At 38.4% G+C, this 72,089-nt stretch overlaps 1 protein-coding gene across 1 annotated transcript; it reads left to right on the top strand.

Moving 5' to 3' along the window:
• Positions 1-18,813: 18,813 nt before the first annotated feature.
• LOC110937792 (probable LRR receptor-like serine/threonine-protein kinase At1g07650) lies at positions 18,814-50,558 on the top strand. Its single transcript, XM_022180246.2, has 12 exons — positions 18,814-18,928; positions 21,742-21,878; positions 21,965-22,121; positions 35,963-36,034; positions 36,130-36,198; positions 48,825-48,896; positions 49,014-49,085; positions 49,247-49,318; positions 49,777-49,848; positions 50,056-50,127; positions 50,242-50,313; positions 50,390-50,558. Exons 2-12 carry the CDS (start codon positions 21,791-21,793, stop codon positions 50,463-50,465), a joined length of 894 nt encoding a protein of 297 aa, XP_022035938.2. The 5' UTR covers positions 18,814-18,928; positions 21,742-21,790; the 3' UTR covers positions 50,466-50,558.
• Positions 50,559-72,089: the final 21,531 nt, after the last annotated feature.

Below are 72,089 nucleotides of genomic sequence, written 5' to 3'. Positions count from 1 at the left end.
TGACCTATTTCTAGCGTCTTAAGATAAAAATTTAAAGTTAACTAACAACCCTCTTGCTCGATGGCAACAATAAACTAAAAGATCTATATCTGAGCATGCTCCCTGCGATTTGGTTACTTTAGCGGTTTTGCTCCAAACCTTTAAAAATAGCCATTTTCCTTCAATAGTTAGTTAGCTATGTTTTTTTTTTCATTTTGCTCCCCGCCTCTAACTCCATCCAAATTGTCTGTAAAAACCATAGCAAACTATTAGAGGAAAATGACTATTTCTAAAGGTTTGAGACAAAACCGTTAAAGTGACCAAACCACAGGGAGCAAAACGGAAGTTTACTCTTTATACTTTATGAAGTTATAAAGAAGATTGGTTTATATATGCTTTATATGTGAATGATTTTTAATTTAAGTAAGTAGTGTTGACATATACCAATACTGTAATAAAGCAAAATGATATCGAATAATTTCCTATCGTATCACGCGGGTTTCCTACGAGAAGAACGCGGGTTTTTATATGGTCTTGCAAGACTTAGAACATGAAATAAAATAACTAAAGTTATTGGGATATATGAACCGAACCCATTATGATCCAAGAACCTAAACTGACCCGTACGACTGTATTTTATTTCTATTTCTTTTTGAAATTATATGCAATTCAAATGTGTTAGTTTGAGTCTAAGATGAAAATGCTCAATATGGTATTTTGCTTTGAACCAAACAACATAAATACGCGCGGGTTGTCGCGGACATTCCCAATAGTTCTATTTTGAGGAGACCGGTAAAACTAAAAAAAACAAAATTAATATTGCATGGATTCGATCAATTGTCATGTTAAAAGCACAAATGGAATTCACTTATTATATCTTCAAAATTGCTAGATGTGAATTTAATATTTAAGTTGGTGATAGAACAATACGATAATATACGTTACGGGTATAATTAATGGTAAATTGGTGATATGTTCACGCCCTATGTTGTCGACGCCGCGGCAACGCGCGGGTTTCCCACTATATATATTTATTGATGATGTGTAAATATGAATTTGATTAATAGGTGGGTGCAACAAACGTCATTAAATTCCCATGACCGGTTTTGAAGTACCTTAACCAAAAATTTAGATTTTAGTTATCACTCAACTGAACTGAACCTTCTTATGCACACTCTTAGAATTACTAACAAGTGTTGTGTTTTCTGTTGCAACGCGAATTTGGTTTTGGTTATGGCTCAAAACTGAACCACCCCGTACATAGCACTAAAATCACCAACAACATAAGTGATATGTTTCCCGCCGCATCGCGCGGGTAAAGGACTAGTATATATAATGCATATTGCAAGGACAACTTAAGGTAATTTGCCACTCTACTTAAAACACCATTAATGCATGTTGTACAAGTCATTAAAGCACATGAAAATGAAAGGGCATATTGGGCGGGGTTTCAAATTTCAAAACACATGGATACAACTGGCATTAGGGTTTCATCTTTCTCATTCGTATCAGCCTCCATCTCTGGCGATTCTCATTCTTATCTATCCCTGGAATCATATCTGGAAGTCGACCCCAATCACCAACGTTTAGGGGTTTGCAGATCTGGAAAACACGCAGATGCTTTGATGTTCGAATTCGATTTTAGGGTTTTTTAAGATGCACATCTGACCAGATCTAGGGTTACCATCACAGGTATATGTTCTTCATAACTGATTATGGTTTTGTATTTCATATTATTTGGTCTTAATCTATGCAGTTAGTGTGAAAATGTATTAGGGTTTTCAATTTGGGAGAAACTGGTGAGGATGTTTCTCATATATCGTGTGTTCGAGGTTTCTTCTCTTGTGAATGAATAGGTGTATCCATAAGTAAACAATGGTAGACGAAGACATGTTTGTGTTATCTCCAACTCCAATTCGATCAATCCTGTTTTCCCCATTGCCAAAAGTTTTCTCCTACAAATCTCCCCCTCTTTTAACTATCATAAATTCATTAGATATGGAACATTCATCAATACCCGTGTAAAGCCTCATTTAATTGTCTACAATTTGCAGGAATAAAATAGAAACAAAAAGTTATGTTGAAATCTCGGAGTCCCTTGGAATCGATAAGCCATCGCAAGTTCTGTTTGTAACTGATGCTATTGAAGAGGCGGCTGGTACACACAAAACGCATGGACTCATGCGTACACCCACTTAAATGGTTGCGTGAATGTTTTACTTTTGAGTTAATTTGGACTGTTGTTGTCTCAGGTCTGGAAGTGATCATCTCGGTTAGGCCTGGAAACGCCTCGCTACCTGAGAATCATGGATTTAATACAGTCGAAACGTTTACAGAAATACCCTTTTGAAGGTTTTTGTGTGAGATGTCATGGATTTATGGGATTATGGTAGCGTTGGATATGTCAATAATGTTTATAGCATAATTCGATATTGTTAATAAAACACCAATTGTTGATACATGATTGTGGACGCGACTCGACGCGACACGCTTTGGATCAAGACTCGACTTTCCTCCGTCGTGTACAAGATCCAATCGAACAAAGAAGTCACAAGGGAAGTGAACTTAGTGGTTGGGCCTAACAAATCTGCAATACAAATGTTTTGGGCTTCAACCTTCAACGAATCAAAGGAAACATGATGTGGGCCAAGTGTTTGACGAAAGAGACTTGGGCCCAAGCCCATATCAGCGACGAAACTGAAGTATGGTTGACGAAACTGCTTTGTTTCGTCAACATCATCTTTGTTTCGCCAATGATGTTGTGATTCGCCAAGTTCATGTCTGATTCGCCAAGTCTTAGTCTGTTTCGTAGTGTGTAGTGCTATATATAGTCTGTTAGTTAGACAGATAATGTAGAGCAAGCATAGAGAGCACAGAACACACACACACTGAGAGAGAGTTTGCAAAATAGATTTGTAAACATTGAGCTTGTAATCGAACCTTTCATACGTATTAATACAGAGGTGTTAATCGGTGAATATTGTGTGTCTTGTATTTGCTTGTTCTATCTCGGTTTGCCTTTCCGGTTGGATTCCGCACAACCGGGTTGGTTAGTATACAAGGATTAGGCGACTAGATCCTCCTAGCCGGACCTACAAGTGGTATCAGAGCCTTGGCTCTTATCCTTGTTAAAACCGAGGTGTTCTTGTTGTTTTTCGGGTTTAAAAGTTTATAATTTTCTGAAAAACTTTGCTTATCCGGTTTAAATCTTGTTGTTTTTGCTTTGTGTTTTGTTAAAAACCTTGTTAAAATAATGTTTGCATGATAACTATAGGTTTTTATTAAACATTGTTAGCGAAAGAGTGTGTTCGGAAAGATTCGGGTGACCGGAAAACTCATAGTTTACCGGAAAGTTCATCTTGTTCTTCATCATATTCAAGTAATCTTCATAAAAAATAACCTTTTTGATCTTTGGGGATAAGATTTGAAAGTTGTTTGTGTATTGGGAAGGGATAACTGATTAAAATAATCATCCCATATCTTGGTTGGTGAAACAACATGCTTTAGCCGAAAGGGGTGTCTGTGTCTGTCAGAAGATAAGGTCAAACCAAAAGTTCACCAACCCTCTGTCAACTTTTAGACGAATCAGACATTTGACGAATCAAGTTTGATTCGCCAAAAAGGAAATCGACGAAACAGAAATATTCTTTTCATCAATTTAAGTTAACGAAACAAGTTTGGGCCTCTCTTGTTTCGTCAAAGCCCATCAAAAGTTTCTCTATTTCGCCAAAACAAAAAGGAATCAAAGGCCCAGCTCATTTTGTCAAACTTGATAAGCCCAAGAGGACTTTTTAGTTTCGTCGAGATTATAAAATTCAGATTCGCCGAGGGCCTTATAAATCCATTTCGCCAAACTTGGGCTTGTATCAAAATTGGATTCGTCGTCCTTTGGGCCTGAATAATCATTTTGGGCCCTGTTTCGCCAAGCTTAACTATTTCGTCAATATCCCAATCTGTACTCTTTAATTCGTCAAAACCAATTCACTAAATCTGTTTCCTCGATTAAGTGGGCTTTAAGATATTGAGCATTTGGGCCAGATTCGTCAACAAGGAAGCCCAAAACAGCCTATCTTGTTTCGCCGACTTAGGAGAGCCCATATATTACAAATTTGTTTCGTCGAAACACGCTGTGGATTAACACAGTAAGTTTGCATTTGGGATTTAACAGTTTAATTTGAGTGTGATTTTCAGGTGATCATCTTTCTTTATCAAACATGAACCCAAGTTGTTGGGGAACTCCAGCTCCAGATAGTGGAAAGTACACGAATACAAGTTTATCTCCATCGTGGGCCGAATCTCCGGTGTCGACATCTTCACAAGCTAATGCCATATCAACCGGTCAATGGGCATTTGTATCGAATCAAACTCCGAGCATTCAAAGTATTCTATTAAGCGAAAGCGAAACCGGAAGTTTGAATCGACCTCCAAAGCTGATGCACTTAAACGAGTATCCAGGTTGGGTTGATAGATTTTGTACATACGTTCTTGGTCAAAATACCGAACTGTGGATACGTTTCACCACAGATTTCGATCAAGCTATAGAGGTTGCTGCTTCATCTACTGCTACGTTTGCCGGTCTCCCTGAAGATCAAAAGAAAACGTATGATCTGGAAAAGAAAGCATACCCCATTCTCACTCACGAATTAAGCAAGGATATCTACCACCAGTTTGTCAGTTTCAAGACAACGAAGAAACTGTGGGACGCGTTGAAGACCAGATGGGTAGGGAATGAAGCAACACGTCAATTGCGTCATGATCTTCTCAAGAAAGAATTCGACGGTTTCACGTGTATGGATAAGGAGTCTTTGGGAGATATGACAAGCCGGTTTTATCACTTGCTTACAGAGTTGAACAATTTTGGAGTAGTAACAACTACAGCAGAGGTGGTGAAGAAGTTTGCTGATGCGTTGCCTCCCCAATGGAATAGTTTCTTGGAGATTTTGAAGTATAATGGGGTTTTGGCTACTACAAACATCAACGACTTCGTGTAGCTTTTAGAGAACAAGGATCAGGAGGAAACATTAAAAGCAAAAAGAGTTCCCGTGCCACAGAATCCTGAAATGTATTATGGAACTCCGAGTGCTTCTTCTGCAAAATCCATTGTGCCATGCAACCCTGAGATGTATTATGGAACTTCCAGTTCTTCGTCTGCAAGACCTGGTTCACATGCTCCACTTCAGACGGCGTTTGTCACAAGCACGGATATGTATGGCAATCAGATACAAGTCCCTGTTAAGCCAGCTCCCACCACAGACATGTATGGAAATCCACTTCAACCTCCTCCTGCTCAACAACAAGCATGTTATGGAGGTACATCATCTGCTGGTCAACAATCAAAGCCATATACAGTACGGCTCAACACATCAAGCTTTTCAAAGGTCAGTGTGGAAGTAGCAAAGGAACACATGGAGCTGCTTAACACTCTAGTGAGTGCGTACTGTGGGCTAGTGGAAGGTCAGATTGGCAACATTAATCTGACACAAGAAGACTATCAACAGATCGATAAGGAGGAGATGGAGATGATGGACATCAAGTGGGCCTTTGCCAGTGCCGTTAGACGAGCAAAGGATTTCATGGAGAGAACGGGCAGAAGCAGCTTGGAAAGCAAGAAAGACACCAAGTATGGGTTTGATAAGCAGGCTGTTAAGTGCTTCAATTGTGGTGAACGTGGTCATTTCAAGTGTGAATGTACGAGACCATCTCAACATGGAAACCAGAATCCTTTCAGAGGTCAAGGCAACAGGGCAAATCAGAATCAAGTGAGGAACAACGAGCGTACATTGGTACCTGTTAACAACCAGAGCCAAGCGGGACCATCAAATGCCAACCAGGCACTTGTAGTTCAAGTTGATGAAGGTTGTGATTGGTCAATCCAGTTAAGTGGTGATGCTCCTGATGGAACAACATGTTTTGCTGAAGTGGTTAAGGTTTTAACTCACGCTAGTGGTGGAGAATCTTCCGCCAATGGTGGTGAATCTTCTGAGGATGAAGACTCCTCCGGTTACAGCAGGAGTTCAGATGAAGAATCCTCGAGTTCAGGCGATGATCATGTGGGTGAGACATCAAGTGCGTCAGTTGATGCAGATATTGATGAGCTTTTGGAGGAAGCTGCAGCAGGAACTGATAGAAGATCTATTTTGGTGGATCAAGCTGCTTATTCTTCGTCTTCTCTCCATTCAGCCTTTATGGCTAATGTCGACAGTTCATCAAGCCAGGTATTTGTCGATGACCCCACTGCTGTTATTTGTGATAATTGTGATAGTTTGAATGTTAAATGTGCTGAGTTGGAAGCAAACATGTCTGAGTTGCAAGGCAAACATGATGCTTTACAAGCTAGTTTGTTTGACTTGCAAGACAAACATGTTTCTTTGAAGGATAAGTGGTGTGAATTGCAAAGTAAACACGAGGCTTTGCAAGAGAAATATGATGTGACATTCATCCACAACCAGAAGTTGACCGTGGATCTTTCCAAGTGCACTGAAGCCAACATGTTTTACGAAAACCATGAAAAAGAGTTTAAATCGGTAATTGAAAAGTTAAAGAAAGATAAAATCGAGTTAACTAAAATGGTATCCAGAAAACAAACCGACATTAACTTGTATATATCTCGCCTTGAGATAATGCAAAAAGAGATGGCTTGTGTGAAAACCGAAAGTGAGGCGATCCAACTTAAGCTAGACAGTTATTTGAGCTCTAGCTATGTGTTTGATCACATCATTGACGTTCAGAAAGAGAAACGGGATGTCACATGCATAGGTTACAAGAAATGTCCACCACCAGTGAGACACAATTATGATGCAATGCCTGACGAGGAGGATAGAGTGTTCTTTGAACCATCTGTTCCTCTAGATGTAAAGGAGTTTGCTACAGGGCTCGGATACAAGAAAGAAGTATCATCAGATTTAGATGTATCAGCAGATACATGTGTGTCTTCTGCTGAACTGAATCAGGATCCTCCTGTCATTATTGAGGATGCTGATTCTTCTGATGATGAATCTGATGATGCTATCCCAGCAAAGTCTGATGCGGTAGTCAAAGATGAGGACATACCTCTCGAGAATTACATTCTTTGTGATCCTCCTGCAAAACCCGCTAAGACTGTTGCAATCGAGTCCTCTTCTGAAAAAGAGTCGGAGAGTGAGAATTTGCTGTACACTTTGGTTGGGGATGATAAGATTTATTCAGACAAAGATTTTCCGATTAAGAATGTTAATCAATCATTAATCAGTAAAGTCTTTGAAAATTCGACAAGTAAGTTTTTGGGAAAGACAAGATCACGTGTTACAGTAACACAATGTCCTCCTATTCCAAAGGCCGAAGTTCGAAAACAATTTGGCAATAAGAAATTACCAACAGTGCAAAAACAGCAAAATCACACCAAGCCAAAAGGAAAATCACCGGCTCAAGCACAAAAGAAGCCGAATCAAAAGAAGAACAAAAAATGTTAACTTTGTGAAATCGACGGGAACGGACAAAATCGAAACGTTTGAAAACAAATCTAACTTAGATTTTGTCAAGAAAGCTACTGTACAAAAAAGAAATGAACCTAGCAGTTCAAAACCTAGTACCTCGGGATCACAAAGTTCATCATCATCGGCAAGACGATCACATGATACTTCGGGGTTTGTTGAACGAAGATCATGTTTTGAGTGTGGAACAATTGGACATATAATTCGAAATTGTCCATATCTTCATAAAAAAAAAGGCAAAGTTGATGCTCCCCATGACCAAACTGACCGTAAGCGATCTGTTTCTGTAAAACAAGATCCCCGACTTGTAAAAGAAAGGGAAATGAAACAGAGACGCCAACAGGTCAAGAAAATCAAAAAGGCGTTTAAAACCGATGTGGTTAACAAGACATCTGTCTCTGTAAAACCAGACAATTCAAAAACTTCAAACAACCATGAAGTTAAAATTTTAAAGAATAACACTGGTAAAACAAAACAGACCTGGAAACCAAAAACGGTTACTGAATCAGGGGGACCATCACAATTTACCAATCATCAAAGAAAAGAAGTTATTGTTGTTGATGAAAATGGAAGATCCAAGACCACAATGGCTTGGGTCCCCATCTCCAACTAATCAATTGAGTTCATGTACAGGGTGTTCTAGGAGGAACTATCAGTAGTCATTGGATTATTGATAGTGGGGCATCCAAGCACATGACAGGCGACATGAAGCTTCTCTACGACGTCAAATCTATTAGAGGAGGTTATGTTGCTTTTGCTGGAGATAAGGGTGGTTATATTACGGGTGAAGGAATGATATCCAACGGGATTGTCAGCTTTGACAAGATCAACTTTGTGCAACAGCTTGATCACAATCTTCTTAGTGTTTCTCAAATCTGTGATAAGCAGTTCTCAGTACACTTTGATGCTAATGGATGTTATGTGCTGAAACCCGGCTTCAAAATTCCAAAAGAATGGATTCTCTTGTCAGCTCCAAGGATAAATGATTTGTACGTTCTTGATATGAGCCAAGCTATTACTACGTCTGCACAAGCAACATGTTTCGTTTCCAAAGCCACGAAAAAAGACTCAATCTCTTGGCACAGACGAATGGGTCACATTCACCTTCGCAAAATGAATCATTTGGTGTCAAACGAATTGGTGAATGGTGTTCCTCTTAAAAATTTCCATCTTCAAGACGTCTGTGTTTCGTGCCAGAAGGGAAAACAAACGAAGAAGAAGCACCCTACTAAGAAAATCAACACGGTGGCAGTTCCTCTTGAACGTTTGCACATGGATTTGTTCGGTCCTGTCAAGCACAAAAGTATTCGGAATGATCAATACTGCCTCGTGATTACAGATGATTATTCAAGATTTTCTTGGGTGGCGTTCATGGCACACAAGAGTGAAACCTTTGGTATTATCAAAAACTTGATCATTCAGATTGAGAATTTGTATAAATTAAAGGTTAGGCGGATACGTAGCGACAATGGTACAGAATTTAAAAATCATGCCATGACGGAGTTTTGCACTTCAAAAGGTATTCTTCACGAATTTAGTGCAGCTTACACTCCTCAACAAAATGGCGTCGCTGAACGTAAGAACCGCACATTGATAGAAACTGCTAGGACAATGTTGGTAGAGTCGCAGTTGCCCATTCCATTCTGGACTGAAGTTGTGGCCTCTGCATGTTACACATTGAACCGAGTCCTTACAGTCAAAAGGCACAACAAGACCTGCTTTGAGCTTCTTCACAAACGGAAACCAGATTTGTCTTGTCTTGAACCGTTTGGAGCTCCGTGCACAATGATCGATCCTAATGTAAAGTTTGGGGCAAAAGCAATTGACGGATACTTTCTTGGGTATGGCACCCCGAACTTAAGAGTCTGGAATCTAGAGACAAAAAGGGTCGAGGAATGGTCTGAGGTCAGAGTACAAAGGCACACTTTGCCAGTCAAATGTCATGGTCAGCCTTGGATGTTTGAGTACGATGACTTTTTCAATTCGATCAATGTTGAAGCCGTTGAAGAAAGTGTTGCGGCAAGGATGTTTTTCGAGAGTGACAATGCAACAGTTTCACCAGTGGTTCGTCCAATTCTTGTAAATCAAGAACCATCTTCGGTGAACAACAATGCTCCCGATAATGAGGATTTTCACGATGCTGCCGAATTGAACGAATCTTCAGAGGATGATGAATTTCTAGATGCAGATCAAGAAGTCCCTACAACAGCAGTTCATGGTACTTCAGAGGGTACTCCTCCAGTGGATGCCCCTAGAACAGCTGAAGCTACTGCATCATCCTCTTCGTCAATTCCGGGCATTGATTTAGTTGTTGATCTCAATCTCAACAACCTGGGTATAAATATTCCAGTTCGAGATAATCCTGAAACAAGGATTCATAATACCCATCCTCAACAAAACATCACCGGAAATGTGCAAAGTGGAATTCAAACAAGAAACATGTTGCGGAACAACAACAATGCAGGCTTGTATGCAGCTATTCGAGAATCCGAGCAGCAAAACGATTGGTCTTTCGTGTGTTATGTCTCACAGGAAGAGCCAAGAACTTGGAAGGAAGCCATGAAAGATAACTCTTGGGTGGAAGCAATGCAGGAAGAATTGCAACAATTCCAGAAGCTAGGTGTCTGGAAACTCGTAGAGAAACCTGCTGGATACAAGAAGATTGGTACCCGTTGGGTTTTCAAATGCAAAAAGGATGACCGCGGAGTTGTTATCCGGAACAAAGCACGTTTAGTCGTTCAAGGTTTTCGTCAAATAGAAGGGATCGACTACAACGAAGTGTATGCACCAGTTGCACGTCTTGAAGCAATTCGAATCTTTCTAGCCTATGCGTCCTTCAAAGGATTCAAGGTTTACCAGATGGACGTGAAAAGTGCATTCTTACATGGTGTGGTGGAAGAAGAGGTGTACGTCGAACAGCCTCCAGGTTTTGAAGATCCTATCCATCCCGATCGGGTTTGGTTGCTCAACAAAGCTCTCTATGGTCTTCATCAAGCACCGCGAGCTTGGTACGCAACCTTATCCAATTATCTGCTGGAGAACGGTTTTCGAAGGGGTCTTATCGGCTGTACTCTTTTCATCAAAGAACAAGATGGAGATCTTCTTCTGGTACAGGTATACGTTGATGATATTATTTTTGGTTCTACTAATGATGTCTTGTGTAGGAATTTCGAGCGCATTATGCAGGATAAATTTGAGGTGAGTGCTATGGGGGAAATGACCTTCTTCTTGGGCCTACAAGTGCAACAAACGGAGTCTGGGATATTCATCCATCAGACTAAATATGTTGGTGACATCTTGAGCCGGTTCCAGATGTCTGATGCAACGCCCATTGGTACCCCATTGCCGATAAATCACGGAATTACTCCAGACTTGAAGGGTGAAGCTGTTAACCCCTCATACTACCGCGTAATGATCGGATCTCTTATGTACCTCACAGCATCAAGACCAGATATAATGTACCCAACGTGTCTGCTTGCCAGATATCAAGTTAACCCGAAGGCCTCACATCTTGCAGCTGTAAAAAGGATTTTTCGTTATTTGAAGGGTTGCCCTGACACCGGTCTATGGTACCCTAGGGATAATAACTTCTACTTGATCGCATTCAGTGACTCTGATTTCGGCGGATGCAAAATCGACGGCAAATCCACAACGGCTGGATGTCAGTTTTTGGGAAATCGCCTAGTCACATGGCAGTGCAAGAAGCAGACATGCGTCGCTACATCAACATGCGAAGCTGAATACATTGCTGCCTCAAGTTGTTGCTCCCAAGTTCTTTGGATTCAACAACAATTACGCGACTACGGTTTTGAATTCCTAACTACTCCTATTTACGTTGATAATTCTGCTGCATTACAGATCACTAGAAATCCTGTGCAGCATTCAAAGACCAAACACATCGAAATCAAATATCACTTCATACGTGATTGCTTTGAGAAAAGGCTAATCAATGTTGTTAAGGTCCACACCGATGACCAACGTGCCGACCTTTTTACCAAAGCATTTGACAAATCAAGATTTGACTTTTTATTATTGGTAAAGGGCATTAAGGTCAAGCAAGAGTAAACCAACATCGGAAAATCATTTTTGTAAATATCTTTGTGTCTTTTAAATTTATCTTAGTTTATTGATTTTAGGGGGAGTAAATCCAAAATTTGAAAAATCCAAAAACATCGAAAAATTTCAAAAACACAAAAACAATAGAAAAACAAAAATGAATTTCCTGGCGAGCAAAAGAGAAAATGATAGTACATCAGTGGTCTATCCAAACCTCTTTAAACCTTAAATGAAAAACGATAAGCAGCTCTATATAAGATGTATCGGTAGGCTCACAATCAGTTTAAAGTGTGCAGGGTGATATAAATCTTAATCGACTGAAGACCAGGTGGGAACCATTCATTGGCATATGGTCTTAGTACCGAAATTTCGTTTGATAGATTGCCGAGGTTCTGAGATATTCGGTCTTTATGCTGCTTATCATCTGGGTATCATGGTTGTATCTTTTACCGAAAAATAACGGGGATGCAAGTCTAGATCTTCCATGATACTATACATACGTGTACATACTTCATACGACCTCAATAAGTGATCAACAATCACATGTCCAAACAAATAAGTGATAAAATATCACATTTATCCGGGAGTCAAGTTCGTCTCTCTGTTGTACGAAAGTACTGACCTGTTCACGGAATTGCTCCTGTACCCTCATGCATATGAAAATCAAGTTCCTCATCAATAAGTGATTCTATCACATAGGGCTTGTTTTCAAAATCAAAATAAGTGAGAATCTCACATCATATACGGTCAAACAGATGATAATCGGTATACTCACCGGTAAGATGAACCCTCGTGCATACCTTGATACGGGAATGTGTCGTGATGTGGATGAACACCGGTCGGTAAGTACAAATCATACCTTAACGTATCCCCTCGCCATGATTACATCTGATAAGTTGAGCTTAAGTGGACAACAATACCGATAATTGTTACAGGATGCTTATCTTAATGTTAACTAATTGAACAACAAGAGTGTTTTGGCATGACCGTACACTGATATGATTCTTTTACCCTCGAAACTCGCAAAAAGAATGTCTGTAAATATTTATTTACTGCTTTCAGTCTTTACATTTCAAATATTCAAAAATTCCAAAAAGATTTTAGGTGTGTTTTAATATAAACTTTATAAAAGCCAAAAATATTTTATTTCTATCTTATTTTCGATCGTACGATGTTGGATCTCGAGTCTTCGTTACCTGAAACCTGAACGAAAACCGAATTGACTAAATCTTCATAAACGGTCGAAATTTGCAAGTTTTGAAAGTTAGGAATTAAAATTGACAAATTTATTAAACTTTCAAACTATCGGATGGTGTTTGATTATAACATGGTCATTCGTGTGTCATTTGTTTATATTAACTATATTCCAAGCAGTTGTTCTCATTATGCGTTTAGATTTCTTGCATGTGCAGATTCTAAAGGCAAGGAGAACATGGTCGATGACAAGCTTCGGAATGAAGACACGACGTGAAGGCACTCAAATGATGAAGATGATCGAGTTGCCGCTGACCATCTTCAACACCACAAGGATCACAAGTTATAAAGATCAAGTCTTTCACGAGCATAACTCAAAGGGGAGCTTATGTTAAGGGGGAGTTTGTCAACACACTTCCTACATGAAACGGGGAGTTTGTTGATACACTTTCTGCTTTCAAGACGTGAAGACTTTCAAGATCCTCCGACATAGAAGACAACAAAGGCGAATCTCGCGAGTAGCGTCCAAGGGGGAGTTTGTTGATACATGATTGTGGACGCGACTCGACGCGACACGCTTTGGATCAAGACTCGACTTTCCTCTGTCGTGTACAAGATCCAATCGAACAAAGAAGTCACAAGGGAAGTGAACTTAGTGGTTGGGCCTAACAAATCTGCAATACAAATGTTTTGGGCTTCAACCTTCAACGAATCAAAGGAAACATGATGTGGGCCAAGTGTTTGACGAAAGAGACTTGGGCCCAAGCCCATATCAGCGACGAAACTGAAGTATGGTTGATGAAACTGCTTTGTTTCGTCAACATCATCTTTGTTTCGCCAATGATGTTGTGATTCGCCAAGTTCATGTCTGATTCGCCAAGTCTTAGTCTGTTTCGTAGTGTGTAGTGCTATATATAGTCTGTTAGTTAGACAGATAATGTAGAGCAAGCATAGAGAGCACAGAACACACACACACTGAGAGAGAGTTTGCAAAATAGATTTGTAAACATTGAGCTTGTAATCGAACCTTTCATACGTATTAATACAGAGGTGTTAATCGGTGAATATTGTGTGTCTTGTATTTGCTTGTTCTATCTCGGTTTGCCTTTCCGGTTGGATTCCGCACAACCGTGTTGGTTAGTATACAAGGATTAGGCGACTAGATCCTCCTAGCCGGACCTACACCAATACTTATAAAACCATGAGCCAACTTCAAAACATCTTCATAAAATCATCAACTGCTTCATTATTTCTCAAATTCATTCATTTTTTCTCTTTCTGTAACTAAAACTGTCCTTGATCTTATCTCCATTATCAGGATCCTCTTTGTGGTTCGAAATCAAGTCAGCTAAGAACAATCTTGAGGCTCTGAATTTGAATGTTGCAACTGATGTGTTTTGTCCGGATGTTGGTATGTATTGAGACTAGGAGTTAACGAATCTCTCTTCGGTTACATGGTTTGTGATTCGAGTCCAAAGCGAGTTATGAAATTGAAATTTACAGGTCAGAACTTTGATTAATTTTTGGTTTTAATTAAAAAAAGGAATTAGTATCTTTTAAAGAGTTATCATATTTACGTTGAAAGATATAAATTCAAGCAATTGTCACTAGCATCCTATATAGAAGTATATGTGATCTAACATGTGTTATTAGCTATTTTCCTGTTAAATTTTTTATCTTGTACATACATTTTAGTGTTTCTTTCACTCTGTTATTTACCTGATGGAATAAGCAACAACCTTGTAACTTTTGTCGATTACAGTAGTTGTTCGATATGTTACTAATCCTATATTTGTTAAACACAGGAAAAAGTACCAGTCGGAGAAGTGTTTGAACAGCTTAAATGTAACCGTGAAGGCCTTAGCTCCGACGAAGGAGCCCAACATCTTGAAATTTTCCGACCCAACAAATTGGAGGAGAAAAAGGTATTACTTCATTACTTGATTATTACCATTCCATTGTCACATTTTCACTTATTTAACTTAAACTTGCGGCGTAGCTTGTTTCCAATGTCATTTTTTTAACTACATGACAAGAAACTTTAACTTTTTTTGGTCAACTGCGCAGGAAAGCAAAATCCTCAAGTTTCTTGGGTTTATATGGAACAAAGTGATAGTTGGGAATGGTGGGAGTCAAAGTGATAGTTGAGAGTGACAGCGGGCAACATCTAATAGTTGGGAGTGATAAAATCCAATAACCCTAAAAAATAACACTAAATGAAAAACATGTTGGGTTAATCGGGTTTGGTTCGCGGGTCACATGGGTCGGTACGTTATCGGGTCACGGGTACCGGGTCAAGAGCCGGATTTGGAGCAGCTGAAAGTGTATTTAGTCACATGCTATTTAGAGTTTGTGAATTAGACTTGGTAACTAGTTTGACCGAATTCCTTGGAAGTGCACGTTACAAAGCTGCATGTTGAGTTGAAGAGTGGGTCATCTCTATTACCGGTTCTTTAGGATATAGTTTAGGATATAGTTTATATGGAACAAAGTGATAGTTGGGAATGGTGGGAGTCAAAGTGATAGTTGAGAGTGACAGCGGGCAACATCCAATAGTTGGGAGTGATAAAATCCAATAACCCTAAAAAATAACACTAAATGAAAAACATGTTGGGTTAATCAGGTTTGGTTCGCGGGTCACATGGGTCGGTACGTTATCAGGTCACGGGTACCGGGTCAAGAGCCGGATTTGGAGCAGCTGAAAGTGTATTTAGTCACATGCTATTTAGAGTTTGTGAATTAGACTTGGTAACTAGTTTGACCGAATTCCTTGGAAGTGCACGTTACAAAGCTGCATGTTGAGTTGAAGAGTGGGTCATCTCTATTCCGGTTCTTTAGGATATAGTTTAGGATATAGTTTATATGGAACAAAGTGATAGTTGGGAATGGTGGGAGTCAAAGTGATAGTTGAGAGTGACAGCGGGCAACATCCAATAGTTGGGAGTGATAAAATCCAATAACCCTAAAAAATAACACTAAATGAAAAAGATGTTGGGTTAATCAGGTTTGGTTCGCGGGTCACATGGGTCGGTACGTTATCGGGTCACGGGTACCGGGTCAAGAGCCGGATTTGGAGCAGCTGAAAGTGTATTTAGTCACATGCTATTTAGAGTTTGTGAATTAGACTTGGTAACTAGTTTGACCGAATTCCTTGGAAGTGCACGTTACAAAGCTGCATGTTGAGTTGAAGAGTGGGTCATCTCTATTACCGGTTCTTTAGGATATAGTTTAGAATATAGTTTATATGGAACAAAGTGATAGTTGGGAATGGTGGGAGTCAAAGTGATAGTTGAGAGTGACAGCGGGCAACATCCAATAGTTGGGAGTGATAAAATCCAATAACCCTAAAAAATAACACTAAATGAAAAACATGTTGGGTTAATCAGGTTTGGTTCGCGGGTCACATGGGTCGGTACGTTATCGGGTCACGGGTACCGGGTCAAGAGCCGGATTTGGAGCAGCTGAAAGTGTATTTAGTCACATGCTATTTAGAGTTTGTGAATTAGACTTGGTAACTAGTTTGACCGAATTCCTTGGAAGTGCACGTTACAAAGCTGCATGTTGAGTTGAAGAGTGGGTCATCTCTATTACCGGTTCTTTAGGATATAGTTTAGGATTTTAATATTTTTTTAATTCACACGTTCAAATATTGTATGGCTATTTAAAGCCTTTTGTTTATTCAATAGAGGAGCAACCCTTTTCATATTATACAGTAGCTTTCTTTTCTTGTACATATTTCACATACATAAGTGTGAGTTCTGTGTGTTGAGTGAGGGACCTGAACCAACATTTGGTATTAGAGCCTAGTGCTCGTGAAGAAGACGGTGTAGCCGTTTTGAGAGTCGGTCTCGTGAAAACGGTTTAGCCCGTCGGTGGGGGGCAAACGCAGCAGGAAAACGGGCTGTTTCGGGACAGCAGGGGGGCTGTTTCGGTGTCGTTTTACAGCAAAAGACGGAGGCGTTATGGTGTTTTCGGTAGGCCGTTGTTGTGGTAGACGTACCGGTTAAGACGACGGGGGTGACCGGTGATAAACACTTGTGTCCGTGGCTGTTAGTGGTGATGAAAGGAAGAAGAACGGGGCTGTTCGGTTGTTAGTTGCGGGTTTGCGCGGCTGTTATATAACCGGTGAAAACAATAGATGGTGTCGCAGGTTCCTTGATCGAGTTGTTCGTGATAAGAGGAGACTGGTGTGGTGCGTGAAAAGCAGGCAGAAGGGATCCGTCAAAGCAGGTGGCTTTGGATTCGTCTCGTTTGGCAAGGTGAGAAAACGGAAGAAGCGGGCGGCTTGTTTTCTTTGTCGGTGGAGAGCCTCTTGAACAAGGGTGATCGGAAAAAGGTAAAGAAGAAAAAAAAACACGGTGACATTATGGCGTTGGAGTTCAATCGGGTGACTCGGATGAGACCGGGTAGAGGTCGTTGATCCGTGATTAGTCAAGATGTTAATGAACGTGTGTCCAACGGGATGCCATGTGAGATGTTACAAGTGTAGAGAGTTTTATTCGAGTTGAATCGAGACATTGGACGTGATCGAGGTGAAGATCGGGTGTCCGTTAGATGTCATAGTGGTTCGAAACCGAGGTGATTCGGTGCTGCAGTGAACGGTGCGAACAAACACTGATTAAGGGGGTGATTGTTGGGTTAATCGGGTTTGGTTCGCGGGTCACATGGGTCGGTACGTTATCGGGTCACGGGTACTGGGTCAAGAGCCGGATTTGGAGCAGCTGTAAGTGTATTTAGTCACATGCTATTTAGAGTTTGTGAATTAGACTTGCTAACTAGTTTGACCGAATTCCTTGGAAGTGCACGTTACAAAGCTGCATGTTGAGTTCAAGAGTGGGTCATCTTTATTACCGGTTCTTTAGGATATAGTTTAGGATTTTAATATTTTTATAATTCACACATTTAAATATTGTATGGCTATTTAAATCCTTTTGTTTATTCAATAAAGGAGCAACCCTTTTCATATTTTACAGTAGCTTTCTTTTCTTCTGCATATTTCACATACATAAGTGTGAGTTCTGTGTGTTGAGTGAGGGACCTGAACCAACAAAACATGTAGCCCGTAAATCTGTGTTTACACTTCATTTAGTATAAATTGATAAAACTTGATCTTTTTTTTTTATTTTTTTTTTCGGTTGCCATAGCCTACACGTAGCCCGTAAATCCGTAATCAGAGAAGATGACTAGCGTTTGGTATTCTAAATGTTGTGATGCTCGGTCATTTTTTACCTTGGAAAATATCAATAATATTTAATATTATGTGCATTATATTTTTGTTTATACACTTAATGTTATTAAAATTTGAATGTAATGACATTGCTTTTATGAATCTAAAAGCCAAACTTTGTACCTTGTTGTTACTTTGATTTTCATCTCCGAATCAGGTACCACTTGCTGCCGCACCATCGTATGTTATAGCTGTCGTGCTTCAACTAGCCACACCACATTTGTCGCTACCCACATTGTGCTAAACTGTCGCAAACTTTGTCGCCGCATACGAACCTGCAGTTACCATTACCGCAATGTGAAGTGTCGCGCCCGCCGCATCGCGCGGGCATTCTACTAGTTCAATAATATAATACTATTTGTAAAATTTCCAACACCTACCAGCAGCGTATTATATTATAAATTATAAAATACTACAAAATGTAACACGGGTCACCACCAACTAACTAACCGTCATGCCTCCACAAGCCACACCGTTTAAGTTTTTTTTTTAAAGGTAAACTTCATTAACAACCGGCCGACCTGAACAAAAAACAGGACCACGCCACAAACCAAAAACAATTACATGTACATCAGATCATTACACCAATCGCTCCACACCAAGTTCTGAAACTTGACCTACATTTCAACCAAAAGAATCCTTAAAAATATCATCACTCTCCCCAAAACCATTATCGAATCTTTGAGTGCATCATTTTCGTATCATGAAAAAGGTTACATCATCGTTTCACCGTAAGTAAAAAAGTCTTTGTATCCCACCTATTATTATTCATCGGTTAAATTGAGACATTCCATGAGTATTGAAATCCGAATTTGGTACAGCCAAGCCAATCCTCCGTAATCCTTTATTCATTGGTTTAAACATATATACCAAACAAAATCAATTGATATTTTTACACCTTCCTTCCTACAAGATTCACCTCACCACCACCATCTTCTTCTTCGTCAGATTTCACCATTGCCATCTATAATCTCTCAAATTCGATCAGTGAGATAATCTTCTGGTATGTATTTCTACACCCGGATTGCAACTATGAAAGTAGTAAATTATTCTTCAATCTTTTTTACATCCGTATATAGTGAAAGTAGGTTCCGATTCTGTTATTATAAGCGTTATATTGTCGGAATGATGATTGTGTTGATGATGAGGGAAAACTTTTGCATAATTGTCACCATAAGTGTTCCGTTATACAAGTGATCGGATCCGTAGGAGTTTTTGAACTAATGATTAACCGGAAGAATGACCACAACTTTTTCTCATTATTATTCATCACCCCTTTTCGTATTCAATAGGATATAGTCATATATGTTACTAATGTAGGCGGCAATTTCATTGAAAGAGGCACTATATTCAAATTGAATTTTGATGTGGTGAGAAAAGTATCACCTTTTGGTATTCAAGTTTTATTTGATGTTGTAGCAGGTGCTAAATAACTAAGAATATCATTCACTTTTTCTGATCAAAGAACCCCTGTTTATGATAAAACCTCACTGTGATAAAGAAAGAGATATATATTGTGTTGTATTCTATATTCAAGAAATTGAAAATAAAAAAAATAAATAAATGGTATTTGATTGTGTCACCGTTGGGCTAAACCCCGGTGTATATTATAGTCTAAGTTACCAGCGTACCACGTCCGTTTGATATTTTGGGTCTTGGCATCATATTATCTATATTACTATATAAAGTAGGGGAAGGTTCAAATGAAAACCACTAGTTATTGTGAAAACTCGAAAACTAATTAAAAAAAGCCAACAAAACATACAAAATTTTTTTTTTGCAAACCAAATTTCGCAGGTTTTTTATATAAAAAAAATTTATTTATTTTTTTTTTGTGTAGTGTACATGTGTATGTGTACTACACATGTGTATTATTACACATGTGCACTACACAATTTTTTTTTTGAAAAAAAATTTTTTTTATATATAAAAACCTGCGATTTTTATAAAAAAAATTGAAAAAAAAAATTCTTTGTGTATTTTTTAGGCTTTTTTAGTTAGTTTTCGAGTTTTCACAATAAAAGTGGTTTTCATTTAAACCATCCCCATATAAAGCATTTCCTATATATAAAATGGTAAATTTCCATCAAATTTTAAGAAAACATATGAAGAGTGAAGTTAAAACGCCTAACTTTTTGTCATTTTCTTCCATTTATACATCTCTTCCCTTCATCAATGACATATATGTTTAATAAATCTATACTATATATTATATTATTTATAAATAATAAAAATAAGCTTATGGATAATAAACTAATGACGTTCATCAATAACATATATTCAAAAATACATTCTATTGTATTTGTGTATTTGGACTAAAGGACTAATCAATGAACCAAAATTAATCAAATTGAACGTAAAATGTATTTTGTAATTCTAGAGAAGTTAGTTAAAAATTTAGATGTAAGTTGTCGACTCCGCCACAACTCGCAGGTTTCCCACTAGATAATAAAATGTTGCAGTATACTATATAATTTTTATCATAAGGGTTTCCCTGTTTATGGTTCGCTGCCGTCGCGAAGCGCGAGTGCTTATATATACACACACACACACACACTGTATATATGATTTTTTAACGTTTTTAGGCTTGAATTAGTTCTCGGCCATATTATCCACTCCACTGCAACGCGCGGGATCCCCACCACACCAGTTATACCTAATAACATATATGAGAACAATTATTATACCTAATAACCCACATGGGCACAATTATTATACCTAATAATCCATATGCATTGTATTGTGCTGATATGCATGTGCATTGTGCTGTTATGTTTGTTGTTAATTAGGATTCCATCTTGCTATACTGGTTTTTACCATTCCCATTCTTGTATTAACATTCCATTTTGCGGTTAATAAAACCAACTTTAAATAAAAAGTTTAATATTCATAACATAATGATTGTGTTTAGTTGACAAACAATAAGAATACATAATACATTTGTTTCGATCTTCAGTAATCGCCATGGTTGTAGACGAAAATAAATTTGTTTTGAACACACAAAGAACAAATGCTGGACGACGGTTTGATGAAAATATTAGATCTAATCTTTAAATCTTCTTTTGGTTAAATGCTGGATAGCCTAAAAAATACTTTAAAAAAGAATCCAGGCCCTAAAAGAAACTGATATCTGGTTACCTTATTTCAAGGGATTGCCATAATCGAATTTGGAGTAAAAATACAATGGCGGGCAACATTGCTAATGTGGTAGTTACATTACCAAACCCTAAATACACTTCACAATATAAATGATCCATGTGGTAGTAAAGGGGTAATTTCATCATTTTATATAACTTAACAGAAAAACTAACATATGTTAGTCTTAGTACCGTAGGTTGTTATAAAATCAAACTTGAAAACCTCGATTTTAAACTATTAGTACTTGATCTTATTATTTTATATAAATCACACGGACTAACCACGTAATTAAATCTTAAGAAAAATGATTTTTATTTTTACTGTTTGAAAAATAAACCATAAGGATTAACCGCGTAATTAACTCTTAATAAAAATGCTTTTTATTTTTACTATTTGAGAAAAATCAGTTTTAAAGTTAAATAAGCAATATACATAATAAAAAAACTTTTGCTTTGACACTTACATGAATGAGAAAATAAATAAATAACTTTTGTCGAAAATATTTTGTTAAAGTGACCGTCCAATTATGGTTTACCAAATAAAATTAGTTGGTAATGTACTGATGCCAGAAACTTTCAATTTCATCCATAAAATAATATTAATTATTATCACATGATTGGCCCAACAAACCAAAACCTCATCTTCATCTCTAATATGTATACTATATATCATCCGCAGGTGCATCACTCTTCCTGTCTTTTCTGTAACGAATCCAACAACCAACAACATGAAGAAATTGTTATTCTCTGGAGTTGTGTGGATTTTGTGCTCATATTTTACATTTTCACAACCACCGAAACTGCATAAGCAAGAAGGTTGATGGTGTTTTCTATTTTCTTTGATTACTTGTTTTTTTTCCATCCATGAACAAAAAGGTGATTGTTTGTGTAAACTGGTCCAGTGGAAGTACTTAAAAAAATATGGGAAAAGTTAGGAGTGTTGGAGAAGAAAGAATGGAGTTTGAATAAGGATCTGTGCAATAGCACTGAATTGGAATGGGTCTTTGTTCGGTGCAACTGCTCATTTGAAAGTAATACCACCTGCCGTATCACAAAAATGTACGTATGTTCGATCATATTTTGGTATTTGTAAGCAAAAATTAAATTAGGATATTAAAGTAGCATCATTATGACTATGGCTCAAACTCATCTAATATTTTGTGATAAACACTTTTCACGACGGGCTATTTTCTTGTTAAACTCTCAAAAACAGAATTGAAATTTAAAAAAAAAAAAATCAAAGACTACATATAATAACCTTGATACAAATAATAAATACATTTAGAAAAAAATCAACTTAAAACTCAAACTTGTTTCATCCAACAGAAAATGAAGTAGGATGGCTTGGAAAAGGCAAACATTTTAAATTGGTTTATTATAAAACCCTTTAAAAGGGGGTTTGGTTGTTTCTTAAACACATTTTTAACAATATTTATCTCACTTTTTGATAACCGGGTTTTTGTGATGTTTCATTCTGTAGCAGTGTAAAACGAAAAAACCATAACATGTAAAATGAGAACCGGTACCGATATGGTGTAGTTTGGTACCAATACCAAAGAAGTACGATATCGGTGCTCGTTAAAAAGAATATTATACCAACTTTACAATACAAAACTATTCATAATTGTTTTCAAATTTCTTTTGAAATTTAATAAACTCAAAATATTAGAGGAAAATCAATTTTAATAACATGGTTGTGCTTATCCAGTTGACTATTGGGGACCGTTTGTGCGTGTGGCGTGGTGTTCCGCTACAAGGTCACCTGACAGGTCCACACTGAGTCATTGTCCACGTGTCAGCGCTGTAATTATGGCATCCACGCTAACCTGGAGATTTTCGTGGTGGTCCACCGACCTAGTTTTCCAAATCTTCATTTTAAACCCTAGAAGTACCTGAATTTTACAATTGGCACTTTGGATCCGAAAAACTTCTAGGATGTTAGAGTGTACTTTTAGCATGGTTGTTGCTTTGTTTCTTTTAGACACATTTAAAAGAATATATGTTTTATATTAGCGAAGGGTCTCATTAACAATGAATGACTCTCTATCTCATTGGGTATAGGAAATGTTTGCCCTAATCTGACAATGGTGTGCATATTTAGTAGCAATTTTAATTAGAAACTAGTAGGTGTCTAGGTTTGGTTAATTACTTCACCACTTTTTTTTTTTTTTTTGTTAAGAGAATATTTGTTAACAAGGTCTTGTTGCTTGCAAGACAATAATGAACAATTTAGAAGTATATAATCAAACACAACATTAGTTAAGTCATTGGTTTTAGAAGGGGTAGGTGCCTGAGGTAGTTAGGTCCAAAAAGATTCTAGACATTTACATATGCGAGGTGGGATGTATTCTAGACCTGAACATTCAAATCGTAGATCGTAAATAAGAGAAAAAGAAAATAAAGCATGTGATTTAATTTGTAGAAAACCTCTATTTTGTATCGTAAGGGAGGAAGGGTTGGTTATCACATTCCATCACCCATCACACGGCCACACTCAATCATCATTTAACACCTCATCCTATCACACTGCCACATATCCTTTCTTCTAGATATGTGCAATTGTTAATTCTCACACATCTAAGAATCTTTTAACAATGGAGTAACATGACTCATGGCCGCCCCAAAACCTGGTCCCTAATCTGCCGTTTGGCGGGGATCTGGATGGATATGGCAGTGGATTGTCAAATCTTCTGCCCACCCAACCCCAATCGAATCAAAAAATGATGTGGTGGTCGCCGGGAAGTGTTGTTATCCGGAAAGTGTTGTTCGTGGGAGATTGAAATTGATTAGTAGATGGAGGTGGTGTTGATGACGGTGGTAGATAAAGGAAGATGTCTCTCAGGTTAAAAAATGGTGGGTTAGGGTTGAAAAAGTACTAGGATATAATTAGGGAATGGATGGGGTTAAGTCCGTTGGACTAAAATGGCAATGTTATAAACTTTCTGGACCCACAAGAGATAAATGAATCCTGAATCCTTTCTGACTAAAACGAAAAAAATTGCCCAAAGCGCATGGACTAAAATGGAAAAATATTCATAATTGTATTTAGATTTCTTTTGAAATTTAATAAATGCATAATATTGGAGGAAAATCAATTTTGATAACATGGTTGTGCTTATCCACTTGACTATTGGGGGACCGTTTGTGCGTGGCATGGTGTTCCGCTGTAAGGTCACCTGACAGGTCCGCTCAGATTCATTTCATTGTCCACGTGTCAGTGCTGCAATTATGGCATCCACGCTAACCTAGCGATTTTGTGGTGGTCCACCGACCTAGTTTTCCAAATTTTCATTTTAAACACTAGAAGTCCCTGAACTTTTAAAATTGGCACTTTGGATCCGAAAAACTTTTAGTGAAGATGTCTGCTAGTTGTTTGTTGGTATCCATGGCCATAGTTTTTATTAATCTGGTCGACATTTTTTCTCTAAGAAAGAACATATCCAACTTGAAGTGTTTTGTACGGTCATGAAAGAACGGGTTTGCAGCAATAGAGATGGCAACGCTGTGGCCATAAAATAAGTTCAAATAGGTTGATGGGGATGTGCAATTCCGTTAAAACTCTTCGAAGAAGAGAATTTTGCAAGTGGCAGCGCACATGGATCTGTACTCAGCTTTAGTGGAAGATCTTGAGACAGTGCTTTGTTTTTTGTTTTTCAAAGACACTAGAGAGTTCCCCATGAAGATGCAAAAACCTGTAACAGTTCAGGTCAACTGTGAGAAAGATAAAAAAGTTTCCCCACAAGTTTTTGATAGCCTGTAATGTTGGTTAAAACTGATTCATCTTTTTTTGCAAAAGTTTGTTACAACATGATGTTGTTCAATAGGGGTGCTGACGGGTTTACACCCACCAAGACCAAATTCAACAAGTAACTAGACACAATTTTTCCTTTGAGAAATACAAATACTTTTTTCGGACCTTAAGACCTCGATTCCAAGAAAATATTTTGTAAGGTCGTCTTCCTTCAATAAACACACGAACCGGACCGATCGAACACACACGCGATGTGCGAAAACCACCGCGTGCCTTGTACCGCGACGTACAGCTCGTACAGAAGGTGTAGAAGATGAGAGAACCGTGAATACACAGAGTATTCACTACCAACAATCACACAGATTAAATGAAGAACACAAAGTTAGGTTTTTTTTTTTTTTTTTTTGCATAAGAAGTTTTCTCCAAAATTTCACCGTTTCATTGAATGATTCAATCGTTAAATGCGTACAAGACACTTAGTATATATACACACCTAAGTTTGGTCCCTTACAATGAAACCCTAGTCCATACTTGACAAATAAGTATGACCCCTTATTAAACCTACAAATGCGGACCATATAAGAAAAGCTAAAAGTACTGACTTAGTAAAAACCACAAATTTGGATATGTACAAGAACCCTTGTCCAAACTTATGACACTTTCACATAATTACAGGATAAGTCCTTCAATGTTGAAACTTCAGCAACATCCAGCATTTATCAAACTTTGGAGCACTTACAGACTCCCCCTTGATACATGTGGGAGTAGTCGCTTCCTACTCCTACCTTGTTCTTCTCACAGAACTGAACAACACGAATGAAAGGCATAACAAGCTCACGGGCTTTAGCGTTGTAATACAACGGTAAACGCCTCAGCTTCTTTCATGATCACTTCAGACACTTTCTCCTTAGTGATAATAGCTTCTCCTGTCCTCCCATAAGGTACCAGAATTTTATCCTAGCCATGCTGTGTAAGTCAAACTACCTCAAAGGAATAGCTCTCAAACACAAAGCAGGTTGATACACAGCCTTATACTAAATTTCACTTGAGAACTTATTTCTTGTTCTGACTCGATGTCCGACAGCAAGTGTGAATTGCTCCCACTTCATTGCTTTGCTTTCATTTTCCAAAACTTTCTTCATGTAACAAATAATTCCATTTTCCGTTGGAGTATTCAAGTTAAGCTAAGCGATATGATACAGGTCCGACCTGGAAGGGAACTTAGAGTTTGAAAACGCGGTTTGAAGTACTAAACTCCATCCATACACTTGATCAAAACCAGATGATTCTGCTCATCCCAATCCCGGCTTCTGATTTACCCTGAGAACTCTCCTTGTATGCGTTCAAAACTCTTCTCCTGAGTAAGTTCTGGTGGGAGTTTTCTAAACCATAAAGTTTTCTGAATCTCTTTAGGAATCGGCCATGGATTGGGATTAGCATCAACCAGTGTATTGTTATAAGCAATTTCACACAAGTCTTCAAAATCATCTTCCACTCCTTCGACCGATTAAACATTCATCGAATATGACACATTACCACCATTGCTAATGACTGCATGATCAACATATTCATTTGGTCTAAGCTCCTCTACTATTCCAACGACTTCGTCATCTTTGTCTAAGTCGTTGTTTGAGATGAAGTGTTCCCCGGCTTTCATATCACGATCCGAATCGGATAAAACACTAAGTCCAACCTCTGCCCGACCTTTATCTCCACTTGGATCTTTGCCTCTCTGAGACTCCCCATCAACTACAACATCAGTTACAGCTTCCATAGCTTATGGGCTACTTGGCTGCTCCCTCTGCTGAGAAGCGTTGGGATCTTTGTCTTTGTCCAAGTCGTCCTGAATCTTTTTTAGCTCATCCAACTTGCATTGGGCTTGAACTTGCAGGGACGTATTCTCCCACAGAGCAGCAAATAACTCGACAAGCTCAACAAAAATTCTACGAAGCCGTTCAGTTGAAGCAGAAAGGGTTTCATGTCACGAGGTATACGCCATATCCCACTTGATCATAATTTCTGATTGGATGGTTTGTCTATGGTACCGAAAGGTTAAGACTTTAATCTTCTTGTCATTTTCAGCATTTATCCTTTTCTTCTCATCCAATTCTTTCTGTTGTTTCTTGTTAGCTTCTAGAATTTCATTGATGACCTTTGTCTATCTTTGCATCGCCGGATGAGCCTCTTCCAACTTTCCCCGAACATAAACTTGGAAAGAAGGTTTATCACTCCTAACCGAAGTTTCTTGAGTCTGAGGAGCTGAGGTAGAAACCGGAGGCCTTGGTGCTACAAGACAAGGAGGTCCCGGATCAGATGCAACCTTTGGACGGAATTTTCTAGACGAATTTTGCGAATAGGTAAGCATAGTAGGTGTCTTTAATTGAGGACGTACAAAACTCAAAGGAGTTCCCGAAGACAGTGTCATGAAAGCTGAAGGCACCGTAGAAGAACTCAATCCCATGGACGTTGCAAATGGATTACCAGAACCCGCGAGAGATGGAAATGAAGAAAATAATGGTGCCGTAGAAACTCCAGATACTGGAATATTTGAGCCAAAAGACGAATAACCAGCAGGAGATACAACAGATGCTGTAGCAGAAGAACTTGAAGTTGAAACTGGTACCGAAGGGAGGGAGATAGGAATATCATGAGAAGTAACTGAAGGAGCTGAAGCTTCAACAACTGCAACAGCTACCAACTCTAAACTCATGTGAGACTAACTAGAACTTTCTCCCAATCGTTTTCTTTTGTATCGACTTCTTTTGTACGTGCTAAGGGAAGAGACGCTACCATCATTATCAGAAGACTGAGTATCATTCCCTATGGCAGCATCAATCATTGCTAACACACTATCAAATAAAACATCATCCTCACTTTGATTTGATGGAATCATCTGAACATTAGGAATATCATATATAATCACATCATGTATTTGTTCCATGAAAGGATCAACAACTACCGCCACAGCTTCTGCCACAACGGGAACAAGAACAATCGATTCTTCAATAACCGTTGGCTGTTGTTTAGGATTAACCTGAGGTTGAACAACTTCCGACTGTTGAAGAATTAACATTCGCTCCGCCATCTACATCAACTTCAAACAACTGATTAACACCTGCATATATCTTGCTCCACACATCATCATTTGCAGGGCTATAATCATCAACCACAATAGCACCCAGCATAGGTCGAAGCTCAGGAAGTAGAGATGAGCGAACTGAAGGAATAGCAGCGTAGAAGTCAACAAAGACACGTCTAGACATTCGTTGAAGTACAAGCTACTGCAATCCGACTGTAATTGGAAGATTCAGAATAAGATGCCGGAAAATGATCATTAGAAAATGGGGATATAACAATAGAAGATGTGGATATCAACGACATAATCAAGCTGGGTTTTAAGCGCCAAAGAATCACGCAAACAAAATTTTATGGCTGATTGAACGTTAGGCCAATCATAGCCGATAACAGATTATGACTCATGCCATTAAATTCAGCTTTTCTTCGAGCAAAGCATTCCATAATAATGTGAAAGAAGAATCTCCATTTTTCACGAAGCATACCTTTGTGATATTAACTGGACGACGGATTGCAAGAATATCCAAATCGAAGAATAGAACGATCTATAATCTTGGCTACATAATATACGCCTCCCATATCAAGATCTCCTATATGCAAAGCAGCACGAATAACAGTGATAACCAACTGTCGACCATTGACCGTCGCTTCTATTAAATTACCAATTACACGTGCAGACGTCCAAAAGTGTTGCATATAAGCATCCACGTATAGCATAAGAGACTCAAGATCTTCTAAGAAATCGAATAATACGCAAATAATCTTCAATTCCGCGAAGACTCTGATCAAGAAGAGCAACTTGATTGTGTTTTGGGATGAAAACATGTTCTGGAACTTGTTATTGGTTTGGCGGCTGTAGGATTGGATGTTCGGCCATTTCTTAAAACAAGCTAAACACCACAAATAAGTTTTAATGATATATGATAATCTTAAAAATCTGCAAATAATAAACACTTAGTAAAATTTACAGACAATTTATCATAATAGAACAAAGTTAACATATAACAAGTTCCAAAGACAATATAAAGTTGGACAGTCCAAATTTGAATGACAACAAATTAAATTTAGACATACATGAAAATTCATAAATTCAGACAAAGTGTAATTGGTGTGCGTTAGGTGTATGATGTTTTTATTGATATTTTAAGCCCATTTTACGCATTATTAAAGTTTTAAATTAATAAAACATGATATTCTGCTAACACTAAACACACACTTGGCAAGTGCACCCATCGTGAGCGTAATATAGCGTTGATAAGATACCGAGGTCGTCCAAGGACACAAGAGGTTTTAGTACCGTCTTATCCTCAACGTCTAATCAAACTAAAATATTTAGAAAAGGTTTTAAGCATGAAAAAAAAACTAAAAATGCAAAAATAAAAATAAAATATAAATAGATAGACATGATGAATCACTTGGATCCGACTCGCCTTTAATGTATCCTTTGATGATTTCTGCACTTTTTCACTTTTTTAAGAGATTATCTTAGTTATAGTAGTTGGCCCCTCTTTTGAAGGTGACGTTACCCTCAACCCAGTAGTTTGAGTCAGCAAGGATACAATCCCAAAGGGTCCGAATATTGAAAGATAATTAATTAAGTTATTAATGCGAAAAGTGGTAGGCCCCTCTTTTGAAGGTGACGTCACCCTCGGCTAAGTGGTTTGAGTCAGCAGGGATACAATCCCAAATAGCAGGTTTAATGTATTAGTAGTAGTTTACATATGAGGGGATCAAGCCATTCGCACCCGCGCCATCCAATACCAGTGGGTATTGAAGGAGGTCCTAGTAAGCTTGACCCAGGTCCTTGCAGGATCTATACACTAAACAAGGCAAGAACCTTACTAAACCATTCCCTTAACCCCCGACCAGGTAGCCAACATATGTCTATATAGACCGTTAAGATATGAATGGTGAAAATCTTTTACTTTATATAGACAGTAAAGTAATACCAAGACACAACGGACAAATGATAAAGAAGTTTCACGTTCAACATAAGAAACTAGTAATTAAATTCATTAATACAAAACCAAATAAAAAGTGCCAAAAGATTTAAAATTAAAAGTAATACATTAAATGGTTGTCTTCACCAAGTGATGTAAGAGACATAGCTAAACATGGCCTTTGATTGACAAGAAATCTTACCATCAATCTTGAATCCCAAGACTACTACACACATTCTAAGGGGCTGTTTGTTTAACTCTTAATGAGACTCTTAATGGTTCATACCTCTTAATGGTTCAACACTTTAATGATTCAGACTATTTGTTTCACGAGCAGATGTTTGAACGGTTCAGACATTTGCCTCTGAGTGGTTAAGATTTATACAGAGCATGAAGAGTTAAGACCTCTATTCTTAATTGGTCAGACATTTGCCTCTAAATGGTTAAGCATTATACATTCTCTTAATGGTTCAGACCTCTTATTACCTCAGCACTTAATGGTTCAAACCTCTTACTGGTTTAGCACTTAACCAATCAGATGTTGCCAAACAACCCCTAAGATGGATGATGGTGGTGGATGTGGGTGTTGTAGTGGTGGTGGAGTGGTGGCAAAATTCGGAGAGAGGTTGTTTGCCAAGGGATACCTTTGAAGTGAGCCAAACACCCCTATTTATAGCCTGAACAGAAGCCTGACCACGGCCCCGTTTCCAGCGGACACGCCCCCGTGGCCATCCCTTTTTCTCTTCCTTCATTAATTGCATTTGTCAGCATTGGGCTCCACATGGCCCGTGTTCGCTAGGCACGGCCCCATGTGGAGAAGCGTATCTGTACGACCAAGATTTGCTAGATTCTGCAAATCTTAGCGTTGACCACTCCCCGGGCTGAGCAGGGCACGCCCCCATGGTGGCCGTAGAAGCTTCCACAACTTTGTCCATTTCTACAGACATCTGACCACACCCTCGTGTCCAGTGGGCATTGGCCGTGGTCAGACTTCTGTTTCTTGTTTTTGCTCTTGGAGATGCTGCCGAGGGGTCGGGCATGTCATGTTTATTCCTTTTCTTTGTATTTACGTTAGTTTTTGCTGCATATTTGTTCCTTTTGTTCGTTTAAGCTCGTTTGGTCCTGAAAATACACAAGGAAGACAAAAAGACACTTTTCCAACATTAGTACTAAAAAGGGTTAGTTTAAAGCCTTGATTGATGTAATTTATATGTTGCATTTTACAGATATCAGTAATGTTCAAAAAATAAATTTGGACAACACCGTTTCCAAATAAGAATGAAAAATAAATCTAGCCATAATATAAAATTCGGACATAACTGTTTCTAAAACAGTATGTACGGACTATGTAAATCCGGACAGAGTTTGATAAACCCAAAGTTTATCAACCCTTGAATCAAAAATTTATCCAAATAACTTCATTGAATCTAAGTCTATACCCGTCCATACTACGGTGGGATAAACTTGAATTCTCAGAAATAATTCTGACAAACTTTAATTCACAATATTTCACAAAACAATCATCATTCATTTTTTTTCAACATCCAAACACCTGCCAAGAATCACCAACAAATAACTCATATGAAAATTTCAATCAAGCTACACATTTATCAAGCAAAATCATTCATTACTCGAACAAAGACAAGTAATCAAGCTATTGTTATCCCAAAATCACCAAGAATCAAAAATCCATCAAGAAACACTAAGTTCATCAAGTCCAACTAAAAACCCCCAATTTTGCTGACACCCAAACCTTAACCAAATTCAAAACCAAGAATCAATCAAACCAATCATGTTATCTTCATACAAACATCAAGCATTCAAGCAAGGAATTTACAAATCATCTAAAAATCAAGAATACCAATATTCAAGATACAAGCCCTAGATAAGAAAAACCCAAATTTGAAGAAGATGGAGATAAAGATAAGTAGATGCATACCTTGAAGATGATAATACTCTGAAATTTAATCACAAAGATTCAAAAATTAGAATGTTTTGGGAAGATAATAAGTTGAGTCGCCGTTGGGGTATAACCGTGGGGTATTGCTGAAACTGTGGGGTTTTGAATGTTTGAGAATAACAATGTCACACCCAACCGATGACGATCGGGATGAGATGAAGAAATCGCTCAAAGTGTCATAACACTATGTGATGATATAATTTTAAATTAAATTTCAAAGTAATGCAAAAAATGTCATACAAAGATTCAAACATAAACAACATTGTTTCAAAACTTAACATCAAATAAACGTTTATTCTAGATGTGTTTTTAAGTCCACCTAAATCTCGTTTCTTTACTTAGCATCATCTCATCTATGAATTAACATGTATTAAAATATGATCACAAAAAGTTGGCAAGTATACTAGTTTTGTACATAGCATAATATAGAATAAAAAGTTTAACGAGCTCATATCCAACATGATTAAAAATATGCAAGTTACTAATATGCTGAAATGGTGTAACTATATGTTCAAACCCAAGTATACAACGCAAATTTACCTTTCCCAAGAGACTAGTGGGAGATTAACATGTTTAACTTAACAATACCCCAAGACTAATGGGCGGTGCATTAATCCTATAGAGCTATAATTGTTAAGGTAGGCTAGCAAAGTTAATGAGCATATATTGACACAAAAGTTTACATAGCATACGAGATTAACAATCATCATATAGTTTCATGTTTAAGCATGTATAGAGTGTGACTAAAATAAGTTTCAAGTGTTGTGTTTTGCATAAGATACATGTTGCACCCAAAGTGTTAAAAGGTAAAATGGGATCGAGTATAGTCACGGTTTTGCAAGCTTCCACTTGAAAATTCCGCTAGTGTTTGTTGGTTGATTAGAATGGAGCACCAAGTCCTTCTACACCAAGAAACATAGGTGTATGAGTGTTGGATGTTAACGGAAGATTAAGGATTTGGAGTTTAAAGTACATGAAAGTAGACTTATGAGAAATAATCATTAACACATAATACTTTGACGATGTAACTTAACACTTTGACAAATGATCACTAGTTTATCATCAAAGGTTTAGTTACTTAGATTATATATGTTACATAGTAGATATCATAGGTAAGTAGTCCAATAATTCAACAAGAACATCATATAAGTCATGCATGAGGTAGGAAGATAAATCTTCCATTTAGGAACCTCTTTGGTATTCAGCACTACACATGTTGTCTTGGACAACAAGAAGGGTCATGAACATACATTAAGGAAATGAAATACATACTAGCTAACTAAGAAAACATAAAGTGATGTGTGGATTTGAAGGTAGGATAGCCCAAGCTAACCATATAATCACACAACTTCAAGTCTAAAATTTGTTCCTCACTTGTGAGTTAAAACTCTATTAAAGTAGAAAGTTTATGAGGATTAAACATCTGGATTTACATGTCACAACCTTGTTTTTAAGCTCACATAATCATGGCCTTGATTAGTGGTATAAGAACATAGGAACATGTATAACATGAATATCAAGAAATACGAATTTTTATTATGATCCAAATGTCGGATTGAATGGTTACAACGAAAAGGTGATAGACAAGAATACAAGGTTTACAAAAATAGAAATACAAGCAATGCTTTATAATTAAGGAAAGTACGAAAAACAGGGCGTTACAAACAAAGTTGCACAACTGAATATATATCAAGCTTTAATCAAGTGCGGATGTGCTGATGGTGTTGATTAAGGCCGGACGGTGATATCAGAACCACAAGGCCGGACAGAAGAAAAATTAATTCTCAAAACTGTTAAGTTCAGATGGCCATCTATGGATTATGTGATGTGAAGAAGAAAAATCAACATGTGCGGAGGGAATTAACAAGTCACAAGGTCGGACGAACAAATACAAATCACAAGGTCCGACATTAGATGTTATAAGTTTGGACAGCAGAAACATGGATTTCCAAGGTTCAGATCCCACTCAATTCGGTCAAACCCACAGTTTTATATATATATATATATATATATATATATATAGACACACACACACTAAGTAAAACAACCAAAATACTGATTAATATAAACCAAATATTAATAATTAAATGTCAAAATTAAAACCTAACAAAGTCCCGGTATATTTTTATTAATCTTTGTCAAAAACAAACTTGAAACTAATAATCAAGAATCAAAAGAGAATAAATTCATAAATTCCGGTAACTTAACTCCGAATTGAACCACGTTTATTTTTTCAACAAATGAAGCCACAAAAAAAAATTTAATAATCCTGGCGAACAAAAAATAATATTATTTTAACTTTAAATATTAATTTGAGTTAACTTCCATTTTGCTCCGCATGATTTGTTAATTTTAATAGTTTTCCCCAATAGTTAAAAAATAGCCATTTTTCTACTTGATTTTCTAACTTATGGCCATTTTGTTCGCCGTCTCTAACTCCAACAAAAAAATCCATTAACTTGAAGGGTATTTTGATATTTTTATAGAAAAAAGTAAGGGCATGTAAGTCTTTTCACTTAAATAAACATATAACTTGTTTATTTACATGTATATAAGTAATTCTTTTCTAATCCACATCCTTCCAATCACTCTTTCTACCGGCCACCACCATCCACCAACATCCACCACGACCTGCTACTACCAATTGCCGACCACGACTACCGCGAGTTTTAACTAAACGTTTTAATTGAGTTAGATCCAGAGAGTAAACTACCGAAATACCCCTACTTTTAACTTTTTAACTAAGTTAGAGCCAGGGAGCAAACCGGCTACAAACTCAAAAGATCAGGAGGAAAATAGATATTTTTAAATCATTGTAGCAAAACTGTTAAAATGACCAAACCAAGAGGAGCAAAACAAAAGTGAACTCTATTAATTTTAAGGGTATGCAATTACAACTATGAATTAAAGTCAAAATTTCTTCTACGTCTTTGGGTTCAACTCCCAGTTTCCCAGGTTACTACAAATCACCTCAAAATTAACTTAAAATATAGCTGTCAAAGGTTATAAGTGAACTTTGAAAATGGAAGTGGAACTATGTGAATGTTAATGAATTGTCCCAAGGGCAAATAAAATTGAAGTGGCGCCAGAATTTTGGAGCCACGTTTAAAACATAAAAACTATTCATTTTATGTGGAATATTAATATTAATATATAATTTAATTGGCTCTAAAGATGGTGGTGCTGTACTTTAGTGGTAACAAATTCGTTGCCTCTACCATAGAGACCCTCTTTTAAAACCAAGCAACTTTGATTTTTACATTTTTGTGCCTAGTGTTTGAAACTGTACAGGCCCCTTTATGCGAAAAAACCGAGATTCTGAAGTCTGTTGCGTGGTGTAGAAGGGTCTTGTTTAAGACCATTTGTTTTTCCTAGTTGGAGTTCATATTTCAAACAAAATGATCGTTATGTTGGAACCGTTAGCTTCTACCTAACACTGTTGAGTCGAATAAACAAACTTCATAAACAGTTAACAAACACACACGATTGAGAGATATTTCACACTCTAGAACACACACACTTGCATTCGAATTAGACCAAATGTCTGATACAAAGCCCTATTTATACCTGCCCATATTGGAGTTATTCCTTAACCGACACAACTTAGTATATTCAGGTACACATACATAATAACCCCTAGAGTTTAGAGTTTTTACACAACTGACACAATAAATAAATACTAGATAATATTTGACATCTTTGTTTGATGTCAACGTGTAAAGGCCAACATCTCTGACGTAACTAGCTTGATTCATTATGTATTTTTTGTTGATGCATAGCACCCCACATTTTGATGTAGTAGGATGGACTAATGTTCATGTTTGGAACATCATATAAATTAAACATCTCATAGTAAATAAATTTGTAACAAGGATAAAAGTAGGTATCATCTTCAACAATTATTCTTATTTTCCTCATGTTTGTTTAATTATTTCTTGACTATGTGTTTTGGGTTTCAATAATCTTGTAAGACAAATGCATACTTTTGGTTCTGATATTTCCACGTCAAATCAAAATCCAAAGGATGAATTTGGCCATTTAAATTGTTAAATGTTTTGGAAGAGCCCTAGTTTTTATTTCGCTTTTGGCCTCCAAATAGGTGAGCAGCCCATATGAATTACATTGACATTTTTTTACTGTAATTCAGTATTTGACTCTGAATTTTAAATTTTAGACAAATAAACTCCAAGAATTTTTCAACTGCTCTCCCAGTTGAGTTTACCAAGCTTCTGAAGCTCAAATACCTGTAAGAAAACCCTCAGCTTGATAACACATAATCAATACATTTTTTTAACGTTATGATCATTGTGAAATGACAATCCTATTGTTTTATTAATGCAGGGATCTGAGTTATAATAACTTCACTGGAACAATACCATCTGAATGGGCTACTATGCAGTTGACTGACCTGTAACCACACATTATATCACCTCATTAGCAGTTCTTTCCCAGTAAAATAATTATTTGTCTGTGGTAGAATATCAAAAAAAAAAATTAGATTTGATAGTAACATATATATTAAATTGTAATTAGAGTAAAGTACACGGAGGGTTCATGTGGTTTACCATGATTTTAGATTTGGTCCCCAACTTCTCAAAAGTACATTGATGGTCCCCGCGGTTTGCACTTTGTAACATATTTATTCCCTAGCTAAAAAATCTAAAGTTTTTGGCAGGTTCAAGATAGGGATTAGATATTTAGATGCGTCACAAAATGCAAACCACAGAGACCATTCATGTACTTTTAAGCAAAGTTAGGGACTATGCAGTTAACTGACTTGTAACCACACATATATTAGCAGTTGTTTGCCTGTAAAATAATTATTTGACTGTAGTAGCATATCAATTTTTTTAGATTTGATAGTAACATATAGATTAAATTCTAATTAAAGTAAAATACATGGATGGTCCATGTGGTTTACCATGATTCTAGATTTGGTCCCCAGCTTCTCAAAACTACATAGATGGTTCCAGTGGTTTGCACTTTGTAACACATTTATGTTAGAAGATACAAACATAATTTCTTTATATTCGAATATTAGTATGTATGAATGTTAACTTAGGATTATTATGAGTTGTAATTATGTAATTATGACCGGTATGTTAGAGTGGTTGCGTTGGTTAGGAGACAATTTTCCCTCCATTTCAACCGCTATTAACTGCCATCTATATGATATTTATATGTCTTGGCGGGTTTCACTCTCGGCACCAAGACAATTTTAACCGCCAAATTTTCCGCCAAATTGTCCCTCCATTTTTCTCTGCAAACATCAAAGTAATCAAGTCGTTATCATTAATCCAAATCATTATAACGCTTCCACTGAATGTCATTCTGATGGCCAACAAAGTGGTATCAGAGCCGGTTATGTTAGCGATGATGATTTGAAGTTGTCTTCAAATTATTGCCGTGTATACACTGCACTGAAGAGAAGCGAGAAAGGCGATGAATGCAGAGGCGATGCTATTACTGTAATCAGCCCGACCACCAAATCTCTACATGTGAAATGAAAGAAAATGATGAAGAAGTGCAACTGCTCCGTCTGGCCGTGAACACCGGAACGCAGAAATCACACAACACTGATGCTGAATTTCAAAGCGGTCAAAGAAAAGAATATATAGTGACTGGTACCGACGGTGGTTTGTTGTTAGAAATATGGTATGTTAGTAAGACTCTTAAACATCATTATTCAGGAAATATGGACATGTTTAAACGCATAAAAAACCTGTCAAGTGTCGAAACTAACACAGGAGAAAATCATTTCTTCTTTATAAGAGGCATAGGAGTCACTGAAATCATGTCTGGAATGGAGAATATTCAGGTTCAAAGTGTGTTCTACACACCGGATATTGATTGAAATGTTTTAAGTTTAGATCAACTAATAACACAAGGTTACACTATTAAGTTTAACGGAGACAAATGTAAATTGTTTCCCACATTCGGTATTCCAATGTTTAATAAAAGAAGTGGTAAAACTGGCATGACGGGAGAAGAAGAAATAGGCATGCTAGAAAAGGAATCGGTATTAAAGAGGGAAGATCATCATGAAAGATTCAAAAATGAATTCTTGAATGATTACTTCGAAAGTTTAGATGTATCAACGAATGAACCTGACTGGAATGTTCTGATACTTCAATCCATGTCATTCAAAGAGTTCAATGACTGCAAGGCTTTACTAGACATGTTAGAAGATGAGGATTACGTGGTGATGTACCGATATCATCTTGATATCAAGTTTAATGAAATCGTAGATTGGTTTCTGAAAATTAAATTAGAAATTTTCACGAGACCATTACCGGGGTATGCTTCGGAGAATAGGAATATATGTCTGTTAGACTTGTATATGGGAGTAAAACGAGAAGGAGGACATCGATATGTCAGAAAATAACTTATGGTCAAAAATCGCCAAGAAGATCGGTTTCGACTACATCGAAGGTGAATACATGAGGCTGTTATATGCCATGTATTTGGATGTAATAGTATACTATTACAAATACAAGTCAGTACAGGAACATGCAAATCAGCGAAAGGAGATCAAGATGGTAACGGATTCAAGGCAGGTAAAGAGCGATGAGGACAGAATGGAAGGAACTGAGATTATGCAAGCAACTGGAAATACAAGAACAAGAGAAGCTGCAGAATGTTGATGCACGTTTTGTGGACGCGACAAGACCAGTTCAAGAGCACGACATTCCTCCGTCGTGTACAAGAACAAGTCAAACGGGCCGAGACTTGTTCAAGACTATCAGGCTTAACAATGAACCAAAACAAGACTTGGGCCTTATCCTATTTGACGAACCATAATTGGGCCTAAGCCAATTATTGGCGGAACAAGGATAAAGTCGACCAAACACTTTGTTTCGTCGACCAAGATGCTGATTCGTCGAAGGTTGAGGATGTTTCGTCAACCAACTAGCTGATTTGTCAACAAGGTCCTGTTTCGTCGACCAAGATGCCGATTCGTCGAGGGTTGACAGATTCCGTACATACGTTCTTGGTCAAAACACCGAGCTGTGGATACGTTTCACTACGGATTTCGATCAAGCTATAGAGGTTGCTGCTTCTTCGACTGCTACGTTTGCCGATCTTCCTGAAGATCAAAAGAAAACATATGATTTGGAAAAGAAAGTATACGCCATTCTCACTCAGGCGTTAAGCAAGGATATATACCATCAGTTTGTCAGTTTCAAGACGACAAAGAAGTTGTGGGACGCGTTAAAGACAATAGGGGTAGGGAATGAAGCAACACGTCAATTGCGACACGATCTACTCAAGAAAGAATTTGACGGGTTTACATGTATGGATAAAGAGTCGTTGGGAGATATGACAAGCCGGTTCTATCATTTGCTTACAGAATTGGGCAACTTTGGAGTGGTGACAACTACAGCAGAGGTTGTAAAGAAGTTTGCTGATGCGTTACCTCCCTAGTGGAACAGTTTCTTGGAAATCTTGAAGTACAACGGGGTCTTAGATACTACAAATATCAACGACTTCGTCCAACTTTTGGAAAACAAGGATCAGGAGGAAACGTTAAAGGCTAAAAGAGTTCCCGTGCCACAGAATCCAGAAATGTATTATGGGACTCCGAGTGCTTCTTCTGCAAAACCCATTGTGCCATGCAACCCTGAGATGTATTATGGCACTTCCAGTTCCTCATCTGCAAAACCTGGTTCACATGCTCCGCTTCAAACAGCGTTCGTCACAAGCACAGATATGTATGGGAATCTAGTGCAAGTTCCTGCTAAGCCAGCCCCCACTACAGACATGTATGGAAATCCACTTCAACCACCTCCTGTTCAAGAACAAGCATGTTATGGAAATACATCTTCTGCTGGTCAACAATCAAAGCCTAATACAGTACAACTGAACACTTCAAGTTTCTCAAAAGGAAGTGTGGAAGTAGCTAGGGAACACATGGAGTTGCTAACCACCTTAGTGAGTGCATACTGTGGGTTGGTGGATGGTCAGATTGGAAACATTAATCTGACACAAGAAGATTATCAGCAGGTAGATAAGGAGGAGATGGAGTTGATGGATATTAAGTGGGCCTTTGCTAGTGTTGTTAGAAGAGCAAAGGATTTTATGGAAAGAACTAGCAGAACCAGCTTGGAGAGCAAGAAAGATACCAAGTATGGGTTCGATAAACAAGCAGTGAAGTGCTTCAATTGTGGTGAGCGTGGTCACTTTAAAAGGGAATGTACGAGGCCAGCACAGCATGGGAATCAAAATCCTTTCAGGAATCAGGGCAACCAGCAGAACTAGAACAGGAACACTGAACGTACGTTGGTGCCTGTCAACAACCCATGCCAAGCTGGAACATCAAATGCCAACCGGGCACTAGTGGTTCAGGTTGATGAAGGATGTGATTGGTCAATCCAATTAAGTGGTGATGCTCCGGATGGTACAACTTGTTTTGCTAAAATTGTGAAGGATGCAGTTCACACCAGTGGTGGAGAATCTTCTGCCAGTGGTGGTGAATCTTCTGAGGATGAAGACTCTTCCGGGTACAGTAGGAGTACAGATGAAGAATCATCCAGTTCAGGTGATGATCAAGTGGGTGAGACATCTAATGTTTCCATGGATGCTGATATTGATGATCTATTGGAGGAAGCTGCAGCAAGAAGTGATAGAAGATCTATTCTGGTGGATCAAGATGCTTATTCTTCGTCTTCTCTCCATTCAGCCTTTATGGCTAATGTCGACGGTTCATCAAGTCAGGTATGTATCGATGAACCCATTGTTGTAAATTGTGATGAATGTGATAGGTTGCGTGCTAGATGTGCTGATATAGAGAAAAGTATGTCTGAGTTGCAAAGCAAACATGATGCTTTACAAGCTAGTTTGTTTGACTTGCAAGACAAACATCCTACATTGAATGAGAATTGTTGTGACTTGCAAAGTAAGCATGAGGCTTTGCAAGAAATGTATGATGTGACCTTTATCCACAATCAAAAATTGACTGTGGACCTTTCCAAATGCACAGAAGCCAACGTGTTCTATGAATACCATGAAAAAGAGTTTAAGTCAGTAATTGAAAAGCTAAAGAAAGATAAAACCGAGCTAATTAAAATGGTTTCTAGAAAACAAACCGACATAAATTTGTATATATCTCGACTTGAGATAATGCAAAAAGAGATGGCTCTGGTAAAAACGGAAAGTGAGGCAATCCAACTCAAGTTAGACAGTTATTTGAGTTCTAGCTATGTGTTGGATCACATCATTGATGTCCAGAAAGAGAAAAGGGACATCACGTGCATAGGATATAAGAAATGTCCACCACCTGTGAGACATAATTATGATGCCATGCCAGATGAGGAGGACAGAGTGTTCTTTGAACCATCTGTGCCTCTAGATATGAAGGAGTTTGCAGCAGGGCTCGGATATACGCAAGAAGTATCATCAGATTCAGATGTGTCAGCAGATGCATGTGTATCTTCTGCTGAGCTGAATCAGGATCCTCCAATCATTGAGGATGCTGATTCTTCTGATGATGAATCTGATGATGCTATTCCAGCAAAGTCTGATGCGGTGGTAAAAGATGAGGACATACCTCTCGAGAATGACAATCTATGTGATCCTCCTGCAAAACCCGCTAAGACTGTTGCAATCGAGTCCTCGCCTGAGAAAGAGTCGGAGAGTGTGAATTTGCTGTACACTCTTGTTGGTGATGATAAAATTTATTCAGACAAAGACATTCCCATTAAGAATGTGAATCAATCTTTAATCAGTAAAGTTTTTGAAAACTCGACAAGTAAGTTTTTGGGAAAGACAGGACCATGTGTTACAGTAACCCATTGTCCTCCTATTCCAAAGGCTGAAGTTCGAAAACAGTTTGGCAACAAGAAATCACCAATAGTGGAAAAACAGCAGAATCACACCAAACCAAAAGCAAAATCACCGGCTCAAACTCAAAAGAAGCCGAATCAGAAGAAAAACAAGAATGTAAACTTTGTGAAATCGACGGGAATGGACAAAATTGAAACGTTTGAAAATAAATCTAACTTAGTTTTTGTCAAGAAGGCAACTGTTCAGAAATGAAATGAACCGAGCAGTTCAAAGCCTAGTACCTCGGGTTCACAAAGTTCAACATCATCGGCTAAACGATCACATGATTCTTCGGGGTTTGTTGAACGAAGATCATGTTTTGAGTGTGGGACAATTGGTCATATTATTCGAAATTGTCCTTATCTTCATAAACAAAAAGAGAAAGTTGATGATCCCTGAGGCAAGACTGATCGTAAGCAATCTGTTTTCATAAAACAAGATCCCCGCCTTGTAAAAGAAAGGGAAAAGAAACAAAAACGCCAACAGGTCAAGAGAATTGAAAAGGCAATTAAAACTGAAGTGGTCAACAAAACATCTGTTTCTGTAAAACCAGACAATTCAAAAACTTCTGACCAACATGAAGTTAAAATTTTAAAACAAAACAGACGTGGAAACCAAAAACGGTTACTGAAATCAGGGGGACCATCACAATTCACCAATCATCAAAGACAAGAAGTTATTGTTATTGATGAAAATGGAAGACCCAAGACCACAATCGCTTGGGTCCCCATCTCCAACTAATTATTTGAGTTTATGTGCAGGGTGTTCCAGGAGGAACTATCAGTAGTCACTGGATTGTTGATAGTGGGGCATCCATGCACATGACGGGCGACATGAAGCTTCTCTACGACGTTAAATCTATTAGAGGGGGTTATGTTGCTTTTGCTGGAGACAAGGGTGGTTATATAACGGGTGAAGGAATGATATCCAACGGGATTGTCAGTTTTGAAAAGATCAACTTTGTGAAACAGCTTGATCACAATCTTCTTAGTGTTTCTCAAATATGTGACAAGCAGTTCTCAGTACACTTTGATGCTAATGGATGTTATGTGCTGAAGCCTGGCTTCAAAATTCCAAAAGAATGGATTCTCTTGTCGGCTCGAAGGATAAATAATTTGTACGTCCTTGATATGAGCCAGGCTATTACTACGTCTGCACAAGCAACATGTATCGTTTCTAAAGCCACAGAAAAAGACTCAATCTCTTGGCACAGACGAATGGGTCACATTCACTTACGCAAAATGAATCATTTGGTATCAAATGAGTGGGTGAATGGTGTTCCTCTCAAAAATTTCCATCTTCAAGACGTTTGTGTTTCGTGCCAAAAGGGAAAACAAACGAAGAAGAAGCACCCTACAAAGAAGATCAACACGGTGGCAGTTCCTCTTGATCGTTTGCACATGGATTTGTTTGGTCCTGTCAAGCACAAAAGTATCAGGAATGATCAATATTGCCTCGTGGTTACTGATGATTATTCAAGATTTTCTTGGGTATCGTTCATGGCACGCAAGAGTGAAACCTTTGAGATTATCAAAAACTTGATCATTCAGATTGAGAATTTGTATAAATTGAAGGTTAGACGAATACGTAGCGACAATGGTACTGAATTTAAAAATCATGCCATGGCGGAGTTTTGCACTTCAAAAGGTATTCTTCACGAGTTTAGTGCAGCTTACACTCCTCAACAGAATGGCGTCGCTGAACGTAAGAACCGCACATTGATCGAGACTGCTAGGACAATGTTGGTGGAGTCGCAGTTGCCCATTCCATTCTGGACTGAAGCTGTGGCCTCTGCATGTTATACATTGAACCGAGTCCTTACAGTCAAAAGACATAACAAGACCTGCTTTGAGCTTCTTCACAAACGGAAACCAGACTTGTCGTATCTTGAACCGTTTAGAGCTCCATGCACAATCATCGATCCTAATGGAAAGTTTGGGGCAAAAGCTATTGATGGATACTTTCTTGGGTATGCCACCCCTAACTTACGAGTCTGGAATCTAGAGACTAAAAGGGTCGAGGAATGGTCTGAAGTCATAGTACAAAGGCACACTTTGCCTGTCAAGTGTCCTAGTCAGCCATGGATGTTTGAGTATGATGACTTTTTCAATTCGATCAATGTTGAAGCCGATGAAGAAAATGCTGCGGCAAGGATGTTATTCGAGAGTGACAATGCAACAGTTTCACCGGTGGTTCGTCCAATTCTTGTCAATCAAGAACCATGTTCGGTGAACAACAATACTCTCGACAATGAGGATTTTCATGATGCTGCCGAATTGAACGAATCTTCAGAGGATGATGAATTTCTAGATGCAGATCAAGAAGCCCCTACAACAGCTGTTCATGGTACTTCAGAGGGTACTCCTCCAGTGGATGCCCACAGAACAGCTGAAGCTACTGCATTATCATATTCGTTAATTCCAGGCATTGATTTAGTTGTTGATCTCAACTTCAACAATTTGGGTATAAATGTTCCAGTTCCAGATAATCCTGAAACAAGGATTCATAATACCCATCCTCAAGAAAACATCATCGGAAATGTGCAAAGTGGCATTCAAACAAGAAACATGTTGCGAAACAACAACAATGCAGGCCTGTATTCAGTCATTCGAGAATCCGGTCAACAAAACGATTGGTCTTTCGCGTGTTATGTTTCACAGGAAGAACCAAGAACTTGGAAAGAAGCCATGAAAGATAATTCTTGGGTGGAAGCAATGCAAGAAGAATTGCATCAATTCCAGAAGCTGGGTGTCAGGAAACTTGTAGAGAAACCTGCTGGATACAAGAAGATTGGTACCCATTGGGTGTTTAAATGCAAAAAGGATGACCACGGAGTTGTTATCCGGAACAAAGCTCGTTTAGTCGTTCAAGGTTTTCATCAGATTACAGGGATCGACTACAACGAAGTTTATGCACCAGTTGCACGTCTGGAAGCTATACGGATCTTTCTGGCTTATGCCTCATTCAAAGGATTCAAGGTTTACCAGATGGACGTCAAAAGTGCATTCTTACATGGTGTGGTTGAAGAAGAGGTGTATGTCGAACAGCCTCCAGGTTTTGAAGATCCTATCCATCCCGACCGGGTTTGGTTGCTGAACAAAGCTCTCTATGGTCTTCATCAAGCACCACAAGCTTGGTATGCAACCTTATCTAACTATCTGCTGGAGAACGGTTTTTGAAGGGGCCTTATCGACTGTACTCTTTTCATCAAAGAACAAGATGGAGAACTTCTTCATGTACAGGTATATGTTGATGATATTATTTTTGGTTCTACTAATTATGTCTTGTGTAGGAATTTCGAGCGAATTATGCAGGATAAATTCGAGATGAGTGTTATGTGGGAAATGACTTTCTTTTTGGGACTACAAGTATAACAAACTGAGTCTGGGATTTTCATCCATCAGACTAAATATGTTGGTGACGTCTTGAGCCGGTTCCAGATGTCCGATGCAACGCCCATTGGTACCCCACTGCCACAAAATCAGGAATTACTCCAGACTTGAAGGGTGAAGATGTTAACCCCTCATACTACCGCGCCATGATTGGATCTCTTATGTACCTCATAGCATCAAGGCCAGACACAATGTACCCAACGTGCCTACTTTCCAGATATCAAGTCAACCCGAAGGCCTCACATCTTGCAGCTGTAAAAAGGATTTTTCGTTATTTGAAGGGTTACCCTGACACAGGTCTATGGTACCCTAGGGATAATAACTTTTACTTGATCGCGTTCAGTGATTCTGATTTTGGCGGATGCAAAATCGATGGCAAATCCACAACGGCTGGATGTTAGTTTTTAGGAAATCGCCTAGTCACTTGGCAGTGCAAGAAGCAGATTTGTGTCGCTACATCAACATGCGAAGCTGAATACATTGCTGCCTCAAGTTGTTGCTCCCAAGTTCTTTGGATTCAACAACAATTACGCGACTACGGTTTTGAATTCATAACTACTCCTATTTACGTTGATAATTCTGCTGCATTACAGATCACTAAAAATCCTGTGCAGCACTCAAAGACCAAACACATCGACATCAAATATCACTTCATACGTGATTGCTTTGATAAAAGGCTAATCGATGTTGTTAAGGTCCACACCGATGACCAACGTGCCGACCTTTTTACCAAAGCATTTGACAAATCAAGATTTGATTACTTATTATTGGTAAACGACATTAAGGTCAAGCAAGAGTAAACCAACATCGGAAAATCATTTTTGTACATATCTTTGTGTCTTTTAAATTTATCTTAGTTTATTGATTTTAGGTGGAGTAAATCCAAATTCTGAAAATCCAAAAACATCGAAAAATTTTAAAAACACAAAAACAATAAAAAAGCAAAAATGAGTTTCCTGGCGAGAAAAAGAGAAAATGATAGTACATCAGTGGTCTGTCTAAACCTCTTTAAACCCTAAACTGAAAAACGATAAGCAGCTCTATATAAGATGTATCGGTAGGTTCACACTCATTTTAAAGTGTGCAGGGTGATATAAATCTTAATCGACTGAAGACCAGGTGGGAACCATTCATTGGCATATGGTCTTAGTACCGAAATTTCGTTTGATAGATTGTCGAGGTTCTGAGATATTTGGTCTTTATGCTGCTTATCATCTGGGTATCATGGTTGTATCTTTTACCGAAAAATAACGGGGACGCAAGTCTAGATCTTTCATGATACTATACATACGTGTACATACTGCATATTGCATACGACCTCAATAAGTGATAAACAAAAACATGTCCAAACAAATAAGTGATAAAATATCACATTTATCCGAGAGTCAAGTTCGTCTCTCTGCTGTACGGAAGTACTGACCTGTTCACGGACTTGCTCCTGTGCCCTCATGCATATGAAAATCAAGTTCCTCATCAATAAGTGATTAATCACATGATAATCGGTATACTCACCGGTATGATGAACCCTCGTGCATATCTTGATACGGGAATGTGTTGTGATGTGGATGAACACTGGTCGGTAAGTATAAATCATACACTTAACGTATCCCCTCACCATGATTACATCTGATAAGTTGAGCTTAAGTGGACAACAATACCGATAATTGTTATAGGCTGCTTATCACAAGAGTGTTTTGGCATGACCGTAAACTGATATGATTCTCTTACCCTCGAAACTCACAAAAAGAATGCTTGTATATATTTATTTACTGCTTTCAGTCTTTACATTTCAAATATTCAAAAATACCAAAAAGATTTTAGGTGTGTTTTAATATAAACTTTATAAAAGCCAAAAAGATTTTATTTCTATTTTATTTTCGATCGTACGATGTTGGAACTCGAGTCTTCGTTGCCTGAAACCTGAACGAAAACCGAATTGACTAAATCTTCATAAACGGTCAAAATTTGCATGTTTTGAAAGTTAAAACAAAAATTGATAAATTTGTTAAACTTTCAAACTGTCGGACGGTGTTTGATTGTGACATGGTCATTCGTGTGTCACTTGTTTATGCTAACTATATTCCAAGCAGTTGTTCTTATTACGCGTTTAGATTTCTTGCATGTGCAGATTCTAAAGGCAAGGAGAACATAGTCGATGACAAGCTTCGGAATGAAGACACGACGTAAAGGCGCTCAAAAGATGAAGATCCTCGAGTTGCCGCTGACCATCATCAACACCACAAGGATCTTAAGCACTATTGAACAAGTCTTTCACGAGCATAACTCAAGGGGGAGCTTATGTTAAGGGGGAGTTTGTCAACACACTTCCTACATGATATGGGTAGTTTGTTGATACACTCTCTGCTTTCAAGACGTGAAGACTTTGAAGATCCTCCGACTCTGAAGACAACAAAGGCGAATCTCGCGAGTAGCGTCCAAGGGGGAGTTTGTTGATGCACGTTTTGTGGACGCGACAAGACCAGTTCAAGAATACGACATTCCTCCGTCGTATACAAGAACAAGTCAAACGGGCCGAGACTTGTTCAAGACTAACAGGCTTAACAATGAACCAAAAGAAGACTTGGGCCTTATCCTATTTGACGAAACATAATTGGGCCTAAGCCCATTATTGGCGGAACAAGGATAAAGTCGACGAAACACTTTGTTTCGTCGACCAAGATGCTGATTCGTCGAAGGTTGAGGATGTTTCGTCAACCAACTAGCTGATTCGTCAACAAGGTCCTGATTCGCCAAGTTTGATACGTCAAGATCTGTTACGTCGTGTGTTCTGCTATATATAGTCTGTCTGATGTTAGAACATAGATAAGAACATATTGTGAGAACAAAGAGAAAACACACACACACTTTTACAGAACAAATTTGTAAACCTTGAGCTTGTAACCGAACCTTTCATTGCATTAATACAAGTGGTGTTAATCGGTGAAACGCGTGTGTCTTGTTTATGCTTGTTTTATCTCGGTTTGCCCTTTCGGTTGGATTCCGCACAACCGGTTGGGTTAGTATACAAGGATTGGACGACTAGATCCTCCTAGCCGGACCTACACAGAAAATGATGTTGATCACTATGCACTCTTTGCTGGCAACGATTGGGAAGGAATAAGAAGGCTGAACACTAGGAGAAGGTTCGATTTCAAGAGAGCCAAGGCAGCAGTGGATGACGCTAACATCAGTGTTTTAACACATTCTCGTAAACGAAGTTATGTTTAGGGGAGTGTGTTAGAAGGTATAATCATAATTTCTTTATATTCGAATATTAGTATGTATGAATGTTAACTTAGGATTATTATGACTTGTAATTATGTAATTATGACCGGTTGCGTTGGTTAGGAGACACCGTTTCAAAAGGGTAGTTTTCCCTCCATTTCAACCACTATTAACTGCCATCTATATGATATTTATATGTCTTGCCGGGTTTCACTCTCGGCACCAAGACAATTTTAACCGCTAAATTGTCCCTCCATTTTTCTCTGCAAACATCAAACTAATGAAGTCGTTATCATGAATCCAAATCATTATAACGCTTCCGCTGAATGTTATTCTGATGGCCAACAATTTAGTCACCAACTAAAAAAATCTAAAGGTTTTAACAGGTTTAAGATAGGGACTAGATGCGTTACACAGTGCAAACCACAGGGATCATTCATGTACTTTTAAGCAAAGTTAGGGACTAAATATGTTACAAAATACAACATACAGGGACCCATCCGTGTACTTTTAGAAAGTTAGGGAGCAAATCCACAATTTTGGTAAATCACAGGAACTATCTGTGTACTTTAATCTTCTAGTTATGTAACTATGCAGACTCCTCAGGGGAAACCGGTTATCTGGACCTTTCCCAACAACTCTTACTTCAATGACCTCCCTAACATATCTGTAAGCCACATAACCACTTCTATAGTTGTTGGAATATTTAATATAATAATGAAGTAGAATTATAAATATGATGTAGCTTTACTTAAATTTAACTGTGAATTACTTCATTTTCCGTAGGAACATACATGGAAACGGCTTTTCAGGCCACATACCTGAACATATAGCCAACATGAAGAATTTGGAGACTCTGTACTCAATTTTTTTTACCTATAACATCTAAATTTATGCTTATATATATTTATGCTTTTAACAACCCCACCGGGAAAAATAATAGATCAAAACTGTATACCTTTCTCAAATTTTGCATAAAAAAGCCACCAAATTCATGTAGATCCAACATTGTTTCCCAGTGTATTGTCTTCAAATTATTTCTCGGGAGAGCTCTCGGATGGATTTGCAAATCTTACCAATTTGAAGGAACTGTGAGTATAAGTTTTGTAAGCTTGATTGATTATCAATAAAGAGACTGGGATTCCATGTTCTTTATGTGTATAGCCTCAAATTTTAGAGAATAATATAAAGAAGCCATTCAAAATACCACTACATCTTACTCTCTATAAGGCTCTATATTTTTTGAGTGTTTAAAAAAGAGAAAAAATAATAATTGAAGTGTTTGTGAGTAAGATAAAGATATAAATAGAGCATGGGATGAGGTTTTTATAACGTAAACAAATTTAAAGAAACGTTTGTGATTTAGTTAAATTATGTATACGTAGAAGAAGAGTGAGATGTGAATGCACTATGTCAACTTGTTTTCTACATCTTCTTTTGTAAACGCAAAGTGGTTAAAATCAATATATTTTGGTGGTATATAAATCGTTCACATCCATAAAGGTTGAATATTTTACCTAACTGTTATAAATTTGTTACACTTTTTTAGGAAGTTAAGTGACAACAATTTCACTGGAAAGATACCTAAGTTTATTAGCCGGTGGACTAAAATCGAGACCTTGTAAGATCCTATGATGAAATAATTTATGTATTAGTAATCTTGATCATGTTGACTTCTTTTCATGGATGAAATTCCGTTAAATTACAAGTTTACTACATTAACTTTTTTTATATTCAAAGCTTTGTTTTATTTATATAACTGGATATTTCTACCACTCGCTATGGATGTACTAGTCTGAAATGCATCAACATTTGGTTTTCGATGCAGGGAAGTACAAGGTTCTTCATTTGAGGGGCCCATTCCTTCTAGCATCTCTATCTTAACCCACCTAAAAGATCTGTATGACTTTTTCCACTTGTGTATACGTGTGTGTGTTTTTTAATATTTATTTTTTTGGGGGGCACGGGGATTATCTCTATTGATCTAGGTGGCTATACTTATCTTGATATACAGGAAAATTAGTGATTTAAAAACACACACTTCAACCTTGCCATCAGTGGAGAAATTGATAAAATTACGAACGTTGTGAGCTTTTTATTCTGGTTTGTTTTTTCCCTCTTTTTAGTACTCAAGTGAAGATATTTATTACATTTAATTCCAGGGTACTAAGGAATTGTTTGATCCAAGGGTCAATTCCCAACGATATCGGGAATTTGCCAGATCTAGAGGTCCTGTAAGTTACTCAAACCATGTTCCTTGCTTCTATTATATATATTATCACGTAAAGTTAACTTTTATTAGTATTAAGATTTTCTACGTTTTAAAACTAATTATATTGCAACAAACATTTGTAATAACTAATTTATAATGTTTGGACAACGTATTCACATGCATTGTTATGAGTTAGTTTTCTACAAGTCACATTAAAGTTGATTATAGAAAGGAAAATACACCTTTGGGTTGGTGGTCTAGTGGAATAGGCAAAGCCTGTCACACCCCGACCTAAGGCGGAAACACCGGGGCATAACATATTGCATAGCACTTGGATCAAAGTAATACTTGATTTTGGTTATAATCAAATAGTTCAAACATCAAAAACAGAAAACAAATAAGTTCCCAATTTTATATAACTAAGTCTTTTGCATGCATCCTATGTAGCAGAAAACAAATAAGTTCCCAATTTTATATAACTAGGTCTTTTGCATGCATCCTATGTACCAGAAAACAAATAAGTTCCCAATTTTATATAACTAGGTCTTTTGCCAGAAAACAAATAAGTTCCCAATTTTATATAACTAGGTCTTTTGCATGCATCCTATGTACCAGAAAACAAATAAGTTCCCAATTTTAAATAACAAGGTCTTTTGCATACATCCTATGTGAAAGCGTTCTATAGTCTATATCATCTAGTTTGATAAATACCATTATAGAGTACAAAATACTAAACAAGTTTAAACAATATGAGTAATTAAATTCCATACATGAAGACAACTAACCCTCAATGACTATATAACGTGCCTCCTAGGATCTAAGTCCCCGACATGAGGATGTCAAACTGGTTTCAGACCCCTAACCAAGAATTCTGGATGGAGTTGTTAGGCTAATAGATCTATCAACGTACTACCACTAGCTTTGGAAAGTTAATGGTTATGTAGTGTTTTAGTGAGGACTATGTATTGTGTTAAATGTACCATAGCAACATGTAAGGCCATTTAGTCGCCGTAAGTATCTTTTCCACCGCCAAAGATGTAAACATTGTAAAACAAGGCCTATGAACACATCTTATAAAGTTGTTGTACCACTTCACAATTAGTAGCAAAGCTTCTACTATGCGATGGCTACAATAAAGATGTTTCATGTAAGGTGTGAAAGCACCAGATTGATGACCAACATTAACATTGCACTTGATTCAAGACATGAAGAACAATGATAAACATATAAGATAGAAAGATGTAGAAGATGAATCTCTTTATTATTGAACCAGTCATCACAGATTTATAAACCGAGAGAGTATACATAATCTACAAGATGGTTTAGATCACAAAGATCTAAACCGAGCTTTCTCTCACTAACACATAGTCACTCTCCCTCTAGAAATGTGCACACACTATAGAAGAATAGCTAGGGTTTGTGAGAGGTTGCATAGCGCTGATCACACAGATCCATTCTCACTAAGATGAATGAATGTGATGGATTTCCAAATCTAACCTATACACCCATATATATAGGCTGAGGCAAACCCTAACTCCTGAAAACACAAATTCAGACACATTCATCTTATATATGTCCGAATTTGTGAGAATATAATAACATGACTTGGCGTTTTACTTTGTAGAACAGAACTGATAAAGCACAGTTACCCGATGAGAGTTGCATTTACAGACTCACCCTTAACTGTTGCTATCAGTTCTGTCTAGCATCGAAAATCTTGAGTCACCGGATACTACGCTTACAGACTCCTCCTTGACTGATGATGTTATGTCTGCTTTCTATTTTGGCTGAGACTTGATCTTTCTGATAGAGCACAATGATCTTCAACCCTTCTAATTAAAGACTTGTTGACGATTACTTAAATAGCCGCTTTGTGAAACCTGAAGCATCCAACATCAAACACTGTAGATCCTCCCCTCAAACTACTCTCGAATCAAGTTAACGCGGACAAGCCTATAACCAAATGTAATACTATCTCGAAACCATAATCTTCAAACCTAACCAGCAGCAGAAAGAGATATTGGATTTTCAATCCCCGACCGTTAACACTTCAAACTTCACAAAGATATGAAGTTCAGTTCGATAAGTTAATAACAAAATGAACTTTATAAAAGTACTTTAACCATCATTATCAAAAGTCAGCAACCCTTCATGTATGATCTCATCTCATAACGAATCTTCAAGAATCAATCTCCTAATTTCACGAATCCAATGAATTCTTGATGGCTTTCATTTCCGATCTTCCCCTTATCAAGAAGCACCACATTATTTCGAGAACCGACTAGCAATCATCTTGGAATAGAGATCAAGAAACTAATCTTCTCTACTCTAAACAAAAACTAATAAGGCTGAATCTTTAACTAGTCATCAACCGAGTATCCAACTTCATCATGTCCATACTTGATTGAAAACACAAACATATTTGAAAAAAACTCCATCACACACGAGTCTTTTGACGCACAAGCTGTGAATGTCTAACCAAGTCACCATAATAGTCTAAGATTGTCCAAAAACTCAAGTAAGGACCAAATCCGAACTCAGAGAATATTGAAACGAACACCGCGGACCATCATTTCCGCTTCTCATCCCTCACATGATCAGAACAACATAAGTACCCTGTAACTTTTTCAGTAATCCGAAACTGACTTCAAATTTCCAAATTACACAAAACTCTGACTTTTGCTAATTATCCGGTACCCCGGTAACGCGGCATAGCTAGAAAAACTCGGAACATGCACAAATTCAAACCTCCGAACTACACATACCTCTAAACTTAACAAAAAAATCCGGTAACCCCCGGTAACCCGGAATTCTAGAAAGTTCGGAGCTCATAAAACCCGAAAGCTTTTGAAACCGCAGTTCAGATTTTCTGTGTAGCACCCCCAAAATACCACATGCGGAAACCACCATGAGGCGTGTGACATACCACAATCTAGCCACTAATCACGTCGAACTAACAGTAAATAATATTAATACAAAAATCATGTCCAACATGAATAGTGCAATTTCATAAATAATGTTTAAACATAGTTTACGTAAGCGGAAGCAATTGTATTTTTTAAACATAATTAAAAACGAAATCGTTTTATGTTGCAAAATTTTACGTGTTTCCTCAAGTGGCACGCCTCATGACATTTCCCGCTCTCTAGACAGCAAGTACCAAAGTATGATGAATCTAACAACCTGCAAGCATGCAGAAAAGTGTATGAGCATAATGCTAATGCTGGCGAGTTTGCAGTTTTTTTGTAACAAAAATCATGTAAGTGTTTAGTTTAAAGACATGTTGTAGGTCCTTAAATCGGAGGATCGATTTTCACTACCGAATCCTTGTTTATAATAAACAAAGTTAAGTGTGCGGAATCTACTTAACTTACCCAATCAAACATAGAACAAGATAAACACAAGGTTAGCCAAAGAAACACAATCTTTTGATTAACTGGATGAGATCTGGTAACTGATACAAACACAGTTCTTACAAGCTTGAAGGGTAAACTCTCATCTCTAACTAAACTGTGAACATATATGTGCCTTATATAGCAGATGGGCTTTCATGTTTGGCGATACAGAACATGGGCCCACGAAACAGAAATTTGCCCAGTAACAGGCCCATCAGTCGATGAATCACATTTGATTCGTTGACTAGCTTGACGAAACAGAAACAAAGTCAATAAGTCTGTTTCGTCGATATCCTTTGACGAAACAGACCGTTTCGCCAAGGCCTGCAAGTTATTAACTGTTTCTGCATAACAGTTTGCCGAAACAGATGGCACAGATTGTTTTAAAAACATGACAGAAATACCCTTGATATGCGACATGCATTGTTTCAAGACAAATTACATAAACTAGGAGACAAACACGTCGGACACAAGCAGATAGTAGGATATCCAACTTGGTCGACTACGAATACAGACTCCATAATCAAACAAAGACCGTACAAAATACACAATTACATACAAGACTAGTGACAGACACAAAAAGTGCATCAACAAACTCCCCCTTGTCTGTTACTCGTCTTCGGTCTTCATTTCGTTCATCAAAGGTGACGCTCGCAGGAACTACCCGAATGTATTCCCTGATAATAGCAGTAGCAAGCAACACGTTGAAACTTCAATGCCTGGTGAGCATCCTTGTCTTCATAGAAGATGCCGTGCCTGTACAACTTCGCGATGTCGGATGCAGACATATTCACCAGCCACATCGGGTCCAATATTCTCAAGTTCTTGTCATTGTTGAAAACAATCACTGCTTCATGCGTATCTGAATCGTAGCACCATAATCGCATGTCTTCAAGAAAATCCTACTGCATCGGCATTAACAGAATCTTTTCAACCACCTTTGCAGGCTCGTACACTAGCTTGTACCTGTCGGTATTGGTTTCCAGATCAAGTGTGAACCTGATCTGCTGATGCCTAGGGAATTGAGGTTTGTATGACTTGTCTTTCCACCCCGATTTCTTGTTCATCTTGATAAGACATGCAAAGAGAGAAGCACCTTCAAATTTTGAGCGATTGATAAGCTCAAGCTTTGTAAGTGCCGCCACATCATAGAATGGCAGTGATAAGAAACTCAGCAACGACCTGAAATACTGGATTCTGAATTCCCTCTTGATCGCGACACAGTGGATTTCCTTAACAAACATCCAGCACAAGATTCGCTCACTTGGCTTGACCTTTTCTAGCTGTAAGAAATCGACTTGTGTTGGTTCTGGAACTGGCTTTGAAGCCTTTGACAAAAAACATTGACGCCACGCTGCGAACGCATCTGTGGCATTCTCTGAAGAGTCACGATTCTTCAGGTGTTCATCAATATCTTCAACGTTGTATCTCAACCAGTCCTCATCAAAAGGAGCAAATTCGGTACCGTCTTGTCTCACATATGTTGATTTCTTCACTTCACCTTCGAAGACAATTTCATCAATATTTTCAACATTTACAGACTCCGGTGCACTTGGCATCTTTTCAACCTCATCATCATTTATGTCTCGCATAGCCCTTAGTGTGATCAACTGTTGAGGCGTGAGATCTTCAACTATCTCACCCTCTTCCAGTGATTCTCCCGTGATTGGGTGCACAACCTGCAATGATAAATCAGCAGAGCTAGGAACTGAGGATGTACCAGCTGATGCTTCAAGGTGTTGTTCGTTGCCAGTAGTTCCGCTTGATCCTGCTGTAGATGACCCAAGTGCTGATGGCTGATAGACAATTATGGCAGATGTCGTACCGGCTAGGGGTTGCTGAGGTGTAGCAGATGTATCAGGATTTCCTTGATCCTCCGGATCTTCATCCCTTTTCTGCAATATTTCTTGTTGTCTAGATCCGTCTTCCCACAGAGTTGCAACTCTCTTCCGTAGGAAGTTATACCCCTTAGTCATCATTTTGACACCCTCAGCAATGGTTGTGTTCCTGGTTTCATACCAGTTCTTCATAAAATCACACCGACCTTTCAAGTCTTCGGCCTATTCTTGAAGAACTGAGCTCCGTCTATCCCTTTCTGCTTCAGAAGCCTTCAACCTTTCATTCTCAGCTTTATGTCGATCGATCTCTGCCTGTTGGCGTTGGATAGTGACATTTTGTTCACCAACAGCAGCTTTCAATCTATCAATCTCCACCAGCTGACCGATTTGATCATTCTTCGTGATACGGATGAAATCAATCTGTCTTTGAACGCGATCAGCTGCAGCTTCAAGTTGCATAAACAAGAAATTTTTCTTCTCTTCCTGTGTCATTTCTAAGAAAATCCTTTGGCGTTCACCACCAGGTTGAGATTTGGTTGCCCGAATTGATGCTGCCATTGACCGCTGTGGAATCGCCTGAGGAGACACAGGTTGAGCTGCAGGCGGTGATGATACCACAGGTTGAGCTGTAGACAGTGATGATACCACAGTAGGTAATGAACTAGGGGATTCAGGCCCAGATCCTCTGGAGGAGGTGCTTAAGTATTTTCTAGCTTTCTTTTTCTTCTGATGTTCTGCAGCTTTTTCAGCTTTTCTTTTTCTAGCACGTTCTGTTTCGGGATCAGAGGGAACATATTCAGGATCATCTTCCTGTCTGATTTTTCTGTATCTTCGTACCCCACGTTCATCCAGATACATTACATATCCAGGTTCAAGTAAGAGATCTGCATCAGAGTCTGAATCCGCCTCATCATCACCACCAGCTGAGGTGTCACCAGCTGACACTCCCCCTGCTGCGGTACCACCAGCAGATGTACCACCAGCCGACACACCACTAGTAGTGCCTACACTTGTTGCACCAACGGCACCAACGATACCAACATCACCACCATCACCACCACTGTCAGATTCATCTGACCCTTCTGGTTCTGGACCAAACTTCTCACTCATCATCCTTTTCAATTCAGGTTCTTCATCATCAGATTGACTGTCTTCATGACGCCACTTGTTCTCTGCCGGAGCAACATATGCTGTGGTGTGAAGAGCACGAAATAATTTCCTTGGAGGATCGCTCTCCTTGTATCTTTTATTGGCTATGTTCCTGATAAGTCGTAATGAATTGAAGTTCATAGCTTCTATCTTCAGCATATCATTCTCCGCTTTTGGAAGATTTGGATGTTGTACATTCATAATCATTTGCAGAAAACGTGGGTACATCCAGTACTTGTTTCCGATGGTTCGGTTCTTTCCAGTTCTCGTTAGATTTTCCTTCATGTTCTCAAAAATGAACCTTGAGATACTAAACGGTTTGTTTAGCACCAAGGCCACAAAAAGACCCATGAGTTCGTTGCTAGCCATGTCGTAGCCGGCCCGTTTGTTGCTCAAACATTGGATAAGAACATGTAGTAGAAACTTGTATCTGAGCGGCAGATCACTCTTGTTAATTTGCATACTGAAAATATCACCGGTACACTTCATCCGTAGTAAACAGCCTCGGATACACATGGTTGGGACAGAAACGGGTGCGTCCGGACTATCCTGCAACTGAAGAACTTCATTGAGAATCTCCGGTGACACAATCACATCCACATTCTCTACCCGGCCACTGATAATTTCCTTGCCATCCACCTGACCAACGTTCGCTGAATTCCAAAACGCTTTAATGAGAGACTTGTATACATGCGTTGAGAATGTAACAGTGTAGTTGATACGTGATTCCCGGATCCATCTAGTAATGTCTTTTAGCTCAGCAAGTTTCTCCTCTGGATCCAAATATGCAACCTAGTTGTGGCGTTTTTCTGACATGATTTCCTCCTCTGTCTTATTTTCTTTCTTTGTGGTCGGCTTTCTTTTCCCTTCTTTAGGTGTCATCTGCAATTTTAAAACGTCCACAATAAGAAATAATCACTTACATATACATTTGGACATGTATGGATACAAATTCATGTATCCATTTGACATACAGACTGTCAAACCATGTCCACTGTGAACAAATTGCAAACTGTAAAAAAAATCCTAAGGCATGGTCGGCGAAACAGGAGTTGTTGACGAATCAGAAGATCCTTTGACGAAACAGAGCTTGATTGTTGACCAAATCTGTTTTGTTGACCCACTCTGATTCGTCAAGAGATCCTTTGACGAAACAAAAATGTTTTGACGAAACAGAACTTGGTTGTTGACCAGTTCTGATTCGTTGACCACTTTGATTCGCCAAACAAGCCATTGACGAATCAGAAGACTGTTGTGATTCGTCAACGAATCTGATTCGTTGACTATCTGATTCGTCAAAAATGTGATTCGCCGACTGTCTGTTTCCCCAAATGTCTGATTCGCCGACTTTCAGATTCGCCGGAGTTAGGGTTTGGGATTTGGGTGTTTCGCCGAAAGGGGTTTAAACAAAGTGCAGTTCACAAAAACTTACTAAGTGTTATCTGTTTAACCCAAACCGAGTACAAATCATCCCCAAAAATAGATAGGGGTTTGATTTACGGTTAAAAACCCATTCAATATGATAAACCCACTACAAACCTTAATCCCCTGTTTTTCTATTCAAACCCAAATTCGAATCAGATGCATAACAAACACACATGCACTTAGATTAACAGTTACAAGAAGAAATCGCAACAAGATCAGTATCAAAGCATATAATATCAAAGGAAAACAAGTCTGTAAGGGGGTCTCCGATGGTTTCCGGTGAAAACCGACGGTGCACAATACGGAAATCATAATCATAAACGTGTTTGCACCTTTGAAATATGTGAGAGTCTGATGAATAATCGGATGATTTGTGAGAAAAATGGGGTAACCGAAAGTATGGGTTTTGTGTGTTTGGAGAGAAGATAAACAGTTGGAACTTGAGTGTTTTGAAAAAGTGAACTAACTCTTCTGACATAAGGACTTTTGTACACCGACCCACCTTTTTGGTGAAACAGAAGTTGACGAATCAGGACAAATTTTTTTTAAGAACAATCTTCAGAGAAAAACACAAAAACACTTTCAAATACCAAATTATGTTTGATTTTAAACAAGGATAAGATCCACTGCTCTGATACCACTTGTAGGTCCTTAAATCGGAGGATCGATTTTCACTACCGAATCCTTGTTTATAACAAACAAAGTTAAGTGTGCGGAATCCACTTAACTTAGACAATCAAACATAGAACAAGATAAACACAAGGTTAACCAAAGAAACACAATCTTTTGAATAACTGGATGAGATCTGGTAACTGATACAAACACAGTTCTTACAAGCTTGAAGGGTAAACTCTCATCTCTAACTAAACTGTGAACATATCTGTGCCTTAAATAGCAGATGGGCTTTCATGTTTGACGAAACAGAACATGGGCCGACGAAACAGAAATTAGCCCAGTAATAGGCCCATCAGTCGACGAATCACATTTGATTCGTTGACTAGCTTGACGAAACAGAAACAAAGTCAACAAGTCTGTTTCGTCGACAACCATTTGACGAAAAAGACCTGTTTCGCCAAGGGCTGCAAGTTGTTAACTGTTTCTGCATAACAGTTTGCAGAAACAGATGGCACAAATTGTTTTAAAAACATGAAAGAAATACCCTTGATATGCGACATGCATTGTTTCAAGACAAATTACATAAACTAGGAGACAAACACGTCGGACACAAGAGGATAGGAGGATATCCAACTTGGTCGACTATGAATACAGACTTGATAATCAAACAAAGACCGTACAAAATACACAATTACATACAAGACTAGTAACAGACACAAAAAGTGCATCAACACATGTCAATAATAATAATAATAAACTCGATACCGAAGTGACGTCTGTTTGTTTTCCCTCATCAATTCCTATCAACATTGGCCATGTGGTTAACATCATTAGTTCACGCTCGTCCACCCTGGTACGGTGTGAGTTTGTTAAGCCTAATAGCGCTATCAACAAATACCTGGTTACCTCCCCGACAACTAGTTCGGTAGTAAGTAGGGACTTTGGTGATAAAGTTGAGTTTATTAACTAACATCGAAATTAGACTAATGTAAAAAAAAGTATTCCTCCCTGGAATATTAGTTTGTTTGTCCCTCCCGGGGACACATGCTTGTGACAGAGTAGTGAACTCAACTTAGAGTGCGCAACAAATAAAATCAAGTATAGAAATCTCTACGTTCAATTGCGCCATGGTCACATTGTTATATTCTTATTAGTTATATCAATTAAATGTAGTCACCTAGATTCATGTGGTTCCCTTGGTTTTGGAGTCGAGAAATCTAATTGTCACAACAAGCTCAAACATCTAATCACTAACACATATGCACATAGTGTACTCTCTTGTATTTAGATGAATATTTGGGCTCTCACTTTAACATACACCATGAAATATGTACACATATACATTATATATAACGAAATTTTAAAACTGCATTCGAGATTAGAACTAGGCTTAGTCAAATATGTTGAAATTATAACTCCCAATTACCAAAACTATTGAATATATAGGAAATTAATCGATTATTTATGCATTAATAGTACATCTTCATTTATACACACACATTATTACTATACATATATTAAACAGCTAATATATATTCATATACATGCATGCATAATAAACCCAAACCATCTACATTAAATAACTGATTTATATATAAGCTTTCTATTCATCACCACAAGCCATTCAACGAACCTATTATATCATCACAATACACACATCAAGCTATTACTCTTAACTGTTGAAGCATTTTTTGTGTCTTTGACTTGTTCTTAATTGCGTCGTTGTGTTACGGTCTTTTGTTTATGGAGTCTGTATTCGTCAGTCGACCAAGTCGGATATCCTCCTATCTAACTTTGGTCCGACAGTTGTATCTTTGGTGTGTATGTTTAAAACTGATGCATGTTGCATATTGTTAGTAGTTTATGTCTGTGTGTGTTTATTACATGGTTTGCAGCTGTTCTGCTTTGCAGCCCTCGACGAACGTTCATATGTGTGACAAAAAACCTAGTTATTCCTCACTCTATGTTTCGTGGTGAACAGTGACGAATAACCTGGTTATTCGTCGACCATGGTTTTTCGACGACCCTACTGTTAGTTTTATATTCAAGCATTGTGTGTATATGTTTGATGATTGTTCTCACCCGTTTAATTAATAGACTGTGAATCGTTGGTTACATGGTGTTCTTGCTATTTATGTGTTTTGTTTGCATCGTCACGGGGATTTTGCACTCGTGACCGTGTTTGTCATAAACAGGGATTTGGTTTCGTGATCGATCCTCCGAAAATGGACCTACATTAACATGTAACTGCAGGTTCTTTTTATAACTCGACCATTATCCACTTACATACTCCTATTTCTAGATGAAATCCTACATTCATGTGCAAGTTTCGCAAACAAACGCACATCATGAAACACACATCCACACACAACTAACATTAGAGCGAAACAACAAAAGAGATAAGTTTCATATTTATACAACACATCACGTATATTCATGTCCCAAGGCCATGGTCTCCCTTGAACGCATGCCAATACCCGTGACTATTATCGTATAAATCTTATAAACAAATAAAGATCAAGATTCTCATGCAATAGAAAAAAAACAACACAAACATTACGTCACAGTTTTCTGTAACGAGTCTAACACACCTTTCTCCTTCATACGTTCACAATTTGACCTTGAAGACATTTCTCATGTGCAGATATATATAACATATAATCAACTTTGTCATGTCACGATTCACCTAATACTAACAGTGGCTTCATGTATGTAAGGCCTCCTAATCCAAGATCTCACTCAGCTAAAGCCACCAACAGGTGTGCGGAATCCACCAGATGATTAACCACTGCAGATGAAACACTAGTATGCAAATATTTGTGAGAGAGATCAAGAATACACTGAGTATTCTTGATGAGGAAGATGAATGACGTCACTCACACAAAGCAGCCGCCAGACAAAACACACACAATGATTAGGGTTAGGTGCACAGAATTTCACACAGAATCGCCGCCTTGTCTATTCCACATAAAGGTATATATACAAGGCAAAACCCGAACTTTCAAGACAAACTAGAAAGCCTGGACAAACAAACAAAAATATGACTTTTGTCCTATGCAAAACTCAGACAAAAGTCTTTCCTGAAACTTGGACAAAATGTCCAAGGATAAAGTTGGGACTAAGTTTCACTATATGTACAATAAAGACCCTATAGAATGGGAGACATGCACTTATCACCTAAAGTGCATTAACAAACTCCCCCTTGATCAGTGCATGGTCTTCATTGGTCTTGAGATCTTCATACTCTCTTCGAGAAGCTGCTTCCTGCCCAGACCTTGTTCTTCACACAGAACCGAACCACCTTGATGAACTGATCCGCTAGAACACGATCATCCGCATTGTACTTTAGAGGCAGGCGTCGAAGCTTCTTCAGTTGTGCTTCCCTTAGGTTGGCAAGCCAGATCGGATCCAGAATCTTAGCAATCTCAACCGTCACTTTCTTTTTTGTAATTACAGCTTCCCCAGTCTTCCCATGGAGATACCAATAACCTATGTTGTCGAATTTATCGAGATCAAACTTTCGCAAAGGAGTTTTACGAACGCAACTCGCTAGAGGATAAACCATCTTCCATTCTTCTTTACCGGTGAACTTGTTTAAGTACTTAACTCCTCGACCAACTCCTGGCTTGAACATCTTCCACTTACTCTCTCGACTCTCAGCAACGAGACGAGGAATCAATCCTCTGATACTAGCAACATTTGTATGGTTGTTGAGATCGAGCTGAGCAATGTGATGGAGATCGAGCTGAGCAATATGATGGAGATCAAGAGCTGAGCAATGTGATTGAGATCGGCCTGAAGTCTTGAACCCCATCGGTCCTTTTAATCATTACCAGGCCGTGCTGCTCATTGAAATCCCAACTTCGAATCTGACCCGAGCACTCACCTTTTGTGGATAAGTACCTCTTCCTTTGAGTGTCATCTGGAAGATTTCTAAACCATTTGTGAGCTGCCACATTGACTTCTTCGGAAATTCGTATAGGATTTAAGTTTTCTTCGGGCATTTCACAGCCAAACACAAAGCCTCTGATAACATCACTATTGACCGGTAAGGACTCGTACTCAATCCTCTTCCCTTTCGCAGTCTCAATGAAACTGAACTTACCAGCCAAGTCGTCGTCGGTTCGCCAATCTTCAACCATTTCCTCAACCACTTCACCAGCTCCTAAGACCAAATCAGCAGCAGGATCTAACTCAGAATCAGATAGGACACCTGTATCAGAATCTACAGGGCCTTTATCTCCCCCTATAGCTGCACCCGAGGACTCCCCCTCAGCATGAGCCGAGGTTGCAGCTTCAGGAGCACGTGCGCTCCTTGACTGCTCCCCCTGCTTCGACGCGTTGGGATCCTTGTCCTTGTCAAAATCGTCTCTGATTTTCTTTAGTTCATCCATCTGGCACTTAGCCTGAACTTGAAAATCCGAAGCCAAAATCTCCCCCTGAGCAGCAAGGAGTGACACGAGACCTGTCACAATCCCGAGAAACTGATCCGTAGTACTAACCAAGTTCTGTTGTCGGACAGACAACGAGGTATCTTGTGTTATGAAGTTACCCAACTGAACACTCTGATCTTTGGTTAGACGAAAAAGTTGTGCCATCTGCTGGTCTCGTTCTGCATCCTTTTTCTTCAAGAAAGCAATTTCTTTCTGCTGCCTAGAGATCTGATTCTTGTGTTGAACCATGACCTTGGCTGCATCCTGAAACTTGCCACGAACAAACTCCTGAAAGTTCTGTTCTTGACCTGAACTTGATGGTCTCGAAGAAGAAACTGTAGAAAATCTAGGAGCAGGAGGTCTTGAGCCAGACGACTGTGCACTGGATGGCCTAGGACCTGAGGATGGTATCATTGGAGGACACAAAGATACCTTCTTCGATCGTACTGCCGGCGGACTCGGACCGAAAGAGACCTTAGGACCTGCTTGTCGTGTCTCTGGTGCTAGCAAATCGGTGAAAGTACAAGGTCGCGGTGGCAGAGAGGAACTTCCTGATAAGGCAAACACATTACCCGTACCCGTTTGAGATGATAATGACCCAAATATTGGTACTTCAGGAATCGGTGAAGACATCATTGGCGTTACTGGTTGAGGAGAAGTAACCATATTGGTAGCTTCCACAAAGGAAGTGAATGGAAGAGAGGAAGACAGTGATGGGAGAGCTATAGATAACTCCATAATAAGAAGACCTCTTGAGTCTGATGGAGCAAAGTTAGATGTAATCGTGACTGAAGCAACCATCGGGCTTGAATACTGAAGATCCGTAACACCAACACGTTGTCGCTTATACGTCCTGAGAGGAACTGGTACACGAACAGTATCAGAAACAGGACGACGACGATCTTCATCATAATCATCATCAGAAGAGGACGTGCTAAAAAAAATTGAATCTAAATCATTCGCTCTGTCATTCCAACTAGCTAAGCGAATACTCCAATCGGAAGAGGGACCGAGAGAAGCAACCTTCGCTCGAAATAACTCAAGCTTTTCTCTTTCGGAGGGTGAAAGACGATTTTGAAGTTCCTTCATTACTAACAGAAGGTATTGCTTTTCAGATGGCATATCATCTACGGATTCATCCACAAAAACTTCTTCCATAGGCCGCTTCCCTTTGTCTACTACACGGGAGGACGGACCCACATCTAAAGCAGCATCAAGCTCTAAAATCACATCATCAGTTTCTACAGCAACCCCTGTTGCCGAAGACGTAGAAACTGGAACGTGAACTCACATAGCTTCTTGAATATAAGCAAAAACAACTGGTTCAGAAATCACTGGTTCTTGAACGGGTTCAGGTTCCGGAAGATTAACCGGTGGTTGTTGAAGATCAACTTGAGGTTGAACAACCACGGGCTCGTGAACATCTCCAACAAAGATTTGATCAACACCACTTCTAATGTTTAACCAATTTGGATCAATTTTTGGATTGTAGTTGCCTTGAAGAATAGCACCACGCAAGGGAGTCGTAACTGGACGTGCATCAGTCCTTTTGGACTCGTTAACCCTTGCACAATCAGTGAAAATACGAATAGGCATTGGTGCTTGAGCGTAGGCAGGTAAAGTTCCTTCGAACGAAAGATTCGGCAACAAATGTCGAAAAATAAGACAAAGAAAACGAGGATACATAATCATCATACACTTATCATTTGCCTTCAGACCAATCTGGTGTTTGAGAGCTTGGAGAATCATCAGTGAGAAGTTGTACGGCTGGTTGTAAGTTTATCCAATCATCTAGAAAGAAGATGATGACCCATTGTATCAGTTCTCGATTTTCGTGCAGACAGACACTGCATCAACACATGAAAAAAAATATCTCCACTGCCCAATAATCAATGCCTTGTAGATCTCCTTCCTGGTAAAAGAACCAACTTAACCGAAAGATCTAACCCCACGTTCACGGATTTGCCGCACATAGCACGTGTTTCCATGATCTAAATCACCCAAACGCAAAGTTGTACGAATAACTGTCTCCGTGATAACAATAGAGCTTCCAAAAACAGTAGTTTAAATAGAATCATCAACAATTCGAGCCGTACGCCAAAAATCCTCAATATACGCTTGCACCTGGTGAATATTTTCTGAAATCGCGAAACCAATTCTTGAATTTCGAAGAAAACTTATGATATCAGTATATTCGGCTCCACCACGAACGTTCTCGTTTAGCAAGGCAATTTGATTATGATTACGATGAAACTCCCGAACAGGACGAGGTTGTTCGGCCATCTCTGTTGAAAAACAAACCAAAAACGAAACACTTGCATCAGTTATAATTGCAGAACAATTAGAAATAAAGTATGCAGTTTACACATAGTAAACATCAATATACAATTTCTGGCAAAAATTACTGTCACATAGTTAAACACACAGTTAATATATATAAAAGTAAACCTTAGACTAAGTAACCCTTAGACTGTGAGTTGTACCCAGACAGTCCTGAATTGTTGAAAAATGGGAACAGGTTCATACATTTTGAAACTCAGACATAATACACGGAACCTCAGACTTTGAATAGGTGCAAAACTCGGACACACATACTTTCACCTATTCAAAACTCGGAACCATGTTTACAAACCTTTCGAAACTCAGACATCTTTCAAAATTCGAAGTTACATTCACCTATTCGGACACTATTTAAAAGCTCCGAAAAGTTGTTTCAAAGTTTAAAAACTACTTCAAAACTAGGACAATATTTAAAAACTCAGATCACAACGTTAAAACTCAGAACATCATTTAGTATTCAATACACGGACCCACATACAAAACTCGGCACATACAAAACTCGGAGGCACTATTTTAAACAAAAAACTCAGAACATTTATAAAACTCGGAACATGAACTCGGAAAAACCAAGAATCAATATCTGAAACATGAACTGAATGTAAAAAAAACTCGGAACATGAACTATATGCAAAACTCGGAACATGTAAAGCTCGGAATCACTATCAAGAGACCGTTTAAAACTCGGACCCGGTAAAGCTCGGAACATCTAAAGCTCGGAATCACTATCAACAGACCGTTTAAAATTCGGACCGGGTAAAGCTCGGAACACATACTCGGACCCGGAGACGAGTTTAAAACTCGGAGAACATAGTGAACGTTCAAAAACTCAGACGTTTGAGAATTTTAAAAAGTCGGAATTGTAGTTAAGTCTTATCATTGAAACAAGGCTTTGATCTCTCCGAACTTACGGAAGAGAGAAAGCTTTAAACCCAAAGATCTTAACAAAACAAACAAAAGAACACTCCTTTCATGATGGATCAAAAAGTGAAAATTTCAAATTTCTTTCATCTTCTTCCTAAACCCCAAGAATCCCCGCCAAGAACATTTACTAAACATCATACAAACAAGCAACCATTTTTGTCTAACCAGTCAATTTCAAGAACACATTCACACAAACTTTCAACCAAACAAAGCTCAAAAACAACTCAAACATTGAATATCCTTCAGGATTCATGTACCCCAACCTAAAGAACACCAAGTTCTTGAAGCCAAACACAAAACCCCCACATTTCCTACAAAAACCCTAACTTCAAGAAGCTTAATAACATCACATAATATCAACAATTAGTAAGGAATCACAAAGATTCATGCATGAATTTATTAAGAAACATGAACACTAAGCTCAATCCAAGCCCTAGAAATCAAAGAAATCTTACCAAGATTGAAACAATGGAGAAGTTATGATTAGAGATTGCATACCTTGAAGAAGACTCAGGGTGTTAATTACAACAAAACAAGAACTTGGAAGAAGAAGGTGAAAGTAAGAAAGTGAGAAGAGATGGTGCGATGAAAGTTTGGTAGGGAGATGTCTATGAGGATTTTGAACAAGTGAAAAATGATAATGAGAGAAGGAAAAAAACGGACAAAAAAGGGGGGGGGGGTATAACTTCGGTTGAAGGTTTGGATAATAAAACCCGGACCCACAACAATCGGACTCAAGATCGGTTCAGGTTGGGATAAAAAGTCGGTCATAAGTTGAAAGATTAAAAGTCGGACAAATCCGGTCAGGCCGAGGTTTGGTAAACATCGGACTCAAGTTTTGTGTAAAACTCGGTACCCAGTTCACATAGAAACTCGGTCCGAATAATTTTATTTATTTACATTTTATTCTATTTTTGTTCTATAGGAATAACTAATAAAGAAAGATCATCGGACCAAGATTTGTTTAAATTTGCACTGAACCCCTAAACATGTTCAACCTTTCAAAATTGTGAAGTTTTTCAAAGAACAAATCTTTCACTTGAGATGGAAAAATATCACTGCTTGGAACGAATTTTATCGACTTCCTTACCTGATGAAATTTCTCACACACACTTAGATGAATCACACACAACCGATTTTTTCATGAGAAAACTTATTTTAAACTTACCGAACTTGACGTTTAATATCTTATTAAATCATTTTCACAACCCTAGAGTATTCTTAATAAGATAACTTGCACATAGAAACAAGAAATCAAAATCTTTTTGTGGCTTTTCAATTTTTGACTGAAATGGAAATGAAACCTAGAACGTATTTACCATAATTATCTTTTTGTGAAATTGGAGCAAAGGAATCATATCGGTTTTACTGTCAGTACCCAATACAAGAACCATAGCATTTTAGCTTTAATCTTTTAGAATGATATTGACAGTTCAAAATGTTCAACGGTATTGTGGTTCGCTTAAGTTTTAGCACGCTTTCGAACACTGTTTTCGAGATATGGAATTAAGTGTATTAAAAGCTGACATTAACTATGTTTACCCACATCAGAATATACTCCCGTATCAAGGTATGCACGACAGCTCATCTTACCAGTGAGTATACCATTTATCATCTGTTTTTGACGTATAAGCTAATGTGAGATACTCACTTATTTGGAATTGAAAAACAAGCCCTTTGTGATAGGATCACTTACTGAGGAGGAACTTGAATGTCAGATGCAAAGGGCACAGGAGCAAGTCCGTGAATAGGTTAGTACCATGGTAAAGACAAAGAGACGGACTTGACTGCCGCATGATTTTGTGGTACATGTGATTGTTTATCACTTATTTGGGTCGAATGCATCATGAATTAAGGATATTTACACGTATGTATGGTATCATGGAAGATCTAGACTTGCGTCCCCGTTATTTTCGGTAAAAGAAACAACCATGATACCCAGATGATAAACAGCATAAAGACCACATATCTCAGAACTTCAGCAATCTATCAAACAAAATTATGGTTCCAAGACCATATATCCGAGAGATGTGCGACACGATTTACGCAGTTCATTATGTTTATTTACCAAAAATAGGTTCTTATTTACGTGTAAAACCTTCCGAAGCAACGTATAATGAAGTTGTCACAGTTAATGGTTACATTTATGTATATAACCATAGTCCTGCATTAGATATGACTAACCAATGTACTATTATTTCCCTTATATCTCAACATGACTTCATTTTAATTTTTTCAAATGTTTTTGTATTTTTATGAAAATTATCCTACAACTAAGCAAAATATTTTTGGAGTTTTTTCAATTTTTCGAAAGCGGTAAGAACTGTACAGAAAAGATAAAATAAAGTTCCTATGCGAGTTTAGAAAAGCATTTTACTCTGGGTTGATCATGCCAATCATTCGAACCAGATTTTCAAATCTAGCCCGATCGAATGTTTTCGTAAACAGGTCGGCAAGATTATCCAAGGTGTCTACCCTAACCACTTCTATTAAACCCTTCTCAGCACAGTCGCGAATAAAATGATGCCTAACATCTATGTGCTTAGTGCTTGAGTGATTAACTCGATTGTTTGTTATGGAAATGGAAGAGTTGTTATCGACAAGGATAGGAGTTCGAGTAAAATTCAAACCGTAGTCCCTCATTTGCTGCTGAATCCACAAAACCTGAGCACAACAGCTTGAAGCAACAATGTACTCGGCCTTGCACGTGGATAGAGAAACGGCAACCTGCTTTTTGCATTGCCAAGAGACAAGACGATTCCCAAGAATTTGTGCGCCGCCAGAGGTTGACTTTCTATCCATCGGGCATCCTCCGAAGTCTGCGTCAGCATAAGCCATCAAATCCAGACCACCTTCAGCTGGATACCACAATCCAAGCTTAGGCGTCCCTTTCAGATATCTGAAAATACGCTTAACTGCTTTCAAATGAGACTCCTTCGGAGTTGATTGGTACCTAGCACACAAACAAACAGAGAACATAATATCTGGTTGTGAAGCAGTGAGATACGTCAATGAACCTATCATTGCTCGATATATAGTCGGATCCACTTCATGATCTTTCTCCTTATCGGGTGAAAGCTTGAGATTTGTCGGGAGAGGCGTGTCATAGGGTAAGCTCTCTTCCAATCCAAATCATTTGAGAATCTCGTGGACATACTTAGTCTGATGCACATACATCCCAGTTTTTCCTTGACTCACTTGAAGACCTAAAAAGAATGATAACTCGCCCATCGCACTCATTTCAAATTTTGACTTCATCACTGCCTCAAACTCACGACACAATTCTTCATTTGAAGAACCAAAAATTATGTCATCAATGTAAATTTGCACAATCAGAAAATCTCCCCCTTTCTTCAAAATGAACAGTGTGGAGTCAATCGCACCACGCGAGAATCCATGCTCCAATAGATGCTTTGACAATGTCTCGTACCATGCTCGAGGGGCCTGATGGAGACCACAGAGAGCCTTGTCCAACAGATAGACCTTGTTGTCTAACCCTGGAGCTTCGAAACCCGGTGGTTGGGACACATACACAGTTTCATGCAAATTCCCGTAAAGGAAAGCGCCTTTCACATCCAACTGATAGACGTTGATACGCATATGTGCAGCAAAGGCTAGAAACAAACGAATAGCTTCCAATCTTGCCACTGGTGCATAAACTTCGGTATAATCAATCCCTTCCTCTTGATTGAAGCCTTGAACAACCAACCGTGCTTTGTTTCTGACAACGACACCCTTATCGTCTTTCTAGCACTTGAAAACCCATTTCGTGTTGATTGCATGTTGGCCCATTGGAAGATCGACCAAATTCCACACCTTTAACTTTTCAAACTGAGCTAACTCTTCTTGCATCGCCTCACACTAAGAATTATCCTTCAGAGCCATTTGATAGTTCTTCGGCTCTATCTCTATCTGAGAGATAAAACATTCATGCATGCTAAGATTGTAGATTTCTTCTTTCTTGATAGCATAGAACAGACATTGCATCTCTGAAATACTCCTTCGCGTTTGCACTCCAGCATTTGGATTCCCAATAATATTATCAACAGGATGATGAACATTTGTTCCTGGAGCTGGGATTGTCGGAGCTGGAAGATTGTTTCCCAAATTCGATTGAATCTCCCCCTCAGCATTCGCATTACTACTAGAAGATTGATCATTACCAGAAGACGCATTAACATTTGGATATGCTGAAAAGTCAACGTATAGATCTCCATTTGTAGTTTGAGCAGCTGCATTGGGGATCTGCTCAGCAACAACATCATTTACGGTCGAAGAATCAGCGACTCGAACATTCGAAGACACCTTAGTAGGAATACTTGCTCTCCAGCTCGCATCCACTTAATCTTAGTTCACAAGATGTGTGTATACAACCTCCGAATCTTCTTCTGAAACATCAGGAAGATCAAAGAATCAAATAATTTATCATAATCATAACCGCTTTTGGGACCAAATTCGGACGGTGGAGGATCGAAACTCAAAGGAGTTATATCAAACACGATCTCCACTGTTCGCTTCTTGATGTTATAAACGCGTTTGTTTGGAGTTCCATTGGCATATCCCAAACAGAACCCCACTTCACCAACTTCCCCCATAACACACTTAATCCCAAAAGGTTGAAAACCAGATAGGTTAGGTTTCCTGTTTTCAAGCAATTCATAACATGTTTTATCTTCTCTTTTGACCGTAAGCACATGATTTAACACACAACATGCAGTGTTTACCGCCTCGGCCCAGAAGAAAATTGGCAATTTTGATTCAGAAAGCATAGTGCGGGCCGCCTCAATCAGGGTACGATTCTTCCGTTCTGCAACTCTGTTCTGTTGAGGAACATATGGAGCGCTAAACTGATGAATTATTCCTATTTCCCGACATAACTCATCCATATAATGATTTTTAAACTCAGTGTCGTTGTCAGTTCGGATTTTCTTAATAGGAAGTGAATAATTTTTCTCAAGTTGTTTGAATAAGTCTCGTAAAATACTAGCAGTTTGATCCTTTGTTTTTAAGAAAAATACCCAAGAGTAACGTGAGAAGTCGTCAGTGACAACTAAGCAATAAGACATCCCACCAATGCTAGCAACATGGATCGGGCCGAAAAGATCCATGTAAAGTAATTCAAGTGGTTTTTGGATTGAGTTAAATGTTTTCGGTTTATGAGGCTTTCGTTTGATTTTTCTTTTTTCACATGATTCACATTTTTTGTGTATATTGAAACTACGTAAAGGAACCCCCAACACTAAGTTGTTTTTCACTAAGTGGTTCATTTTTCGCAGATGCACGTGGCCTATTCTCCTATGCCAGAGATACGATTGATCTTCAGTCGCCTTTGAAAGTAGACAAGTCACCGGAGAAGACGAGTTAACCAACGGGTGCATGTCCATGACATATGTGTTATTCACCCTTGGAGCCCTCATGACGATCCAATCTTCGGGAACAACAAATCCCGGACGCAAAACGAAGCAAGCTTTATCAGTGAACAGCATCGTGTACTTGTTATCACAGATTTGAGAAACCTACATCAAGTTATGCTT

This window comes from Helianthus annuus, chromosome 2, assembly GCF_002127325.2.
Source record: "Helianthus annuus cultivar XRQ/B chromosome 2, HanXRQr2.0-SUNRISE, whole genome shotgun sequence".
NCBI classification, from domain to species: domain Eukaryota; kingdom Viridiplantae; phylum Streptophyta; class Magnoliopsida; order Asterales; family Asteraceae; genus Helianthus; species Helianthus annuus.
Note: the sequence above shows the minus strand (reverse complement) of the source record. Positions and strands in the feature narration are given on the sequence as shown.

What these genes read in the sequence shown, in the direction of transcription:
- LOC110937792 (XM_022180246.2), top strand. Translation starts at nt 21,791, where the DNA reads ATGAAGAAATTGTTATTCTCTGGAGTTGTGTGGATTTTGTGCTCATAT. An exon ending in CTTCTGAAGCTCAAATACCT is followed by an intron (nt 36,035 to 36,129) that starts GTAAGAAAACCC and finishes TTATTAATGCAG; the next exon opens with GGATCTGAGTTATAATAACT. An exon ending in TTAACCCACCTAAAAGATCT is followed by an intron (nt 50,128 to 50,241) that starts GTATGACTTTTT and finishes CTTGATATACAG; the next exon opens with GAAAATTAGTGATTTAAAAA.